This window comes from Carcharodon carcharias, chromosome 28, assembly GCF_017639515.1.
Source record: "Carcharodon carcharias isolate sCarCar2 chromosome 28, sCarCar2.pri, whole genome shotgun sequence".
Taxonomy (NCBI): domain Eukaryota; kingdom Metazoa; phylum Chordata; class Chondrichthyes; order Lamniformes; family Lamnidae; genus Carcharodon; species Carcharodon carcharias.
The window spans coordinates 18,282,770-18,343,717 of record NC_054494.1 but is presented as its reverse complement, the minus strand read 5'-3'; the positions used below and the strand labels follow the sequence as shown (position 1 = coordinate 18,343,717).

At 43.7% G+C, this 60,948-nt stretch overlaps 1 protein-coding gene across 3 annotated transcripts; it reads left to right on the top strand.

Moving 5' to 3' along the window:
• Positions 1-248: 248 nt before the first annotated feature.
• On the top strand, positions 249-55,817 carry vstm4a (V-set and transmembrane domain containing 4a). Of its 3 annotated transcripts, none has more exons than XM_041176078.1 (9): positions 249-742; positions 10,611-11,003; positions 16,757-16,828; positions 20,549-20,617; positions 22,450-22,557; positions 22,680-22,713; positions 23,738-23,844; positions 30,336-30,396; positions 31,956-32,018. In XM_041176078.1, the coding sequence occupies exons 1-8, from the start codon at positions 694-696 to the stop codon at positions 30,365-30,367; spliced, it is 864 nt and encodes a 287-aa protein (XP_041032012.1). In that variant the 5' UTR covers positions 249-693; the 3' UTR covers positions 30,368-30,396; positions 31,956-32,018. The 3 variants fall into 3 exon arrangements, with proteins under 3 accessions (XP_041032012.1, XP_041032011.1, XP_041032010.1); XM_041176077.1 differs by lacking the exon at positions 30,336-30,396 and adding an exon at positions 54,975-55,817 and having other exon boundaries at positions 250-742; positions 16,760-16,828; positions 31,956-32,020; XM_041176076.1 differs by lacking the exon at positions 30,336-30,396 and adding an exon at positions 54,975-55,817 and having other exon boundaries at positions 252-742; positions 31,956-32,020.
• The last annotated feature ends 5,131 nt before the right edge of the window (positions 55,818-60,948 follow it).

Sequence of the window (60,948 nt, the reverse complement as noted above, 5' to 3'; positions counted from 1 at the left end):
AATTCTGTTGCACCCCACGAGGTCACAATGAAGTGATTATAAGTAAGCTAATTCCCTCCAAATGGGAATGCCTATGAAATTAGTCACGTAACCAGGTCTGAATCTCAGCCACTCCCAAATTCCCTCCCCTCGACTCCCCCCCCCCCACCCACCCACCCCCTGACACCCCCCCACTCTCCCCATTCCCCCCCCCACCTTTGAAAATCCAGCGTAGTACATACTCTTCCAAAGGAGCAGCTAAATAGGCGGATCTGTCCCTGCCTGCAAGTAGTCGGAGTTTACCAGTGCTACTGCAGGCACTGACTGGAAAGTTTTTTAACCCTAGGCAACTTTTCTTCCAGCAAAACAGTGGAGCTTCTCTCCCGAACACCCCACCCCCTCCCTCTCTCTCTCTTTAGGCTGTACGTCTTCCATCTGTCCCAGCCTCACTGACAATGAACTCCAAGTTGTCTCGTTCTATTTAAAAGCTGACAGCAAGAAATTCCATTCTTGCTGGCGGAGAGTGAAGGATATGCCATTTCCTACATTCGTAGACAGAAAGCAGGAGGTTGGATTCTATGTATGAATGTCTGTATGCGTGTGTGTGTGTGTGTGTAGAGACTAAGGAGCAGGGAGCAGACAGGATCATTCAATAACATGTTAGGTTGTCGCTCGGTGGATCTGCCTGGTTTAAGCGGCCCGTTCGTATGAAGCATGAAAATCCTGGGGGTAGTGGTTCTGTTGACGGAGCTCCTCACTGCAGGTAAGATGTCTTTTCTATCTGCGCCGACATATTCAAGGCTTTTACTCGGAGAACGGGACGTGATATTTTACAATCAGCCGCCGCACAAGTTATAAACACTGACGAAATGCTTGTGTGGAGCCCCTTCAGGGACCAGTCTGAAAACGCTGCAGTGGTTTTCTGGTGAGAACTTTTTTTTTAATCGAGGCAAAGTTGCCATAGATTTTAGCAGAGCGAGTTTTATCCAACTTTTTCTTAGACTTTTCAATTTCCACCCCCCCCCCCCCCGACCCCGCCCCCGCCCCCTGACAATTTGTTCAATGTTTTGGCCTCATCGACCTCCGACTGCCAGTGAACAGGGCGCTGATGTGGACCCACACTGGATGCCCACTGTGGACAGCTGGCAATAAGATGGCATGCGTGAGCGCCTCAGTTACCTGCACGCTCCCAATCCCAATTTGCGACCCTCCCTCGCTGGCCTGCTCTCAGTCAGGCCCAGTCCTGGTCACCCATCAGCAGGGTCTCCAAAGGCAAGGTTGAGAACCCAGCCTGCAGGCTCATATATTCCCCCATATTAAAGCATGGAAAGAGAGGTAGGAGTTGGAATGTATGTTTTAACAGCTTTAGTGCGAAACCTTGTAGACTTTCACCTATCCCAGGTCCTTTACAGCTTTAAGGAAATCCTTACTGGACAGTTTGAACTGGCACTTCAATTTTTGCCTTCAAAATATTTTTTTGCATTGCATGCAGCTAAAGCTAGGCTGGCTTGCGCCAGTTTGTGTTCCATGATACAGCATGATTTAGTAGGGAGCTTTGAAAAAAGGAAAAGGCTCTCCAGACAGGAGCCTTGAGCTGTAGAACACCCAGAGCGTAGTGCTGTCTGGAGGCTGTACTGTACATTCACAACTGGCCATTGATAGAATGATACAGCACAGAAGGAGGCCATTTGGCCCATCGTGCTTGTGCCTGCTCTTTGAAAGTGTTGTCTAACTCCCTTGCCCTTTCCCCATAGTCCTGCAACTGTCTCTCCTCTTCAAGTATGCATACAATTTGAGGAGTTCCTGTTACCTCTGATATCCTGCACCATCACTGCTGTACATACAATACATATGCTGGCAACCAGGATTTTAATCTGCTGACTTTCTTTCAAATGTTGCAGTGGTGACTTTTTAATCAGAAACAATAAAAAGAACCCTCCCTCCTTAGTGGATAATGGGAATTAGTGGATAAACCAGAATCCCCAAATTTTGCTTGGACTCCTGAACTCTCCTAATTAGTAAGCTATAAAAGTGGAACTCGGTACCTGCATTGAAGCCTGTAGTGATACTGGAATTCAGTGCATGCATGCTTCAGTGTAGATGCCCAGCACTATTGCATTACTAATCAGGAAAGCCTAGGATAGGAGCTTCTGTTTTGTTCTGATGTCGAAAAGACAGAACGAACTCTTCAAAGTGCCCAGGTGATCCAAACTGGACAACCTTGAAATGCAGTTTTGCAGCAGTTTGGAGTTATACTGCAACCTGTGCAAACTCCGACTTCTGCAAGAGTTCTTTGGCAAGGCGGCCTTGCGCTGAAATGCTTTGGGATGTCAGATGATGTTACGTGACCCACCATCGTGTGTCGGTGAATAACCAAAAGTGCTGCACATCAGCACTAAAGTAGACCTCTCCCTGAAGCATGGGTACCAGAAGCCTGACTGCCTCCTTCAGCTTCTGCCTGTACCACAAGCAAAGTGGCCAAGAGACTTTCCATATCACCACTTGATGGCAGAAAAGTGACCCAGTTTAAAAAAGAAAACAGCGAAGAATTTCACAAGCACTGCCTGTGCCAATACACAAGTTAAATGCCAATGGCAGTGCTATTTATTTTGGCTTCTACTTTTGAAGACAGTACAAACCAAGTGAATTTCCCCAACAGGAGGGTGGAACTGTGAACTTGGAGAGTTCCACACAACAATATTGGGATGAGAGAATCCCACAAGCTAGGCAGCCGTGCAGAGAGAACATACATAGGGAATTAGCTGACTGCCCATGGAACAACTTTAGAACATTTTCCCAAACATCAAAAAAAAAAATTGAACATAGCTGGTGATAACTTGGGTCTCTATGATAGGCATTGTTGTCTAAGATTGGATGACATTTGGAAATTAGGCATCAGTGAGGTAACCCAGTTTAAATATGCTGTCAATTGACCTATGTTACTTGAAAGAGAGTTAATACTGCTTTTGTATACAGTAATGCACCAAGTATCTTTATTTCCTGTTAAATGGTATCAAGTTGAGCAAAATTGTTTGATATTGCTATGGTTTTCTAGCAGATGTGCAAAAACTGTAACCAGCAACTCACTTTCAGTAAAATATGAGATGCCTGTGATACACTGATAAATATGCCACTCTTGAGTTGTGTAGTTTTCCGAAAATATTGAAGTGAGTATGTCAGTAGCAATGTCGAGGTATCTGGAGCCACCATCAGGGCTTTTGACTCCAATCAAACTCAGATTGATGGGTATGAAGGCTATTCAGCCTGTTGCCTGTAAGGGTCCTGTGTGAGCCAAGGGACAGTCTATTTTTTTGGCTGGGAGTAACTCCATAGGAGGTTAATTGGCAGTGAATAAGGTCACAAATGATTTAATGATGCCTAGCAAGTAATGTAACAGAGATATATTTGAGGCTTATTGATACAAATAGCCTGGGTATGAATCTCAGTGCTCCACGGGCACTTAGAATCCTGGACTGAATTCATAGGAACAGGGGAGACCATTCAGCATTTCGAGTCTGGTCGGCCATTCAATTAGAACATTGCTGATCTGTACCTTAGCTTCACTTGTGCACATTGGTTCCATAAGTTTTAACACCCTTGCCTAACAAATCTATCAGTCTCAATTTTGAAGTTTTCAGTTGAACCCCTCAGCTTTTTGAGGGAGAGAGTTAAGATTTCTGCTACTCTTTGTAGGGTAGAAGAAATTATTCTTGACATCATCCCTGGCTCTAATTTTAAGGTTATGCCCCCTTGTTTTGAACTGCCCCGTCATAGGAAACAGTTTTTCTCCATCTACCCTGTCAGGTTTAATCATCTTAAATGCATCAATTTATATCACTGCTCAGTCTTCTACACCAAAGGAATACAAGTCTAATCTACACACCCTGTTCTCATATTTTAACCCTTGAAGCCCCTGTATCATCTTGTTGAATCCATGCTGCATTCTCTCCAAGGCCCGATATCCTTCCTGGGGTGTGATGTCCAGGACTGAATTCAGGGCATATCCACTTTAGTCAGCTTTGTAACGATAGATGCAATGGGTGCTACAGGAGTTAAAATGCTGGCCTTTCACCTTTGGAAGTTGGAATTTAATTGAGCTCAGATTGATGTATTAATCTATTGGCTGTGAAAGTCCAGTGTAAGTTTAGGCAAACACCATTATGGAAATCTATGAAGTTATTTAGGAAACAATTGCAGGAATGAGCATCTCATTGAATGACAGGTGAGCAAGAAGGGTTCTGTACTCTGAGGGGGCCCATTTGTAATTGCAACAAACATCTCCTGTTGACACATGCTACTGCACACACAGCTTCTCACTTTTGCCACAGTAGCCTGCTTATAGCTAGCTCAGCAATGTTAAAGATAGTCTCTGCTGTCATTTGACAGTAAACATAATTCTGAGCGGGAGTAGGGGAGGGTGCGGGGTGGTTATAGTAATCCCACCATGGAGTGTGCTTAAAACAACCTGGATTGTATGATTGTAACGGGCTCAAGATACACATTGACATCTACACTGAACAGATTGTCAATGAGAAATAAGGATATTGGCCCTGTGACAGCTGCTTTGGTTTCTAATGAAGGAATTTAAAAAGATGTCATTTGGTGTAGATTTTCACAAACTTAAAACAAATATAAAAGGAAGATTTGTGTGGGCTAGGGTTCAAAGTCAAGCTGTAGCTGGTGCTCAATATTGCAAAAATGAGGATCCTACAAGCTTTTCTCTAAAAATGTGACATAATCTTGCCATAATGTTACATAATCTTGTAATCATAATCTGACTTCACTAAACTATTTGACCAAAATATAAGAAAATACAGTTGCACTAGTTTAAAGACTGGTATTGGCAGGAACAAAACTCAGTTGGATTCAAATGCTAGCTGAATTGTAAAGCCAGGAAAGGTGGGACAGCTGGCCCTGTGAGAAATTCTGTATAAAACGATCTCAGGCAGCATGACGGAGTTTTTGACAGCTATACTGCAACCAATGCAGAGTTGAAGTGAGGTAGCCCATGTTCTCTAGATATTTGCAAACCAATGTCTGTCCTCTCAGATGCATCCAAATGATCTCATTTAAAGAGGAGCTGGGGAGTAATCCTGGTGCCCAGGCCAATACTTATCCCTCAGCCACTATCATGAACAGATTATCTGGTCGTTATCACAATGCTGTTTGTGAGAACTTGCTGTGCATAAGTTGGGTGCTTTTTTTGCCCTGTATTAGGGCAATGATGACACTTCAGAAATGCCTCACTGCATGTGAAGTGCTTTGCGATGCCCTGAAAGACAGAACATGCAAACAATTGTGTGCTTTGTTTTTACAAACTGCACTAGTTCCAGCAGCACTGAACTGCAACTGCATTATTGGCCCCGTTGAATCTGCACTCTCCATGACATTGTGCCTTAACCCCAGCGTTAAAAGAACAGGCTGGATTATATCAATGTGGCATCTTCACCTCTTCACTGATGGCCTAGTCTGAATAATTCTGCCAATCTGAATGTTTTGCCTAAATTGGATTTTGCCATTCTTTTCCCCATGAGCTGGAAATGTTCTATATCGACGCACAACTGCATGTAACACAATAATATGTCATGACTTCTCACTAGATCACATGGACTGCTTATGTTGACATGTAAGCTAGTAACACTAACTTATCCCCTTAATAACAACTTGCATTTAAACAGCACTTTTAATATAGTGAAAAATCACAAGGCGCAGGAACATAATCAGACAAAAAATGGACACTGAGTCAAAGAAGATTAGACTGGATGACCAAAAACTTGGTCATTAGAAAAGTTTTAAGAAGCGTTTTCAAGGAGGAGTGAGGGAGCAGTGAGGGGAAGGAATTTGGGAGGGAATTCTGTCTCTTAGGGCTCAGTGAATTGGATATAAACATGCAACTACAAGCAACAGTAACCGCACAGAAAGCCTTTGAGTACCCAACAGGTAGACGCAAGACTCTCTATAGGTTACCTAGGAGGCTCAGTCTGAGACTGTTTATAGTAAAGTTGCAGCAATCAGCTTTTCTAATTATATGTGGCATGTGCTTTCAAAAATATTTCAGTGGTGGTTTGACATATTTGCTGGTGTGCAGTGAAAAGTTTTATCTGTCTGTCAGTTGGGTTTCTTCACTGTAGTGAATTCTACAACTCTTCAGATGCAGTGTTGACCATGGAGTCATGATTTGGGGTTAGCCATGAAAGGGTGTGAATCGTTTTAGCAATGGCCCGTGATTACTGACAATCAGATGGTAGACGACAGTGATTGACTGGCATAAACAGCATAGAATGGCTCTGCTGCTTAATTCCCTGACCACAGTCATTCTTATTGTGGTGATTCCAATCACGTCCGAACTCCTTCATTCTGGAACCTTTCTAAATTGTTACTCGTGGCATTTAAACTGTTCCTTAGAAAACTGACACAAATATCACGATGTCTTTATGTGGCACACAGCACAAATCAAAGTAAAAATATCAGTGAAAGTTCTTTTTATTCCAGTTTTCATGCTTCCAAATAAGAGACCACCCTTTTTATACAGAATCCAACATCAGGACTAAGCTTGACAGATCAGCTGGGCAAGGCAATAAATAATGGCACCATACAGACCCGAGAGGCTCTGGGTTTGGATCAGTGCTTGATTATAATGCCACCACCCCCCTCCATCTTTTAAATTTTAAATGCAGCTGCAGTCACTCCGACAACAACTTACAATTATACAGCACTTTTAACATAGCAATGCATCCCAAGCACTAGGCAGGAGCATTATCAAATAAGATTTGAGCCATATAAGGAGATATTAGGACAGGTTTTGCTCAAGGAGATGGGTTTTACAGTGTCTTAACAGAGGGAGAACTTTGACACGTGATACAGTGAAGCTTTTCTTACCTTCAATTATTCCTCTGATAAAGAACTTCGACTGAACTGCATTGGGTTCATTTTGCCATGTGCTCATTTAAGGTGAGAGATGTTTGTGATCGAGAACTGTCGGAACTGAGCACTCCCATCGATAGCTTATAATACCTGAATCACTGAGCCATGCCCAAGAAATACTTCAGTTGCTAAGTGCTCACTGGGTGCTCACTTATCCTGTTTGGACTTGACCTTCTAATACTGCCTTCCAGTTTATAGACTATGGCTTGTCTCAAGGCCAATTTGCTGTTTGTATTCTCCTCCATGGGGTAATTTTTTCCTTAAAGGGAAAGCTGCCATCATAACGCCAGAGCCCTTTGAGTTTCTGGCATTAGAAATCCCGCTCAAACGGCCTTGGTACTCTCCTGTATATGATGAACAATGTAGAGTGAAAGAGTTTTTAAAAAAGGTTAACCTTTTCACTTTCTGATGTGGTGCTTGGCTGCACATTCTTTCCTCTTTCTCAGAGAGTTGTAGGTTCAAATTCCACTTCAGAAACTTGAGTCTGTAATCTGGAATGCTGCACTGTCAGAAGTGCCATTTTTGGATGACGTGTTAGACCAACTGTTCTCTCAGCTGCATCCAAATGATCCCATTTAAAGAGGAGCCGTGGAATACTCCTGGTGCCCTGGCCAATGTTTATCCCTCAGCCAGTGTCACAAACGGATTATCTGGTCATTATCACAATGCTGTTTGTGGGAGCTTGCTGCGCATCAACTGGGTGCTGTTTTTCCCTGCATTATGACAATGATGACACTTCAAAAATACTTCATTGCATGCAAAGTGCTTTTGCATGCAAAGACAGAACATGCGAACAATATGTACTTTGTTTCTATAATTTGCGGTAGTTCAATATGTACTTTGTTTCTATAAATTGCGGTATTTCCAGCAGCCCTGAACCACAAGTACATTACTGGCCCCGTTGCATCTGCACTCTCCACGACATTGTGCCTTAACCCCAGCATCAAAAGAACAGGCTGGATTATATCAATGTGGCATCTTTGCTGATGGCCTAGTCTCTGTGATCTTGCCAATCTCTATCCAGATATATAGGGGTTGATCATCAGTTTATAATATCTGAATCACTAAGCCCTGCCTGACGAACACTTCAGTTTTCTGCTATGAGTCTCACCCGCTTGGAAGCTACGCAAATACACACAAATCACCAAACCAGAGAGGAGCCTGTTAATCTAGTTAATTTTCAAACTGAGCTCTAATGGGTGAAAGGACAGTGTGCTTGTGTACTGTGTCACTCAATCCCAAAGTTTGATTTTAAGAAAATGAGTTATGTTTTCCAATTAACGATTTAAGCCAAACATTATAGGGAACGCTAATTGTTTTCACGTTTTCCATTTTATTTTCTTTAACTGACACCATTTAGCAACAAGAGATTGCCAAAGCAAAAAGGCCTTTAAGCAAGTAATTAAAACCAGAGCTGTTCAATCACAAGTTTCAACCTAAATTACGTGACAATTTTATTATTAGATGAAAAGCTAACAAATAAAAGCTGAAACTAAAATACTTTATTGAAGAAATGCAAACAGATGCTGAAAATTATGATTTTAAGTTAAAGCTGTTTGTGCTGTTTGAAAATGTTTTTGAACTTCAAGCTATTCCATCATGCATCAGACAAAATGTCATTAGCATTGAACAGCAGAATGCAATTAGAATAATAGGTGGGATTTGCTGCAATAGTTACAATGCTGGACTTGCTGTGAAGTGACTCAACATTCAACCTCTGTCTCAACTTACCTTGGTAGGATGATGGCCACTCACACCTAAGTAAGCTGGGAGAGGAGTGGACCTCTTTTCAGTGTCAGCGATTTATGTGCAGAGAGTCCCCTGTACACATAGGCATAATGCCAGGGTGCCCCTCCAAACATGGGCATATTCCTCTGACCTAACTTCCAAAGCAAGCAGTGCGTGCCTGAACCAGGAAGTCCGAGACTCTACAAAATAGAGCTCCTCAGGCCACACTGTTATAATGTACAGGAGCTGCCAGCTAGCGGGTGCCTAACTGACAGTGGCCCTCAGGAGTGCTGTGAAGCTGGGAAGAGCACAAAGCGATAAGTGGAATATAAAATACTTTTTTAATGGCAGTTGCACGTGAGGTCACTGCAGTCTTGATGAGGCCTAGTGGAGCCAACTTGGTGTTGGATCTGCTCGGCGTTGTTGAATTTTGCTGAAAGTTCCTTAAGCCAGCGTTATGCTCCCTCATTACAATATGAAAAGGATCTAAGGAAGTTGCCCAGGTATTATGACACAGCAGTTGGTAAGGCTGAGTTATTTAGAAATCCCAGAGGGAAACTTTAAACAACTGTCATAACCTATATTTTTATTTTTGTATGTTTGAGATGCAACTCCAAATTCAGGAATCAGGCCACCAGTTCTTGAGAGGTTTTATATCAAAGTATATGACACATTTGTTAATTTACACAAGTTAAATATATAAAAATGGTTACACATGGTTACAAATTACTATGATAACTTTTAACAAATCCCCAAACTAATCTCCATTAAGGCAACAGCAACCCACAGACTTAAGCAGACATCAGGCAAACTATTTTCATCTTACGAATTCAAAATGAGGTTCCTTTCATTTTGGTTCTTGTCGAGACAGTTGCTGGCTTACAACTGCTTTGCTCTTGCGTTGTCTCTGCCCTGCACACACACAACTGCTATCTGTTATACCCACACAGCTCATTGAACGTAAACTCTCATTGTATCACCAGCCCCTTTGAACTCCACCTCTTCTAACAATAAAACCCCTTTTGTAGTTCCAATTTTATTAGTAATACAAACATATTGCTTGGTCTCTGCTAGCTAGGTGCCAGATTTCACCCCACTTCTTGAGTGCTCTATTCAAAAAATGCAAATACACTCAACCTCTTACATCTCAAAACTAGTACACGTCAAACCACCCAGACTAGCTAGCTTTAATCCAATTAAGACACACCCACAGACTAAACCTCTATCTTAAAAAAAATATATATTTTCCAATAATATGATGTGAATTAGTAGCTTCATGACACAGGGCACCTGAAAAACTCCCGGGGTCAATTTGATATCAGATATGTAACTTTGGGCTGCAGGGCACAGCCTTTAACAACCTCCTTCCTTCTATTTTGCACCTGGAAAATGAGCACAACTCGTGTCTACCCCAATGAGTAGAGCACCAAATAGCAAACTAGTATATCAGCCAATGCAGGAAAAAAGAACCGAAGTCTGATGATGGTCAAACAGCTGATTACCCGCCTGGTTCTTTCTCCTCCCCAAGAGTCCCAGGGCACCAGTTCGAAACTCTTGGGCAGAATTTTACAGCCCCGTTTTGGTGGGGAAGGGGCCGTAAAGTGCGGCGCGACATTCTAAACCCCGTTAACGACAGCCGGAATGTAAAATCCCACTGCCGTAAAATTCCGCCCTTACGTTTTGCACAAATGAACACGGTTTCTGGGAGAGAAACAAGGGGAAAAATGATCATTCCACGGTCAACCACAGTCCTCTTTTAAAAGCTACAGGATCATTTGTTAAAGGGCAACAAATGACTTGAACTCAGACTTTCCATTGATTTCAGAAATGAGAGAAACTTCTGAGGTTAAATGGGCTTATGGTAAAATGCTGTTGAAACAAACTAGGTGTAAATATTTATTGTACAATATTGATACAGTGTAGCGGTATAACATTAACAGTATCTATTATAGTGTGATGCTTTTGCTTCCTGGTTACAGATATCTGTAAGGCCTTGAAGGTCATTGTAACCCCAGGGCCTGTGGTGGAGTTCTCAGAAGGACAACGGGGCACCCTCTTCTGCCGTGTATCTCAGCAGAAAAGGAGGAACAGTTACTTATCTCTGGTCTGGCTCTTCTCAAATTCATTGTACGACAATCAAAGAATCCTACGGCTGAATCGAACAGGCCACGTGCAAGCATTCCGTAACTGTAGAGAGCGCCGTTGTGAGCTCCAGTTCTTTGAGCAGGGCCTCGCCAAGGTTTACGTATTGATCATCAACAAGTTTCACAACAGTGATGAAGGGCATTACAGATGCAAAGTCCAGGAAATCGCAAACCTGAATAGGAGGTGGCTGTCAATATCTAATGGAGACAACACCACAGAAGTGAAAGGTAAGAATAAGCTTTGTATTGATCACTTAGAGTAGTATTGCTTAAAGGCGCAAATAAAATGGTCGGATGCTCGCCAAATCATGAAGTTAAAAATGATTGAACTGCCCTGTAATTGCCATATTAAAAACAAAATGTAAAGCCCCCACATATAGCTCACAATTCTCTCGTTGGCTTAGCAACCATAGAGGTGAGGAAAAATGCAGTTGTATGTAACATTTACTGTATTTAATTGCATATTACACCTATGAGTGATTGCACTACATTAAATAAGTGTGTGTGTGTGTGTATAGTGATTAAAAGCTATTGTTTTTGTGCTTGTACAATCCTTGACCCAATTCCAGCTCTCCTCTCAGACTCACCATGACAATTTCTCCATCCAGGCTTTCCCATGATCCTTTACTTCAGCCAAGCCTCTCACAATGACTTCTCCATAGTGATCCCTGTTATTATGCTTTTCTTTGAGAAGGGGTGGCTGTTTCATTGTGTTGCAGTACATTGTTCTAGGTTGACACTTAATTTGTTTTGTTTGAGAGCCTTTCAACCATTAAAAAGAGGGAACTTGGCTACAGTCGTAGGCAAACCCCGGAGAGCTAGTCATGTTCTATCCTCTCTCTCTCACGCTCAGTCCCCTCATGGTAAACTCTTAATTCCTCCACTGATGTTTCATCTCGATTTTCTATTGGCCATGGTTTGTCTGGCTAGATTTCAACAGTTAACATGTTGCCTTCATTAAGATGCATTTGCATTGGAAAGCCCAAATCTTGTAAACCTTGTTCTAGTTTTCTCTTTGAAAAAAATCTCACAAGATGTTTTCCAAGATCTGGGGGAGAGATTTGAAAACAGAAAAAAAACCTTAGTTCTGGCTTGGCTCAGCACTGACACCATTCATTTCAGCTCAGTTTTCTGATCCAGCTCCAAATTCACTTTAATTGTCAATTCTGTCTTCTGAAAACACTTTATGTAACCTTGCTGAAACTTGGCAAGGCTGAAAAAAAACCAAAACCTTACAAGCTGAAACCTCATAATGGCTAACCGTCTGTTATCTTGCAAGCAGTACTCGTTTTTGAGCACTGAACCAAATTTCACCCCATAACGATCCAATAAGGTAAGAAGAGGAGAAGTAACTATGCATGACTTACAGCACAAGACAACGCTGATGAAAACCCCTGTCAATATACAGAATAGGATATATATTCCCAGTGATCCATTAAACAAAATATTTGAAATGATCCCCCCCGAGAGAGAATGGGAATGCTTTCAGCAAGGTAAGGATCAAACCAAGTTATTTGAATATAGCAGTCTGATTGAAGTGGTAATGTATCTCGCAACTCACAGTGCTGCAATGCTATCACACAAGAAGTGTCCACAGTGAGATAATCTTGCATTGATCTAATTATTAAGTGACAGAGAAAGCTATAAAATTCTAATGTCAGCAATGTGATTTTAACTTGTGGGCTTTGGTCTTTTCTCAACATTTATTCTTTCAAGGGCGTCACTGGCAAGGCCAGTGTCCCCAATTGCCCTTGAACTGAATGGCTTACTAGCCCATTTCAGAGGCGGTTAAGAGTCAACCACATTGTTATGGATCTGGAGTCACATTGTAGGCCGGACCAGGTAAGGATGGCAGATTTCCTTCCCTAAAGGACACAGGTGAATCAGATGATTTTTATGGCAATCATTATGGCAAATTATAGTTTTATCATTTACTGAGATTAGCTTTCCATTCCAGGTTTTATTCATTGAATTTAAAAGTCCACCAGCTGCCATGGTGGGATTTGAATTCATGTTCCCAGAGGATCACTGATCTAGTGACATTACCACGACGCCACCATTACCTCCAAATTAATAACATGCTACAAGACAAGGCTCTGGGGGATGGCACAGAATGGGAGGGTTTTCTGTTCATAATCTAATGATCTTATGAATCCACCCAGAAATATTGGCAAAGGAGAGTGCTTTTTGCAAGACATATTAACCTATCAAGGTAGCTTAAAATGCAGAAGACAAAATTATGTTGAGTAAAAATTATAAAGAAACTCCAAAAAAAATGTAACAGGAGTCAATATTTGCAAGGCATCCATAAACTGAGAAGTGTTTATTTTTCAAAAATATACTTTATTCATAAAATTTGTAAACGTACTTAACAAAGCATTTCAACTTGAAATTTACAGAAAGTGCTATAAAATTCAACTTGTCTCCATTCAGTGCTCATACATGGGGAGGCAAAGGTGTAGTGGTATTGTCACTGGGCTAGTATTCCAGAGACCCAGTTTAATGCTCTGGGGACCTGGATTTGAATCTTGCCACAGCAGATGGTGAAATTTGAAATCAATGAAAATTTGAATTAAAAAAGTTTAATGATGTCTATGAAACCATTGTTGTAAAAACTCATCTGGTTCACTAATGTTCTGTAGGGAAGGAAATCTGCTGTCCTTACCTGGCCTGGTCTACATGTGACTCCAAACCCACTGCACTGTGGTTGACTCTTAAAACGGCCTCTGAACCAGGGACGGGTAATAAATGCTGGCCTGGCCAGAAATGCCCACGTCTCACAAACGAATTAAAAAACTCCTGAGGTGCCTCCATACAATTGTAATTCTCTTCATATTTACAGTATATGTAGGCATGCAGCCTGGGGGCTAAACATTTCGGACTGAAAATTACAGAAGGTGCAATAGAATTCAACTTTCTTTCATTCAACGTGTTCCCCTCTGAAGTCTCGCAATATAATTTCAAACTCCTGTATTCACAAATTCAGACATACAGCCCAAGGAGGTTCTTCAAATTTTCCAGTCCCTCAGTGTACTATGGCTAAAAGATCTTAGACAGTGACCTTTCCTCACTACGCCTCTGTGGTGGCTGTCCCAAGCTTTAGTGTGTCCATCAGCACATATTCTTGGATCTTGGAGTGTGCCGGAATGCAAAACTTGTTTGAGGACAACTCTTTGCACTGGACGACCAGAAAGCTTTGGGCAGACTAAAGAGCCTCTTGATGATCTTCCATCTGCAGTTGATGTTTGTCTCAGTGTGCATCCCTGGGAACAGCCCATAGAGCACAGAGTCCTGTGTCACAGAACTGCTCAGGATGAACCTCGACAAAAACCACTGTGTCACTCTCCAGACCTCCTTTGCAAAGGCACAATCCACAAGGTGGTGAACAATGGCATCTTCCCCACCACAGCCACCTCGAGGGCATGTAGGAAGGATCTGACAGGGAGGGCCTTTCTCACCACCAGCTAAGCTACCACTTGGTGCTTGCTTGAAAGTTCTGGTGATATGGCATTCTGCCAAATGACTTTGACAAGTCTGCTCAGGGAACGATCGGACGGGATATACCATCTCTTTTTCCCGCAGGGCCTCTAGGATGTTAAGTGCAGGCGTGCCCGATGGGCTTGTGGTCAAAGGTGTTTTTCTGCAGAAACCTTTCCATAAAGGATAGGTGGTGTAACTGCTTGGAGCGTTCTGCAGCGGCGTGGCCAGACCCAACCTTCCCAACACCGGGAACAGGTAGAACCTCAGCACGTAGTGACACTTGGTGTTTGCGTACCAAGGGTCTACGCACAGCTTGATGCAGCCGCACACAAAGGTGGCCTTCATGATGAGGGTGTTTATGGGTATGTTTTCCCCCCGTTGTCTAGAGGTTTGTACAATGTGTCCCTGCGAACATGGTCTATTTTCAACCTCCAGATGAAGTGGAAGATAGCTCCGGCAATCACCACGGTGCAGGAGTGAGGAATGGGCCAGACCTGTGCCATGTACAGCAAGAGACCGCCTCACACCTGATGAGCAGGTTTTTACCCGCAAGGAGAGGGAACGTTGCTCCCAGTTTGAAAACTGCTGGGCTACAGGACTGAATCTTGTAGGATTGAAAAAAAGATCAGGTAATGGGAGGATGGGTAGACAAATAAATTAGACCAGTGTTTTCCTGCTTGGGTTCCATTCTCTACAATTTTAACCAGGGTTTCTGAACAGGAGGCAAAGGCCTGAGGTCAGTGGGTATCCTTCTTGAATCTGTGGATTGTGGTCTGACATAATTGAAGCTGCAACTCTATTTTCAAAAATGCATTTGTGCTTGGGATGTGGGTGTCGCTGGCTAAGCCACCTTTTATTATCCATCCCTAATTGCCCCTCAGAAGGTGGTGGTGAGCCACGATGTTGAACCGCTGCAGTCCAGGTGGTGTAGGTACACCCACCGTACTGTTAGGGAGGGAGTTCCAGGATTTTGACCCAGCGGCAGTGAAGGAACGGCGATATAGTTCCAAGACAGGATGGTGAGTGACTTGGAGGGGAACTTGTAGGTGGTGATGTTCCCATGCATCTATTGCCCTTGGCCTTGTGGGAGGTAAAGGTCGTGGGTTTGGAAGGCGCTGTCGAAGGAGCCTTGGTGAGTTGCTGCAGTGCATCTTGTAGATGGTACTTGCTGCTGCTACTGTGCGTCAGTGGTGGAGGGAGTGAATGTTTAAGGTAGTGGATGGGGCACCATTCAAGTGGGCTGATTTGTCCTGGATGGTGTCAAGCTTCTTGAGTGTTGTTGGAGCTGTACTCATCCAGGCAAGTGGAGAGTAGTCCATCACACTCCTGACTTGTGCCTTGTCGATGATGGACAGGTTTGGGAGAGTTAGGAGGTGAGTTACTTGCTACAGAATTCTAGCTTCTGACCTGCTCTTGTAGCCATGGTATTTATATGGCAAGTCCAGTTCAATTTCTGGTCAATGGTAACCTCCAGGATGTTGATAGGGGATTCAGTGATGGTAATACCATTGAATGTCAAGAGGAGATGGTTAGATTTTCTCTTGTTGGAGATGGTCATTGCCTGGCACATGTGTGGTCTGAATCTTACTTGCCATATCAGCCCAAGCCTGGATATTGTCCAGGTCTTGCTGCATATGGACATGGGCTGCTTCAGTATCTGAGGAGTTGTGAATGTGCTGAACATTGTGCAATCACCAGTGAACATCCCCAGTTCCGACCTTATGAATGATGGACAGTCATTGATGAAGCAGTTGAAGATGGTTGGGCCTAGGACACTACCCTGAAGAACTCCTGCAGTGATGTCCTGGAATTTAGATGATTGACCTGCAAAAAGCACAATCATCTTCCTTTTGTGCTAGATATGACTCCAAGCAGGGGAGAGTTTTCCCCCTGATTTTCATTGACTTCAATTTTGCTAGGGCTCTTTGATGCCATATTCAGTCAAATGTGGCCATGATGTCTAGGGCAGTCACTCTCACCTCCCCTCTTGAGTTCAGCTCTTTCATCTATGTTTGAACCAAGGCTGTAATGAGGCTGAGAGCTCAGTGGCCCTGGCAGAATCCAAACTGTGCATCAGTGAGCAGGCCCCACAAGGAAGGTTTAGACCTCACCCAATGTGGCCCACCAGCTCCCCCCAACACTCCATCCCACAACATCCCCTTTGAACCCTTGGACTCACATCTTCCTTTCTTATTCTTTCATGGATGTGGGCATCACTGGCAAGTCAGCCAGTGTTTATTGCCCATCCCTAATTGCCCTTGAGGGGTTTTGAGCCACCTTCTGGAGGCAATCAATGCTGGAAATGTACTGGCAGCTACGACCCCTCTCCTACTGTGACAACTGCTGTGAATGTGAAAGGTGAGGAGAAGAAACATGTTACACGTGAGATCTTTAACAAAAACTAATTAGTGTCTGTCATGTTTAAACCTGTGCATTTGATAATAATGATCAAAGGAGTACAAAAATCACATGGCTATTTTTCTTTGCTCTGAATTTATCAGCAGTGCGTGTACCACAAGCAACTACTGCGCTGGTCTCGGAGAGTACAAGTGAATCTTCGACACTCTTTGAAGGTAAAATGGTTTCACCTCTCAGATTGAATTGCATATTAACACTATGGGAATCTCTGGTCATGAATTAACCAACTGTCAATGACTTCTGATGGGTAGGCGGTGCGGAGGAGATATATCAGGATGGTTCCAAGAATGAGGAAATTTAGCTACAAAGTTAAGCTGGAGAAGCTGGGGCTTTTCTCCTTGGGTAAAAGGAGATTGAGGAGATCTGATAGAGGTGTACAAGATTATGACAGGTTTCGATAAGGTAGGCAAAGAAAAGCTGCCCCCCCCCCCCCCCCCCCCCCCCCCCCCAACCCCGTTAGTTGGTTGTACAAGGGCCAGAGGGCACAGATTTAAAATTTTGGGCAAAGGATATAGTGGGGATGTGAGGAAAACTATTGTAGCGCTTGCTGCATAATGATCTGGATCTGGCTGATTCCAAGGGTGGTGGAAGCAGAGTTGATCAATAGTTTCAAAAGGAAATTGGATAGGCGCTTGTAGGTAATAAACTAGCAGGGCCAGCGGGGATAGAATGGGGGAATTGGATCTGACTGGATTGCTCTTCAGAGTTCATGAACTTGATGGACTGAATGGCCTCCTTCTGTACCGAAATGACTCTGACTCTATGACCAAGGAAAGTCAGAAAGCCAAGAACAAATTACGCGACTCCAATCTGATACAGGATTAAATGCCGCGGTCACTTCACTGCACTACAGCCGGTATAATAAACAAGATAGGAACAGGGAAGCCACTTAGCCCCTCAGGCCTGTTGCAGCATTCATTTAGATCATGGCTCATTCGTATCATGACTCTATCTAGCTGCCTTGCTTATGTTGCCATTAAATCCCTTGCCTAACAAAAATCATTCAATCTCAGTTGTGAAATCTCAGGCAGTTGTGTAGACCAGCAAACTATGGTGTTTATATCTGAAAGCCTCCAGAGGCAGTTTATAAAGACCTGATAATGCACAAACTTCTTCCAAGCTTATCTTGGATCCAGGTTGCAGCAGTTCTCTTTCTAGTATATCGAGGTACATAGAACTTACAACGTAGAAACAGGCTTAACTGGTCTAGGCCAATGTTTATCCTCCATCCTCCCATTCCACCTATCAGCACAGCCTTCTATTCCTTTCTCCTTCATATATTTAGTCACATTCCCCTTAAATACATTAATGCTTTCACCTCGCTTACTATGCAGTTGCATGTTTCAGAATCTAATAACTCTCTGGGTGAGGAGTTCTCCTATGTCCCCTGTTGGATTTATTAGTAACGCTCTTATGGCATTTAGTTCTGGTCTCCCCTCAAGTGGAAACAATTTCTCTACATCCACCCCATAAAATACCTTCATTGTTTTCATGACCTCTATCAGTACTCGGTACCCTCTTTTCTGGGGAAAAAATAACATTTATGGCACAAAGTGTCTTTGTGACAAAACACACAATAAAAAGAGGCATTGCAATTATGAACGTACAGTAAGCCAGCAGAACAATTCAGCACAGTAGTGTGTGTTGCAAAGTGAGCCGCCACAGTTTGCTGCCTTTGTCAATGAGGTATCTGATATCATCAGAAATCCTGCTCTGTAAATTTGAAAATCCCCTTTTTAAACAATCTGGTCAGCAACTTTGAGACTGCAGTGAAGATCCAAGGCTGCTGGCAAGTTTGCAAAGTGTTTACAGAAAATCAAAACACACCTGGACAATCCAATACTGATTTTGGTTCTCCCCGCTATTTTTCAGGCGTCTCAATACGAGGAGTTTCACTCATTATATTTGACATTCAACTTAAGTAGAAGGTTTGCTTCTTTTATTAATGGCAGCGCCCAATCTCACTCACAGTCTTCACTTGCAGCTACTGTTCCCATATAAAATGCGCTGTATTAATTTGAAAGTTTCCTATATTACAACAATAACTGCACTTCGGTGAAATTTTACGCCGGCGGGATTTTATGTTCTCGCTGTTGTTAACAGGGTTAGAATGTCTCGATGCATTTTACGGCCCTGCCCCCAGCCAAAATGGGGAGGTAAAATTCTGCCCTTAAAGTGCTTTGGGATGTCCTGAGGCCATGAAAGTTGCAATGTAAATGCAAGATTCTTTCTTTAATTTACCTCACCTTCTGATTTGCAACAGCTACAAAGTGATTACTTTAGGTACTTTCCGTAATAACTTTTTGGCCCTTCTTGTGCTCCACGTGGTCAACATCAAGGAGATTTCTTTCTATCCTTTAGCTTCGATAGGTAGCCTGTCAAATTCCTTGTTTCATTGTTGCTCAATCGTCCTATGCCTGAATGGTTTCCTTTCCTCACTAGCCAATGCTGCATGTTTTTTTTTTGGTTTCTTTGGCCGTGCCTATTTGTAATGTTTACCTGAAGTCAGGCTCTGCTCCCTCAGTAACCCTATTCACTGAGAATTACTACAAATGATTCTGGTCTTTTCTACGTTGGTGCCTCGTAAGCTCTTACTTACATCTGGAGTCGATTTGCCAATCCTGGCTCTGGCTCCATTCAGGTGTTAGCTCGGAGATCAAGTCTCTCAGTAGTCAGTGTCAGACGCTGTTTAAACAGTGGAGAATTCTCAAAGCATACATTCGAAATAGATCATTTTTCTTCATCGGCATAGCCAGTGATTGGTGCAAGGGGTCAACATATGACCGTCTCTCACCCACTCAGTTTACTATTGGTTAAAAATCTCCATTTCACTCCCAAGTGCCTCTGTTGTCCACCTATGGCCTCCTTGTTTGGCATGCAAGTCCATGTGGGTTTCCAATTGGACTGCCTGACTGTGTGCGCTGATATTCAACCGTTCCAAGTTCCATTTCCATTCTGCTATCCCCCATCCCCACTCTCCAGTCGACCAAATCTCATTCTGCCACTGTTCGTCTCGGATCTTAATGTTCCTTTGGCCAAAGGTGGGGTCACGTTTATCTGATTTGCTGCAGTGTGTTGACCTTCAGTTTGTTTAATTCCTTAAGCACAGCCGGGGGTGGGGTGGGGAGGGCAGGGGGGTTACGGAATGGTTCAAGCCTGTTCCTGTCAAGGGCTAGTTCAGGATTCAGTTTGCCCGAATCAGGCCTCACCCACAACATTGGCAATGTCCTCAGATCAAAGATGTGAGATTCTGACGATGATGCTGGGTTGGGAAGGCTATTCAAATTGCTCCCTTAAGCACTCGGACACTACAGGTAACTGGCATCAGTTTTAGCGAAAGCCAGTGCCATTTGATATACATATTAGGTGCATTTTCCCAATTTTGGCCAAAGCAGAAATGTTAATTCCAATTTATCTTCATGGCCAGTGCTATCCATACATCATAGGGTAACCAGCCTTCCGGGGCTGCCCTCTAGTCTCAGCAAATACCCTCTGCAAATCAAATATTCATTTCCTGCGCACTGCTACAAGGGAGCAAAAGCATTGGAGATGGGAAAACAGTCTGTTTGAAAGGCAGGGTGTTTGGAGGAGGGATCATGTGAAAAAGCGTTCAGGAATCCGTCCAACCAGAGTTGGCAGCCTGAGAACATCATCTGGCAAACTGCATTGGAACCTTCCTTCACTGACCTTTCAACATTGACTGAGCAACTGGTATTCGGAGAGAATTTGCACAGGAAACATATACTAACAAAACATAATTTCACCGAACAAATAATGGTAACCCACACAATCTAACCCCTGCAGCCTGGTGCTAAGAACTGACCACAAGGTTTTGCAAAGCAACACAACTAAACAACATTATTTTTCACTCGCAGGTCCGTTTCTGGAAACTTCCGCTGTGTTGATTTCCAAGAATCCGAAGGAAGAATGGAGAATTTTTGGAGGTAACGTTCCTTGCCATTCCAGATTAATTCCCCAAGCACAGGAGCAGGGAAAACTCTTTAACAAGGGGGTGTTTTCTTTGGCACATTGGATTAAGTACCTCCACCATGTGAGTCAAAAACTTCAGGATTGTAGGCATGAAAATTAGAAAGAGGGTGGTGAAGAGATTTGAGGATATGACAGGATTTTTTCCTTCTGTACTGCAGTATGTCTTGATAGAGAGTCTTATGCCTAAGATAAGATGCAAACATTGGAGGTCTCGTAGCACTGTGGGAGCATTCCTACCCCTGGACTAGAAGCTCTGGGTTAAACCCCCACTTCAGAACTTGATGGTACAGAAGGTGTGTTCGTAACAGTTGATTATCAGCCTGTAAATCCTTCCAATACTCCTGCTGGCAGGCATTAGGAACAGGAGAGTTTCCTGAACAGCCATACTGGAGAAGGCAATGGCAAGCCACTGCAGTACTTTGCCAAGCATAGTCATGGAGCAACCCAATGGAAGTCCAAGGTTGCCAGTGCTCTCTTAGGGCATAGTACCTGAAGGAAGATGCAAACCATCCAGAGGTAAAAAAATTTGGATGCTAAAACAGGTGTAGTAAGGAAGTTACAGGAGGTAAGTGGTGAAAGTTGGTCAGCCTCGAGCCTTTGGATAGGGAGAGCATTCTAAGGAGAATGTGAACAGGTATTGAGGAAGAGTTCCCAAGCTAAAGGTTGAAGGAGGAACGTAAGGAGGTCAGAGATGGAAGAGGGAAGGTGGTGTAATGAAGGAGGAGGAGCAGCGATCAGGTCTGATAAGACTATGGGAAGATTAGTGAACCGGAATGAAACTTTTGAAGGATAGGGAGCTATTGGCAAGGCCAGAAGTAAAAGGGAGCAGTTTGCCACAGGACAAGACACTGGCAGCTCAGTTTTGACAAGTTGGAGTCATTATGAAGGATATTATGACTCATCCAGTCCACATTTTGTGAGGATGATTGCACAGGATGGGTTTGGATAGCATGAGTTGAATGCACATGGTTGAAGGGGATGGTGAATGAGCAAAAATATTTAGGCCTTGTTCTTGCTTCTAAAACGTTTCCCTCTTTCCCTATTTTTCCATTTAGCACAGTTTGAATCTGAAGACCAGTAAGTTCATCCTTAATGCAAGTTATTGCAGACACTGGGCAGCCGTTGAGTTTGTAATCTATTCTTTACCATTGATACCAGCTGTGGCTCAGGTTGTAACACTGTTGCCTCATGGTCAGAAGATTGTGGGTTCAGGTACCACTCCAAAGACCTGAGTTCCTAACCTCAACTGACACTTTAGTGCAATTCTGAGGGAGTGCTGCACGGTCAAAAGTTCCATCTTTTGGATGAGATGTTAAACTAAGGCCTCAGAGCTCTCATGGCATTATTTTAAAGAAGAACAGAGGAGCTGCCCCCTATGTCCCAGCCAATATTTATCTCTCAATCAACAACACTAAAAAAAGACTGCTTATCTGATCATTTATTTCATTACTGTTTGTGGAAGCTTGCTGTGCAGAAGCTGACTGCTATGCTTCTTGTATTAATGCGGTGGGAACACTTTAAACTTATTTTATTGGCTATAAAGGGCTTTGGGAAATTGTGAGGCTGTAAAAGATCTATATATATATATGTGTGTGTGTGTGAAAATTCAATGTAAACTTTAATTATAAAAATATCACTAAATCACACACAGACTGAAGAGGGTTGTTCCCTTTTCTAGTAACTGAATATATTTACGTTATGAAGAGGGTTTACCCTGCTAACACAAAAATTGACTCTTGCAGTTTACATTGTCGGAATCCTGTTAATGTCTGTGCCTTGTTTTCAGATCTGTATCTTTATGCAACATTGGTGTGCTCCCTGGGGATTATATCGGTGATGCTTTTTGCAGCCATTATTACTTGTCAGACTTTGAAAAACAGGAAGAAAAAAAGAGGTGATTGTGATGACCCAAAAGATAAAGTTGACATTTTTGCACGTCTCCCTTATCAGGCAATCTGTTCAGTTTCACTTTGTTTATACAGAACTTCATCGTTTTTGCTGGTTTTTTTTTTGCAGGGAGAAAATATTTGACAAAAGGCCCCAATAGCAGGTATCGGCTTTGCATAATTTTTGTGGTGAATTTTGTCATGGAAAATTTAATATTTTTTCACTTAGGGCACCCGTTGCCAACTCCGAGCTCTTCCCGGTTCGGTGTAGTCCGGTTAAATGCTGAATAAGGATTGTTGCTGTACCTCAGCAACATCTCTCAGCCGGAACCTTGGAAGAGCAACTCCAAACTAACCAGCCCTCCCCTTCCACCAGCGGGGGCAGGCCCATAGTGCTGGAACGTACAGTGATGCACGATGACCTCGGGCTTGCGTCCTGACATCGGCGCTGTCACGCGACATTTCGTTCGGCGGGCGCACACCGGAGTTGGCTGCGCGCCCGTCGAGAATTATAAGGCCATTAAGGCCATTAACAAACTAATTGATTTCACCTTTGTGCTGCCCGCCAAACCTAGCGATTGGCGGGCTGGCGAAAAGGCTAAGAAGCCTGTAAGTTTTTATGGAAACCTCATCCATGAGCGGGATGAGGTTTCCTAAAGCTATTACAATTCGAATTAAAACTTCCTTTTGAACAATGAAAACATGCCCCATCTCAGCACAGTCACATGAAGGGGCATGTTTCATTAAATTTTTACTGTATTTATTTTTTTAAACAATCGTTGCCTCCGGGAGATTGAAGCGCTCTTTTGCGCGCACGCTCTCCCTCCTTCTCTCTTCCCCCCCCCCCCCCCTCCCCCACCCGCTAGTGCTCAGCGCTACTGCTCACGTCCCATGCTGGGCAGGCCTTAATTGGCCCGCCCGTGTGATATCACAGTGTGGAGCCGATTGCGGGCGGCGGTTGGCTCCTCAGCTGCTTCCGCCGAGCCTGCCCGACCAATGAACAGTCCTGGCCTAGTACATTAATACACTTTGGAAGACAGAGGGAGTAGCGAAAAAGTGTACAAGGCCAAATTTGCCACTTCCTGAGGGGTATGAGGTCTAACCAACAGCTTATTATCTTTTCGTATGCAGATTGGATGTTGAGAACTAACCACGCGAATCTTAAAATAATGGTCTTGTGTTTTCCAGCTCCGGAGAAACAGTGATGAGTACGGGAAGCATGTCCCTCCTACAACCCAAATCCGAAAAGAAAAAGATTGTAGCGCAAGATCCACCGCCACCAATTCCAGTTAAAAGTAGGTTTCAATCGATCACAAACTGTAGCTTAAATGTAAAACAACAATGGTGTCGATTTCTATTCTTTTTTTTCCCTTTGTGGGGCTTTGCTCTAAGCAAATTATCTGCTGAGTTTTTCTATGACAACTGCAACTGGCATTTATATAGCGCCTTTAATGAAGGAAATGTCCCAAACTGCTCTACGTAGTGACTATGGCTTTGCTGTTTTGATTCTTTCACAGGATGTGGGTGTCGCTGGCTTGTCCAGCATTTTGGCCCATCTCTTATTGCTGATGAGAAGGTAGTGGTGAACCACCCTCTTGAACCGCTGCGGTCCATGTGGTGTAGCTATACCCACAGATGCTGTTAGGAAGCGAGTTCCAGGATTTTGGCTCTGTGACAGGGAAGGAACAGCAGTATAGTTCCAAGACAGGATGATGTGTGGTTTGGAGGGGAACTTGCAGATGGTGGTGTTCACTTGTATCTGCTACCCTTGCCTTTCCAGATGCAGGGGTCACAGGTTTGGAAGGTGCTGTCGAACGAGCCTTGGTGAGTTGCTGTAGTGCATCCTTGTAGATGGTACAGAAATATTTTGTTGGCTTTGAAAGGGTTTGGGACACCCAGGAGATGTGCAAGGCATAACATAAAAGCAAATTCTATATTTTTTTACAACTAACTATAGGTCCCAATGCCAATCTTTTAGCCTGAATTGAGTGAGCTGACCTTAGTCATGAGAGCAGAAATGGTGTGCTCTTTCCTGGTTACAATTTAATAACTTTGGCAGGAACCTCCCTACATGTGGACATCAGGTGATAACAGGCACCCCATGGTTGAATATGTCCAGGCTGTGTCTCAAACATTGGTTGAGGTAGTAGGATGTTTCTGGCAAATCAGCATTAACCCTGGAAAGCAGCTAATGGTCAATCAAGATAGAAATGACACTAAGCGAATGTAAGACATTCAAGTCGATTCTAGAAGTTTAACACAATCTTTTAGGAATAACAATATTTTTTCTGATCATTTTATGCAGGCTCTTTATAGAAGCCATTGCTTGACATGGGTGTCTAGCCAATAGCACTAGAAAATGTGACATTTCAAGACAATCACATTTTTGTTGTCATTTTCACCAGGACATATTTGCGAATGTCAGTTATTTATTTGTTTCTGCTGAATATTTGAATGATCTGCTAATACAAACAGATCATGACTCTTCCATGGTGGTTGGGAGGTTGGGGGGGGTGCGGTGGGGGGGCATGATTACAGGTGTGGAAGATTTTATAAGCTATTGATGGGGAGCCCATTAGAATTTTCCTTGTGCTACAGCTGTTGAATTACCTGTGGGAATACCTCAAAGATTTATCCGTCTAATGCTGCAACATAGTTCAGAGGATATTTTGCTATACTATTATGACACAGCCGATGATAAATGCTGATTTGTTCAAATCCCAGAGGGAAACTTGAAACAACTGTCATAACCCATTTTTGCAATTTGTATGTTTTGAGGGGTAGGCTTTGAATTCAGTAGTAATAAGACCACCAAGTCTCGAAGTTTTTTTTTATAAAACTAAATTAAATATTTATTAATACAAAGATTGTAAGCACATACCTATGTCTACAATATTACAACTATAATAACAACAAAAATCCCCTAATTAATCTGACTTTCAGTTACCGCCCCCCCCCCACCTTTGTTAAGGCAATGGTAAAACACATAGATTTAAACAGACCCCTGGCAAAGCACACCCTGGACAGTGACATTCAACGTGAGTTTCTTTCAGCTCTGGGTCCTTGCAGACAGATTTGAGGCTTACAGGCTGGAGGCTTTAGATCCTAGAATCCCTCCCCCTTTTACCAAAGTCTTCTACTTTTATACATATTTGCCTCTTTGAATGTAAATTCTCATTGTTCTAGGTTTCTTTAAACTTTAAATCTTCTAACCATAAACCCTTTCATCATACCCACTTTATTAGTAAGCTTAACAAAATAAACACTGTTCCTGAGCATCACCTGGTTAGGTGTAATATTTCACGTGCTCTTTTGAATGGTCTATTTAAAAATTCAGATTGCCCCCATTACACCTCATCTTCAATTTCCCTATGTTTATTAAATTACCATTTCAAACCTACTCTTTTATACTGCAAAACCTCTAGACCAGCTGGCTTTAATCCAATTAAGACACACATACACCACTAAACTCTATTATAAAATGATTTCCAATAACATTATAGATATTATATCTTCTTGACAATTATTATTAAAGTTAAGGTGTGCCTCAGTTCTGAACTTTAAATCAGCACCAGCAAAACCCCCATTGTCAACTTACCTTTGTGGAGTCCTGTAGAACAATGGACACTGGTGACTCTTGTGGCACAATTGGCATTGGGATCCTCCAGAATGACCACTGGCATTGGCCCCTCTCTTCCCATTTTGCTTATCTTTTTAACCAGCTTTATCTCCTTTTGTTTACCTTCTATCCTGTACTGGGCTAGACCTTTACTTTGATTTGCACTTTCCCTCCAATACTTGAGAGTTGATGGGTTTGTATCTGTTCCCACCACCACACCCCCCTGTCACCACCCACGCCCCCCCCCCCACTCCCCAAACCCACCACTTTAACCAAGGAAAGGGCACTTTCACCCAACTGAAGGATAGACCTAAGGTCCACGTGTATCAGTTGTCCTGTATTTCCTGAGCATCACATGATTATTCAAGTCCAGTCCAATGTTACAATTCAACCATGGCTTGAAGGGTGTCTTAAATTCTTCTTTCATCCCTTCAGCACAGAACACTCATAATCTGGTCGATTAATTTGAATGTGGGGAAGTGGCTTGGAAGCAAAAATTCAATTATTATTAAAGGAATCATCCAGCTTTGTGTAGCTGCTGCTTTAGTTATTATCTGAGGTCGGTTAAATGTTCCAATAAACCACACCCTCTCCGCTCCCAACCTTGTGCCCTTTGTGAAGAACTGTACAGTCTGAGATAATGTGCTGTGTGCCCCAGTCTGCCAGTTAAGCTGTATTCTGGGAAAAGAGATGTAAACTCTGCCCTTTCCAGCATTCCAGCTATTCCCGCTTACACAGTTAACAGTAATAATGGGGTACTTAGGATATCAATCAGCACAAGTACATAAAGGCCATTTGACTGCTGAAGAATTGATTGATGGAGACTGCTTGTAATTGCTGGCAGCTGCCTAACCCTCCCACTGACACTGCTATTAATGAATTAGTGGAAATCTAATTAATGGGCCAAGATGATGGCCAGCATTTTATTTACTTACCTTACGTGATTTGCATTGTTCACATTCTTTATAGTTTTTTACGACAGAAAAAAATGAGCTTCTCTGCAAACCGAAATGTTCCATGTTATTCTCATCACGTTAAAATAGTTTCTATATTATGAATACAGATATATGCCGCTCGCTCTCTCTCGCTCTCTCTCGCTCTCTCTCGCTCTCTCTCGCTCTCTCGCTCTCTCTCGCTCTCTCTCGCTCTCGCTCTCGCTCTCGCTCTCGCTCTCGCTCTCGCTCTCGCTCTCGCTCTCGCTCTCGCTCTCGCTCGCTCTCGCTCGCTCTTTCGCTCGCTCTTTCGCTCGCTCTTTCGCTCGCTCTTTCGCTCGCTCTTTCGCTCGCTCTTTCGCTCGCTCTTTCGCTCGCTCTCCCGCGCTCTCCCGCGCTCTCCCGCGCTCTCCCGCGCTCTCCCGCGCTCGCTCTCCCGCGCTCGCTCTCCCGCGCTCGCTCTCCCGCGCTCGCTCTCCCGCGCTCGCTCTCCCGCGCTCGCTCTCCCGCGCTCGCTCTCCCGCGCTCGCTCTCCCGCGCTCGCTCTCCCGCGCTCGCTCTCCCGCTCTCCCGCGCTCGCTCTCCCGCTCTCCCGCGCTCACTCTCCCGCTCTCCCGCGCTCGCTCTCCCGCGCTCACTCTCCCTATAGATAACAGATAAATTAAGGCCTGACAATCTTTTGATGTGAGCCTTAGTTCCTGCCCTTAGACTTTAGCAACTTTAAAGTTGTAGAAACTGCTAAACACTTCTATGCTTATAGCACAATCAGTAGAAACCAATTCACAATTAACCTACAAGTAGCCCAGTGCACTGGAAATGAAATATGACTGCATAAATTGGCTGGCAGTTCTACAGTCTCAGCAGTGCCACTGGGAGTGGTGGCCACTGCTGTGACTACAGGCAGTTCCATGACTCTTAAGTGCCGAAGCCAGGGTGGAGGTAAGCGCAGAGTGTCGTGGCGGGGATGGGAGGGAAGGCCCCGGGGCTGGTAGACAGGTGAGTGAGGGTCTTGATGTAGAGGCCAGGGGAAGGGGCTGACCTTGGGTGGGAGGATGATCAGGAAGGTGGACCATTGATGGAGGGCCCCCTTCCTCCTTCTTGGCAAGTAGCTGATGATTCCTCTAAATATGCAAGTGGTGGTACTTCACATGCTTAACTATGCACGTTCAAGAGAAGCTGTCAGCTGAAGTGTTGTACTCCAAAATGGTGGTGCTGGCATCAAGTCAGCGTTACATGCTAATTGATGCCATAATCTGCTTGCTCTGCATACTTCCAGCTGATGTTAGGTGTGCCCATGCTAACTCCTTCACCAATATGGCATCCAACATGATTCACAGCAGGAGCGTGCATGTGCTGAGCGGGTGCCATCTTGGTCACCGAACAGCACTCATAGCACCAAGGCAACAATTGGGCACTACTGAGTCCAATGTTGTGCTCAGAATGACTTGACTTTATCTGTTGTGGGTTTGCTACAATGCAAGTGATGCCACTTCTCTGGTGAGGCACAGGGTGAGATGTCATTTTTGTAAAGCTAATAGCACTTCACAGATAATTTCTGAGTTTAACCTCCCACCTGCCCTTGTCCAAAGCTGTGGCATGTGCACATAAAGAATAGCCTCACCGATATTTTGGGCAGCAAATTTTAGTCCCATGTGTTACCTAGTCTCGTATCTATCTTGCCCTAGTGACCATTGAGTTTTGGCATACTATACAAACTGGAATGACATCATAACCATACTGTACTCAACATTTGCTTTCTCTAGTTTTCCAATACTGATCACTAGTTAACAACTTTCTCTATATAGCCCCCTAGAGTCACCCTAGTCAAATGATCTAACTCTGCAGGAACCAGGGTTTAAATTATGAGAAATCTCTAAACTGTGCACATGCACTTGGGTGCTACTATGTGCAACGGGGATTTTACATTTTTATTATTATTGACTGTCAGTTGATTAATTGTCATATTCAGTTTGGCTTATTACAGTAAATTCAGTGATTGCACAGTACTAACAAGGAGCCCTTGATGGGAGAATGGGATCGAGACAAAAATGTACCAGCGATTCTGTAACCCAGAAATGAATCCATTGGTCAAAAGCACCCAGTATTTAGATCATCTTAATTATCATGCACTATTCTGCAGGTTTTGAGTGATTTCCTCACTAGTGTATCCATTATTAAACACATTGTTATTCTCATCAGCACAATGATGAATTTTTAACATCCTGTAAGAGATGGATTACATATCATGGTTAGTTTGTTTGTATCCTTCAGCATCGATGTAAGATTTTTCAATCCACTACTGTAAGTTAAGGGTAGAAATTGGTGTGCCCTTGACCCTGTTTATCAGGGGTAAAGTAGGTGCCGTTTACACCAATTTATTCCGTCATGCGTCAGGCAATCCAGTCAGACATATAAAATATTTAAAATAGGGGCCTAACACCTATTAAAGGACCCTGTTTTGAAAATTTGTCAACTGCTGAAGGACTTTGAGTAATTCATTTTTTTTCTTATAAAGTAGCAGAAGTTACTGGAAATATTTAGCACATCAGAGTACATAGTTAGAATTTCATGGGTCTCCGCCTGAAAACCTGCCATGGCGGTGGTGGTGGTGGTGGTGGTTGGGGGGGGGGCTGTGGCGGGGGCTGTAAAATTACCTGGGTGCCTGCGCCCAGCATGTCCACAATTTTACAGGCAGCGCGCGAGGCCTAGGGTGCCCCCTCCCATCCCCTCCCTGACATCCCCTCCCCGCCCCCTGTATTTACCTCCATCCTGGTTCTGACACTTAGATTCATGGGACTGCCTGTAGTCCCAGCAGTGGCCAGTGCTCCCGGTGGCACCGTTGGGACAGCAGAACTGCTAATGAATTCATTTCTGGGTTACAGAATTGCTGGTACATTTTTGTCTCGATCCCATTCTCCCATCAAGGGCTCCTTGTTAGTATTGTGCAATCAGGTTGGCCAGCAACCCTCCAAAGCGCTTCTTGCACCTGAGTGAGGGGTCGGTAGTCCTGCTTCCAGCCACTTAACACTTCTTGGAGGGTTAAATGGCTGTGGGCTGCCAACAGCGACATCGTTCACTGCCATCTCTTCTAATTAAATTCTACCCCATCTGTGGGCAGAGAAACAGAGAACATCCCGATGAAGGGTCGTCGACTTGAAACTTTAACCCTGTTTTCCTCTCCAGAGATGCTGCCAGGCCTGCTGAGTATTTACAGCATGTTCTGTTTTTATTTCAGATATACAGCATCCGCCATATTGTGTTTTTTGAGTTTTTCAACCTTCCTGAGGAGCCAGGAGGTAATGAGGGCCTGAGTCTCACTTCCCTTTCACCAGTGAACAGCCTGGTAACTCTAAGCCTGCATTTCAGCTCACCATTCTAATTTCAATGAAACCTGAGGCTAAATTTTGACTGGCCCATCTCCTTTTGAAGCAGGGATCAACCTCTTTGTTCAGTTCCCTGCCTTCCTGGCTGAAGCTATTCATTTTTCAATGTCCGCCTCTGTGGACATTTCTCACTTGAACAGTAGAGTATGTCGAGGGCTTTGAGACTTGACAGTCGAGTCCCTTCCTATGACTCTATCTCAGTCTCGACCAAACCATTTCAGATAGGATCCACTGTCCAATTGATATGTTGATGATGAGAGGAGGCAATTATTTCCCTAAAAATGTGAAATAAAAAGGGCAAAGGGATAAAAAGAATCTCAAAATTTGGCCCAGACGCCAAGACCATCCCTAAGATCTCAACAGACCTACATGGAATATGTCTACAAACTCATAGCCACTCAACTTCTCCAAGTCCAACAATATGTCAACCTTGTAAAATCCCTCTTTTATATAAATAGAAGCTTTGATATCCTTTGGTTTAACTGAATCATAGGAATATTACCAATATCCTGACTCCTCCTAAACAATATTGTTTCCAGTCTGTGCATAAACTGATGACTTGTACATACGGACATATGAGTTAGGCGCAGAGGTAGGCCATTTGGCCCTTCGAGCCTGCTCCACCATGCAATAAGATCATGGCTGAACTGATCATGGCCTCAACTCCACATACTGCCTACCCTGATAACCTTTGACTCCCATATCAGTCAATAACCTATCCACCTTGGCCTTAAAAGCATTCATTGACCCCGCCTTCACCGTTCTCTGGGGAAGAAAGTTCCAAAGACCCACAGCTCTCCCAGAGAAAAAGTTACCTCCCATCTCCATCACAAATGGGTGACTACCCCCACCCCCCCCCCCCCCCCCCCCCCCCCCACCACCACGCTCAAACATGTGTGACATGCGGAAACATGGCCTCAGCATCCACCCTGCCAAGTCCCCTCAGGACCCCACATGCTTCAACAAGACCAAACTCCAAAGGATACAAGCCCAGCCTATCCAATTCCTTCCCCCGTTCGATAACCCCAGTGGCAGATTGGCCTTCAGGTACCATGTGACGAGTTTGTAGATGTAATCTTTCCGAATAAAAAAAACACCTTCCTTCCTTTTACATTTACCCATTTCATTTCCTTTCTATATTTTGGTTCACCCCCCCCTCCCCATCATTAAATCTCTGCACCCTATAATTTACATCCACAGTATGTTCCAACAAAGGTAAGCAGCTCGGTACATAAGAACCAGACTGTAGAAAACAGCATTGTGAGGCCTAGTTATTAAAAGGAATTTAAAACCAGTCAGACCAAGAAAGCTACGAGCAGTTCTGTTCCTTGAATGGGAAAGACACAGAGCTATGTGCTTGAGAGAGACAGATAGCTTATTATGTTCTTTCTAACCATTATTGCCTAGTGGGAAAATCGTGATGTGCATTCTTTGACTACATTAACAAATAATGCTTCTGTTCTATATTTCAGTCCCAACAAGAGCCGCATCAAATAAAAGAAGGTTTCTGAGGAAACAGGATACAAAGTCCATTCTGGTAAGCAGCTCCTGGATATTTCTTATCATTTTAGCCATGTTTTAAAAGTTACCTCAATAAATTAACGGGGCTGGGGGGGTGGAGAGGTGCTCATTTTAGTAATGTTGGAGAAGGAAGAATGGGCTGATTCTGGATTTGCACCCTCCCTGCAAAGATCATCGTACATAGTGTTGTAATGAGCCTTTAAGAGATAGCAGCATGCCATCATTTTAAGGGGAGTGTGTCCTGTGATTGGCCTGGATCACATGGTTCACTTCCCTTAAGGTGATTGCATGCTACCACCCCTTAAAGGCATATTACAACGTGCAGGCCTAATTTGCCTCCTTATGGGGTATCTGTCAGCCCTCAGTTGTCCAAAACCTCCAAGTTACCCTGAATCACATGCATTGCTAGTTCTACATGGATGCCTTATTAACCCAAACCATTTCTTTTACTTTGTTTCTATTCATGATAATTTTATCCCAGGAAGCTGTTGTATAACCGTATTATATTATTATAACCGTAAGTCTTTAACACCTATTCAATTGACAGAGTGAAAAAAAGTGAGGGGGAGCGATTTCTCTCATTGTGCAGAACAGATTATATTAATCCTGCAAATCTCTTTTAAAACCAAAGTATTGCTGCTAAATTTCAGTGTGCACCTAACACAATGGCTCACTGGATCAGATAGAAGGACTTTGTTGGAGCCTTCAGGAATTTAAGATTAATCTCTTGGACACTGCTCTTGGAAAAATCCTAGGGGATTTAAAAAAAAAATGATGCTTTTTTAATTTGTTTTCTTTGAAGACTTGTTTACTAGTTATTTGAACACTCGAGATAGGAGAAAAGGCTGCTTGATTGGACAGGAAGTCATGTGATGAAATCTCGAGGAACGTGTCCCCCAGAGTTGGCAACCTTATCAGTTGCTTGTTTTTCATTCTAGTCTCTTTTGCTTCTATTTTATTTATTGCATGCATTTTACATCAATATCTGCCAGTCCCTGCAGTATCTATTTTAGATATTTAGATTGTCAAAGCAGTGAGCCTACACAGAATCTGGGCTGCTATCGCTTCACTTACAATTTACTCATCATAGGCTTGCTAATTTTATTGTGTCGTTATTGCTTTCTAAGATTCAATTATTTATTTAGTGCTCTTTGGCTTTATTGAATTATAGTTACTATCAGACCATCATAAAAATGTATGAAAACCACATATCAACCCAACGTGCAGGGTGACCCATATTCCAGAATGTCGCATTATTTTTCATATCCACTCATAATAAGATGAGGAATAAATAGATAATCTACAATAGAACACAATGCAATTTTCTGATAATTCAATAAAACACCAGGAGAATGTGATTTCATAACTTGATGTGCTAAAATTTGCATGAGTTGGGTTTACTGGGACTATTTTAGGAGCAGTTGTAAAGGGCCATAAAAGAACCTAGCGTGGTGGAATCAGAATAAAATAAACAGTAATTAAATGAGAGAGCAGGATTTAACACACGCACTTTGAGCATGGCTGGTGAAGAAAAATATTTAACTTCGATCACATCACCGACACAAAATGGCTGAAGTATTACAGTTGCTGCTTCGACAATATTGCATTATTATTGCCTTAATTCACTTACTGGCTATTGTGTTTAATGAAGATCTTTTATTACAGCTCAAGTTCTGTTCTTTTAAATTAACTTGTGTTTGTAAATCAATTTATTCTTCCCTCGGTGTTTTGTTGACGTCCTTATTGAGTTACGTGCATACTTGATTCTGCCAAATATAATGCAAATTGCGAAAGGGTGCGGGTCATTCTGAAAATGATGGTAGCATTGCAGTCGGAACAATGCACAGATGTGTAGCACTTGGCAAATGTTGGCTTTGGCCTATATAGGGTTACATGTGGGTTTACATCGTTTTCCCAAGGGATTTTCAAAGGCTCTATTTAAGGCCGGGCTTTTCCAGTCTCATTAGTAGTGGGCATCATCATGGGCTGATGGGAAAATTTGGAGAGCGGCCAAAGGTCAGTTGACTTTTGGCTGCTCTCCAAATTTTTCCTTCCCATCTGTGATGATACCCACTGCTGACGGGAGCGGAAAATCCCGCCTTAAATGTCTCCCGCCTCATAACTTGCTGGCACAACTTTCCTATTTCCTCACATACATATATTGTAGTTATAATTTACCCTATGCCATCGAGCTTGCAATGTTACATTGTATCTGTACTGACAGTCATAAATAGCTGTGGGTGTAGAAAGCAGGTCATTGGAAAGTGATCAGTTCCACAATGCTCAACCACTGTCATCATCTGCCGTCTCTTGATTCGAACAGCTATAGAGGGCCGTGAGTTTCTGCCTTAGATCTTCATGCGACTGAACAGACCGATTCTCGACCCACATACCTTTGGGCACACAGTGCAGGACATCTCACATGGTAGTGGGAACCATGCGTGCAGGTTGCTTCCTTTTATTCCCTTCTCTGCCGCCACTCTGCCTCATCGTGACTCAAGAGTGTGATGCAATTCAATGGGCAAGTTGCCACCATTCTGAACAATTCGAGCAAGCTCCTCCCAGTCATTAATGTCCACGCTGCCGAGCTTCACGTAGAGTTTGAGTGTCTTTGAAGCGTGTTCTTTGTTCCCCCCTGGAACGTTGGCCATTTGAGAGTTGGGAAAACAGGATCTGGGGAAGATGGTTTTCAGCCGTCCGAACGCAGTGTCCCACTGAAGTTGATTTTGCAGGAGCTTTGCCTGAATACTTGGAGAGCTGGTTTCAAGAAGTGTTTGTTTGACAGCCCCTCCCATTGAGTTAAATATAGCAAAAAGGAAATCAGGCAATAATCAAAATGTTTTAGGTTTTGAAATGGCTCCACTGGTTATTTAACTGCATGTTCACACATCGTAGGCAATTAGGGAAGGGAGAAAATGTTGGCCTTGCTGGTGACGCCCACATCTCAAGAACATATCAAGAAAAAGAGCAAAATTATCCTTCCTTTACATTGGGATAAAAAAAAATTGCATCCTAGGTAATTATTTTTGTCACTTAGTAATTCCTAAAGTAATTTAGTTCCCCTCCGATCCTGGTAATCACATGATGCAACAATAAAGAAGTTAATGACTAATCATAGCAATCAGCCTCTAGATCATCAGCCAATCAACATATCCACATCTCGCCATTCCTTCTGTTGCCATGGTACCTGCATTTCATGGTGTGTGGGGAGAGGAGGCAGAGATTCAATGATGGAATGCCAACTCAATGCTAATCACTGAGGAGATACACCCAACAGTATTGCCAATCAGCACCATATCCATGAACGAATGGATTGTTGTTATCACGTATTAGAACTCTTGACTTACTTTAAATTTGGATGCAACGGACCTCTTCGATCCAAGTGAGGAAAAGTGATGAGAATTTTATGTTGGACTAGTGAGAAAATAGCTCTGGTCTGTGCTACATTATGATCTTTTTTTAATATCCAAATGCCCAATATTTGACACACTTCAATATATTTATTATAATTTGTGTTTTCCAAAGAGAGATGTTTTGAAGGATTGATACCAACATATAGTATATCACTCATCATCTGTAGCTTTCCTCTACATTCATGTGAGATTGCTCCAAAATAGCTTCATATCAGTTGAAAATATCCTCATCTGTAAGACTTGAGGAGTGAGATCTTAACTCACTCAAAACTCATTCCTTTAGACAGTTTTTTTATCAGGCCTCTAGTGTTTCTTCTCACTTCAGTTGACATAGTTAATGGTATATCTTAGGCCAGAACTATCCCCACATCAGGTGGGCTCAGTGGGTGTGGTCATAGAGCCGACCGCCACCTGCGATCGGCTCTGCACCTCCATTTTACGCGAGCGGGCCAATTAACGCTCACCCAGTATAAGACACGAGCGGTAGCGCTCAGCGCTACCTGTGTGGGTGGGGGGAGGAGACAGAGTCTGGGCCAGCACTCTCTTACACATGCGCGTGAAAGAGCACTTCAGTCTCCCTGAGGCACAGAGCTGCCTCAGAGATTGAAGTGATTTGTAAAAACATTTTTACAGAAATTAAAAACTTAATGAGACAGGTCCCCTCGTGTGACTGTCATGTTTTTATTTTTCATACAAAATTTTTATTTAAGTAGTAAAAGCTTTAGGAAACCTCATCCCGCTCTTGGATGAGGTTTCCTAAAAACCGTGAAGGCCTTTTCGCCTGCCCTGCCAACCGTAAGATTGGACGGGCAGCGTAAACAATGACATTAATTAATTCGTTAACAGCCTTAATAGGCCTATCAGTTATCGGTGGGTGCGCAGCCGACTCCAGCGCGCGTCCACCGAACGAAACATCGCGAGACGGTGTGATGACATCGGGACACACGCCCGACATCATCGTGCACCAGCTTATATGTCGGGCCAGCCCCTGCATGCTGACTGAAAAATCTAGGCCTTAAAGTCTTAACTGAGATGGATATTACCACTTTGCACAGAGCTAACCAGTCATGAGACACTATTGTGAGGTGTTGGACATAGTTCAGTAAGTCTTATAAGGTATTTGTAGCCATAGGTAGTACAATAGTAAGTATTTATTAAGTACTGGAAACTATATACATCGGTACAGTAAATGTCCATGACAGGAGCTCTCTCCATGCTTGCTTCTACACACAGCTCTGTCCAACACTACATTGACCCCTAGGTGCGGGTCACATGTTTTCTGACATAACTGTGTGGGCAGTACTGTATTCAGTCCCACGTTAACCCTTTATGTGCCAGGCCCTTACACTACATACACCTGACTGGTAAATGACTTCTGGTTTGGCATAACATGGTTCTCAGTCACTTCTAACCGTTTCCTAGACTAGGTGAGCCTGTACTTACACCTGGTGAGATCCAGAATACTGACCTCTGTGAATTATCAGAGCATTTTGAGATGTATGTCGGATCTATGTTATCAAGCAGATGTAAGCGGGAATGAAGATTGGGAATGGTGATTTTTCCTAAAAGTAACAATAGCGATTAAAGTCAAACTGAAAGTTTAACTAATTATTTATGACCAATAACAACAGAACCATGCTCCCTTCAGTTCTAATAGTCTTATGTCAGCGCCAGCTCCTCAATATTTCTTGCAGTTTTGAAGTATGGCCATGATGGGATTAACCCAGGATTCTTAACACAATAAAAATGGGCTAGTGGTTATGCTATTGAACCAGCAATTGTGAGATCATGAGTTAAATCCTATCCTATTCTCCCAAATGGCAAATGATGCGAGATCAATTGCTAATTTTAAATCAGAGATTGATAGATTTTGTTAACCAAAGGTATTAAGGGTTATGGGGCAAAGGCGGGTACATGGAGTTAGGTTATAGATCAGCTTTGATCTGCTTGAATGGAGAAACAGGTTCAAGGGGCAAAATGGCCTCCTCCGGTTCCTATTTTCCTGTCAAGATGAAAAATTGAATTCAACAAATCAGGTAGTATCTGTAGCTGGCATCAGAACGTGTCCATGAAATCTGCCAGACTTTCGTAAAAACCCATCAGCTTCACTTGTGATGGTTCTCAAACTGGGGCCTGCACACCCCTGGGGCTTCCCAGAGGCTTTCCAAGGGGTCTGTAATGTGGGGTTGATCTTAGAGGTGGGCGATGTGGACAACTGTCCAGGGTGCCGTGGTCAAGAGTAAATGTATATATAGCAGCCAAGGTGTGCTCTACCATCCCTTTCTCCAGCTTTCACCCTGCTCTTTTTAGTCTAGTTCTCCCCGGAGTTCCTGTTTTCCCTTTACTTGGCTTCCACAGTGTTCCTGTTCTCACACTGCTGCCCAGTTGCTCTCCCCCAGCTTCAGCCCTCTGGCGGGGCTCTAGCCCTCTTGTAGCCTCGCGGGGCTCCGGCCATCTCCAGGTTCTTGCCAAGAATCAACCGACACTGTGGTGAGAAGCAGCACCATCTCACTGAAATCTGTAGGTAAATACCTGTTTTTGTGAAAGCACTATTAAAACAATCTTCACATGCAGCACTTCATACCATAGGTATTATTTAGTATCACACTCTAGATGGGTCAGAGATTCCATGATTACTAATCCATTAGAAAAGGGGACCTTCAGTCAATAAAGTTTGAGAAAGTCTGATCCAATGCCCTTCACTGGACGGAGTCTACCCCAACTTATTTCACCTACAACTGATGCCCATGGAGCCTAGAGCTGCTACCACCCATGTCCCAAAAACACATTTAACAAATGGCACTGAGAAAATGAAGGAACAGATCTCTCTCAAGAACGCAGAGCAGAGCGTGGCTTGCTACTCTGTTCAGGTGTTGGTTCAATATTCTCAAACGGCTGGAACTAGTTTGTATGTTCTTAGATTCTTCCTCAGAACTAAAGAGTCATGTTCAACTCAAAAGGTTAACTCTGTTTTTCTCTCTTCACAGATGCTGCCAGACCTGCTGAGTTTTTCCAGCACTTAGTTTATGTTTCAGATTTACAGCAGCCGCAGTATTTATTTTAGAGAGTGTTTGTGGCCTATCATGGAATTTTCTGATATTATTTTCAGTTGCTTTGAGTAGGAGGGGATCGAAAAGCATCCAGGTCATATTTTCCTAGCATAGCTTTTCAATTACCATAGTTAACTCATGAAGCATATATGGCATTTATTAAAAAACAATTAAAGTTAAATGCTTCCGTGTACATTCTCACTCAGCAAAACATGCAGCCATACCCACATCATTCTGATGTTATTTTTTTGCTTTCTGATGTGCTCTTGAAATTCTCTACCTTATGATGGAACATTGAGATGGTTAAACCAAATAGCCACACTCATTTTTTAAGAAGCTTAATGCAGAGTCAAAGCTCAGAGTACAGAACAGCACCAACAGCAACTTGCATTTACGTAACACCTTCTCATTCGTAAAACATCCCAAGGCCCCTTACTGGGGTGTAATCAATAAAGAGACCAAACCATGTAGGGCAGATGACCCAAATGTGCTAGATGTCCAAATTGGAGGAGTGCAGAGATCCTTAGTGGGGGTGGCAGAGCTGGATGGGGTGACAGGGGCAAACATAGGGAGGGAAGAGATTTGGAAACAAAGACGTGAATATTAAAAACGAAGGTTGCCAAACACCACTCAGTTTTAAAATAGGAACAGAGATGACAAACGGTTAAGTGGTTCCAAACGTGAGTTTTCAAAGCCTGGAGGTTGTAGGGGAGTGAAAGAGGAATCACAGAGATAGGAAGATCCGTAATTTTGAAGTTCTAAAAAGGAATAGGTCGGAATTGGAGATGATGCGAGAGTCTTGCTTTCGGCCCTGGAGCTGATTTGTGTTGCAAAACAATGTAATATTCTCATAAACATTGCTAAGAACTAATGGATTCTTCCAGTTGACAGGTACTGTGACACCACTGAGGAACACGGGCTCCCAGCATCCAAAAACATTCCAATATTGTCAGCTGCCACTTTAATAGTGATGCTTTGATTTACAGTCTTCAACACTATTTCATAGAAGCTCATTTTCGAAAAGATGATGCAACAAACTTTGTCGTTTCAAGTGACATATTCGAGCAGAAAAATAGGTTGTGCGAACCAGCTCGAATCCATTTAAAAATACTAAGTCTGGAACCTTTCATAATACCTCTGCCTATTTGAGAGTGGCGGTCGGGGGGGTGGGGGCGGCGGGGGGGATTCACATAGAATAAAGCGATGCCACTTTCTGGCCCAGCTCCTTCTCTCAGCCAGGCCCACCTAAAATCCCCTGAGGAATCTAAAGTCCGGGAGATATCTTTACTTTTTCTTTGGGGCTGCCTGTAGTCCCAGCAGTGGCCATCACTGTCTCCTGGTGCTTCTGGGACTACAGAGCTGCCAGCCTATCAGATTAGCCAGCAGCTCGAAAGGCTGGAGCTTCCTGTACCTGAAGGGTGGAAGTCCCACTCTGATCCGGTTGTATTATTGCTGCAGGGCAACCAGATTACAAGTCAGCCAGTTGCCAAACAATGTTTTTAGATCCAGGGGACAAGCAATCCATCCCACCTCCTTATCTTCTGACCATCAACCACAAGGAACAGCATTTGGAGATTAGTAAAATTAGTTGAGTCATTAATGCGGCTCTTTGTAATAAAGTTTGTTCAGGCTGCTGATGGTCAAGTGTAGAAAAGGAGCTGAAGACTAGCTTTCAGTTCAATTAGTCTTCGTTATTCAAATCAAACTTTAAGCCGAAGATTGAAGGCTGATCTCCATTGGCTGGTGAACTTGACCATTTCTGTCACTAAGATGAAACACAAACCTGATCTTTGTTTAAAAAAAATGTTACTACCAGATCAAATATGTAGCTTGTATGTAGAAGAACAGAACTCAACCCCAGAGTGGAGATTATCTTGTGATCTCTTAACTCACTAACCAAATTTCTGCCTGTTGTTCTAACCTGTCAATGGTTAACCCCCCTGTTAAAATAGCATAACAGAATTTGGTTCGTGTGTTAAATCAATAATTTACCAAGTTCACATTACTGGAGAGATTTTCACCTATCAATTGCACTATCCATTATGCCACCTTATCAAACACCATTGGCTGCATTATCTTATTCTCCACTCTCTTGGCTAATATGATTTTAACAAATCCAAGTTCGCTGTCATTCATTAACCCACATTTCACTAAGTGACAATAAATTTTGTCCCAGATTATGATCTCTAAAAGTTTCCCCACCACCAACAAGGAGCTGACTGAACTCCAGTAACCTGGTTTATCTCTCTCTCTGTTTTTGAACAAGGGAGTGACATTTGCAATTCTCCAATCCCCTGGCACCCCTTCCATACCAAAGGAGGATTGGAAGATTGTGGCCAAGGATGCAACTCACCTGGGCTGGGTGTCTTTTCTACTTTGAGCATCGCCAACCTTTTAAGTACCTCCTCTTTGTCTATTTTTTTTAATCCTATTCAATTTCTCTACTATTCATTCTTTACTGTGTCATCAGTAGCATCTTCAGACAAAAAATTTGTTTAGTACCTCAGCCATGCTGTCTGACTTTGTAAGGTGATCTTTTTGGTCTCTAACCAATCCACCGCTTTTTGACTAACCTTTTACTCTTTATACGTTTATAAAAGACTTTAGTGATCACTTTTATGTTGCCCATTACTCTTTTCTCACATAGGTTCTTAACCCATAAAGGAAATGAGGGGTTCCCCTGCATTCTGCTAGATACTGGCGCCTATCATAAGCATTCTTTCATTTGAATCACAATTTCCTTAGTTATCTAGGGAGCTCTAAGTGTTCCGCCTCCTGGGAATGTGTTTAGTCTGTACCTAACCTGACTCCTCCATGAAGGAGCCACAGCTTCGTCTGAATTGGATAAGGCTTCCTCGCTGTATTAAGCTGGAGTCTTGGGCCACATGCTCCCACAATTGTGTTTTGCCTTGTCATTTAATCAGCTAGCTTTTCAGTGGGGTGGAGCTGCTGACAAAGCACGTCAGTATTCTCACCAAGAAACAGACGGTTCCCAAATACTGTAATTACTGTAATCACCTCCAGATCTTTGCAGCTTGGTATTAGCATCGTCTGAGCTGAGGTAGGATATTTTTGTTTAGCTGAGAAATATGAGAGTTGAAAGACAAACTGAGTCTGATGAACCTTCCCCAGGTGCAATCTCAAATACTATTTGTCGACGTGTCCCTTTGTGGACTTTGGAATTATTTCAGGCTACCTGCACTTAAAACAACATTCCAGCATCATCAGCTCACCACCACCTTCTCAAGGGCAATTAGAAATTGGCAATAAATACTGGCCCAGCCAGCAACGCCCACATCCTATAAATGAATTTTTTTAAAAAGACGACAACTCTGGGAGATTGTTCAAGTGACATCTTTTCAAATTGCAAGTCCTGCACGCTAGAATGTGGTAAATCAGGAAGCTACATCTGTTCGAGGGAAAACAGCTTGTTTTGGGAGCTCACATTTTTGCTCTGCATTGACCTAGCAAAACCTCACTTATACAAGGATGGTGCTAGAATTGAGAAAGTTCATCTATGTGGCCTGTCTGTACATGCTGGGACTGTTTTCTCTAGAAGAGAGAAGACTTGGAGATGACCTGACAGAGCTCTTTAACACCATGCAGGGATTCAGTAGGGTAGAGGGGAGGGAGTCCAAAACCAACTGTAAACATAAGACAGTCACTGATAAATCCAGTAGGGAATTCAGGAGAAACATCTTTATCCCGAGAGTGGTGAGATTGTGGAACTTGCTGCCACGTTGTGGCAAATAGCATGGATGCAGTTAAGGGAATGCTATGAGGGAGAAAGCAATTGGTAGGGTTAAGCGATGTAAAGTGGGAGGAGGTCTGTGTGAAGTGTTTACAGCAGCATAGACATGTGGGGCAGAATGACCTGTTTCTGTTCTGTAAAGACTCTAATGTAATATTACATAATGCTTAAGGTTTATCAGTAGTTTCTGAGTCTATCATGAAAAGATTTTTTAGTTGGATGGGTATCTATAAAGCTTTTTTTACATTCTTTCACAGGATGTGGATATCACTGGCTATGCCAGCATTTATTGCCCATCCCTAATTGCCCTTGAGAAGACACTCCACCATCCTCAATGTGACTTTTTCAGGCTCCCCCACTTATTTTGCTTAAGCCAATCACACTGTGGATATCCTTCGGTTTCCTGTATGTTAGTGAAATTATTCTTTAAAAGAGAGAACCTTCCATAACAATGGACACTGAGTTCCATTGCCTTATTTGGCCACTGGCAGCTTGGGCTTTTAAAACAACCCTTGTCTCTACTTCGCTGTTAACGTGTTCAGATTCAGCCTCGAGCTCATCCTTATCAGGGCGTCTCCTTTCAATTTCTTCCTCCAGTTTATTGCCCTTTCCATGCACAGGAGTCACTGAACGGTGATCGGCTGTGGCAGACACACCCCTCCCTAGCTGAGACACAGCCTTCCTGCTGCCGCGCTTCAGATTAGTGTGCTTCAGCTCCATGTTGCCCAGGGCACTTATCATTTGAACAAGGACGTGCAAAGATCCTTCACTAGGTTTTCTGGTGCTTTGTAATCAAGTACACCGATTGAAGGTTTCATTTTACTTTTAGTTTTAGTCTAATTGCATGCTACCTCGCTCTCCTCCTTTCATACACTCCTCAAAAACCAAACGCTTGGACCAAGCTTTTGGTCACCTCACCCCTTTGCTGCTGGTGTGGCTCAGTGTCGTATCCTGTTCTATGATGCTCCTGTGAAGTGTCTTTAATATGTTGAAGGCGCTATGTAAATATAAGTTGTTGTTGTAATGTTTGCTCCATCTGTACGCTTTCACTGTCCCTCCGCCTCCAAATTCTCCTGTGCGTGTCGACTCCTTTTACCGGGCACCTTGATAATTAGTACTCATGGGCTATTTGGCTGTGTGGGTATCACAACTTCACCTGATGTCCGCACAAAGAAACAGACTTTCCCTTTTACTTTGAGCAACAGTGTAAGTGAGTTGGCAGCCCGGCTTTCTCTGTCCAGTAGTTTCAAGTCCGAATCTACCCCCCGTGCGCTTCGGGTAAAAGTCTTTGGCTGGTGTCAGGGAGCAGGAACTCTGGCTGATTATTCCCTTCCGTATCCCGGGAATACTGAGGCTAAATTGTGGTGGCTCCACCATTGCTCTGGCTGAGATCAGCAAACTCACTTCAGCCCACGGATCAAAGTGAGGATCTCCCGGTTGCAAAAGGCACCAAGATGTAAACCTTTTAGCTCAGCCAGTGTGCAAAGCCTCCTACCATCGGCATATTTCATCTATGTGGGTATTTAGAACATTCCCCAGCTGTCTGAGGGAATCCAGTTTAAAATGTTGGACCACAAGAGTGCTGATTTTTCCCAAATAATTGTTACAAGCTTAGAATCTTCCAGCACAAAAGGATGCCATTAGGCCCATCATGACTGTCCTGGCCCTTTGAAAGAGCTACCAAAAATAATCCCAGTCCCCTCCTCTCTCCGCATGTGACTGTAAAGATTTCCTTTTCAAGTATTTATCTCACTTTTCTTTGAAAGTTACTATTGAATCACCTGCCACCTGACAATGCATTCCAGATTGTTACAGCTCGCTGCATAACATAATTCTCCTCATCTCCCCTCTAGCCAATTACCTTACACCTATGTCCTCCAGTTATTGACCCTCCTGCCAGTGGAAAACGCCTGTTCTCTCTCTACTCTCTAAAAATTTTCCCTAATTTTGAACACGTCCATTGAATCTCCCCTGCTCTATGAAGAACAATCCCAGCCTCTGTAGTCCCTCCACAAACGGAAGTCCTTCATCCCTGTTACCATTCTGGTAAATCTTGCACACTCTCTGTGGCAGTGCTGGGCAACCTAGGCTCGTGACTGGGTCGCATGTGTGGCCCCCCCCCTCCATCTCAGTGGGCCGCAAGATTGAAATCGGGCTGCCAGCACAGGCAGCATTTGTATGTGAACTGACAGATTATGTTTATTTCCTTGATCAGAATGTTTCTCCAGCATTTTGTTCCAATTTGGGAAGTGAGTGCAGTCACATGAAGGTAACTGAGTGAACATTAACTGCGGGTGTAGCATGAAGGGGTGGTCCAACATTTTAAACTGGATTCCCTCAGACATCTGGGGAATGTTCTAAATACCCACATAGACGAAATATGCCGATGGTAGGAGGCTTTGCACACTCTCCGTGCCTTTTGCAACCGGGAGATCCTCGTTTTGATACCTGGCCTGAAGTGAGTTTGCTGATCTCAGCCAGAGCAATGGTGGAGCCACCACAATTTAGCCTCAGTATTCCCGGGATACGGAGGGGAATAATCAGCCAGGGTTCCTGCTCCCTGACACTAGCTAATGACTTTTACCTGAAGTGGTGAAAGTTGGGCTGCCAATTCACTTACACACTATTAAATAAAGTAAAAGAGAAAAGAGCACTAACCATGACCCCATGAATAAGGTAAATACATTTAATACACGTGGAATATTTCCTAACAAGTTACATGACATGCTCAATCATTCATATATTTATAGAACTGTCATCAACTTCAAATGATTAAAACAAAAGAAATATTTACGCCTGCCTTGCCTACATTGGTTGGATCTGCCCTCCATAAGCCTCCTTGAATCAGGGGTGTGCAGACGCTCTGAAGCAGGGTCATACAGACTCGAAACGTTAACTCTGTTTCTCTCTCCACAGATGCTGCCAGACCTGCTGAGTTTTTCCAGCACTTTTTGATTTTATGATGTGCAGATGCTTTGCAATTCAGCACTGAGGCTTCCATCCGTTAGTCCGTTGTGCTTTTAGTATTTGATGCGTCTTATAGCAGAAAAAGTCTGCTTGCATGTGTATGTTGCTCCAAAGATTGACATCAGCTTTGCAATGCAATGCTGGAGAACTGGATCGGGGATATGCAACCAAAGTTCTCATATCCCTTTCCACTTTAGCTGGTTAATTTTGCCTTCATCCAGGGCACGAACACCAATTAATTCCTCGTCAAACTTCCTTTTATCAACCCTAAGCCTTTGACATACTATGCCACATCTGCTCAGATCAAATTTAAATAGATTTGAGAGCAACAAGAAGGCTTCAGAGAAGAAAAGCGGTTCTCAAAATGCTCTGCCAGTGTAGACAGCACTTGTATGTGAACTGACAGATCATATTAGTTTCCTTGGAAGTGAGTGTAGTCACATGAAGGTAACCGAGTGAACATTAACTGCGGGTGTAGCATGAATTTTCTGACCTTAGCAGCTAGTGTGGGCAAGGGGTGATTTTTTTTCCCTCTGCAACAACTCGTTCAACACGTTCAGGTGACCAGGGATGTCAGCGAGAAAAGCCACATCCACAATCCAGTTTTCATCTTCTAACTCTAGGTTACCGCCAAAAAGTAACATCAAAAAGCACAGCCTCCCATGTCCACCAGTGTCATAACCACGACGGACTCCCAGGATAGGCTCATTTTGGTAACAGTCGACAAAATGTCTCACGGGCCACAATCAGTACCCTGAAGGGCTGGGTGCAGCCTGCGGGCACAGGTTGCCCACCACTGCTCTTATGGCCTTACATCCTTCCTAAAATGTGGTGCCCAGAACTGAACATAATACCCCGGCTGAGGCCAAACTGTGAACTTATGAATGTCTAGCATAACTTGCTTAATTTAATACTCTGTACCTCTACCACCAAAAACAAGGACCCTGTAATCATTACTTACAGCTTTATCAACTTGTTCCGTCTCCTTCAAAGAGTATAGGCAGTTCCCTTTTAAACGTTACTGCTGTATCTACTTCCATCACTCTTTCAGGTACCAAATGCCAGATCATAACATCTCACTGGAAGATTCTCTTCCTCTCCCCTCTGGTTTTTTTATTCATTCATGGGATGTGGGCATCATTGGCTGGGCCAGCATTTATTGCCCATCCCTAAGTGCCCTTGAGAAGGTGGTGGTGAGCTGCCTTCTTGAACGGCTGCAGTACATGTGGTGTAGGTACATCCACAGTGCTGTTAGGGAGGGAGTTCCAGGATTTTGACCCAGCAACAGTGAAGGAACGGCAAAATATTTCCAAGTCAGGATGATGAGTGGCTTGGAGGGGAACTTCCAGGTGGTGGTGTTACCATGTGTCTAATGCCCTTGTCCTTCAAGATGGTAGCAGTTCTGGGTTTAGAAGGTGTTGTCTAAAGAGCTACAGTATTTAAATGGCTAGTCCAGTTCAGTTTCTGGTCAATGATAATACCCAGGATGTTGATAGTGGGGGACTCAGTGATGGTACTGCCATTGAATGTCAAAGGATGATGGTTAGATTCTCTCTTGTTGGAGATGGTCATTGCCTGGCACTTGTGTGGCACAAATGTTAATTGCCATTTGTCAGCCCAAGCCTGGTTTTGTCCAGGTCTTGCTGCATTTGGATATGGACTGCTTCAGTATCTGAGGAGCCGTGAATGGTACTGAACATTGTGCAATCGTCAGCGAACTTCTGACCTACGATGGAAAGAAGGTCATTGATGAAGCAGCTGAAAATGTTTGGGCCGAGGACACTGAGGAACTCCTGCAGTGATGTCCTGGAACTGAGATGATTGACGTCCAACAACCACAACCATCTTCCCTTGTGCTGGGTGTGACTCCAACCAGTGGAGAGGTTTCCCCTGATTCCCATTGACTCCAGTTTTGCTGGGGCTCCTTTATTCCATGCTTGGTTAAATGCTGCCTTGATGTCGATGGGCAGTCACTCTCACCTCACCTCTGGGGTTCAGCTCTTTTGTCCACGTTTGAACCAAGGCTGGAATGAGTTCAGGAGCTGAGTGACCCTGCTGAAAATGAGCGTTAGTGAGCGGGTTATTGCTGAGCAAGTGCTGCCTGAGAGCACTGGTGATGACCCCTTCCATCGCTATGCTGATGACCAAGAGTAGACTGATGGGGCAGTAATTGGTCAGGTTGGATTTGTCCTGCTTTTTGTGTACAGGACATACCAGGGTAATGTTTGACAAAGCCGGGTAGATGTCAGTGTTGTAGCTGTACTGGAACATTTTGGCTAGGGGCACGGCAAGTTCTGGAGCACAAGTCTTCAGTACTATTGCCGGAATATTGTCAGGGCCCACAGCCTTTGCAGTATCCAGTGCCTTCAGCTATTTCTTGATATCAGGTGGAGTGATTCAAATTGGCTGAAGACTGGCATCTGTGATGCTGGGGACCTCTGGAGGAGGCTGAGATGGATCATTCACTCGGCACTTTTGGCTGAAGGTTGTAGCAAATGCTTACGCCTTCTCTATTGCACTAATGTGCTGAGCTCCTCCATCATTGAGGATGGGGATATATGTGGAACCTCCTCCTTCAGTGAGTTATTTAATTTTCCACCACCATTCATGACTGGATGTGGCAGGACTGCAGAGCTTAGATCTGATCTGTTGGTTGTGGAATCACTTAGCCCTGTCTGTCACTTGCTGCTTATGCTGTTTGTCATGCAAGTAGTCCTGTGCTATAGCTTCACCCAGTTGACACCTCATTTTTAGGTATGCCTGGTGCTGCTCCTGACATGCACTCCTGCACTCTTCATTGAACCAGGGCTGATCCCCTGACTTGAAGGTAATAGTAGAGTGGGGGATATGCTGGGCCATGAGGTGACTGTTTGGTTCTGCACTCTTTGTTGATCCAGGGTTGATTCCCTGGCCTGATGGTAATGGTAGAGTGGGAGATATGCCAGGCCATGAGGTTACAGATTGTGGTTGAGTACAATTCTGCTGCTGCTAATGGCCCACAGCACCTCATGGATGCCCAGTCTTGAGTTGCTAGATCTGTTTGAAACCAATCTGAATTAGCACGGTGGTAGTGCCACACAACACGATGGAGGGTATCCTCAATGTGAAGGCGGGACTTCAACTCCATAAGGACTGTGCGGTGGTCACCCTACCGATACTGTCATGGACAGATGCATCTGCAGCAGGCAGATTGCTGAGGGTGAGGTCAAGTATATTTTTCCCTCTTGTTGGTTCCGTCACCATCTGCCACAGACCCAGTCTAGCAGCTATGTCACTTAGGGCTCTGCCAGCTCGGTCAGTAGTGCTGCTACCGAGCCACTCTTGGTGATGGACATTGAAGTCCCCCACATGGTGTTCAACATGGAGGAGTATTTGTCGGAGATTAATCACACCAAGGCATCATTTCATACAGAGAAACCCCTTTTATTACTTGTGCACAAGGGAGACAAAACAATGAGAGCTACTGTACAGTCTTGTAGCAGAATTCATGCAAACCTGTTAAAAGCATTTTTACAGACAATCAGTAAGTTTTGCAACAAACCTATCCATTTATTTGCATAAGTTAACTGACCAATCCATGTTCCAGTAAATTACCATTTCCCTCACACCAGATGTTTGGTTATGCAGTTGCATATCACAATCCTGATTACATTCGGCATGAGAAAGAACAAAATGGAATGTCTCAGGGCTCATCCTACAACAGTGGTCAGACAAGATTGTATTCTTCTCAAGGTTGTAGTATTTTTCTCTTAGGCCTAGGCATACAATTCAACTTCTCATTAACCCTTCCAGTGCCAAATGGGCTCCCTGCAGTTGCCTAGGCCCCCACACTTACCCCCTTTTGTCCTACAAGGACAATCCACCACCCTTAGCCAAGTCCTATGTATCCTAGTCACCAGGCTTCATCCTCAGTGGGGTCCTGATTCCTGTGGAGAGGGAGGGAATGAATAGCTGGCTTGCTACCAGGACTCTGGAGGTTCTGTAGTCGGCAGACAGAGCAGATGCAACAGAGGACGAGCTGGAAGACAATGTACAGAACAATGCAAAGGACAAGACCTATGGCAAGGTATTTGAGGAGGGTTTTTAAAAAGGCCCCCAAACCACCCGCCGATGTTAAGGAGCCACCCTCACCAGTCAAAGGAAGGGAAATTGAGTACAAATCCAACATTTATTCTGTCTTAAATTTTCTCGGGCTTGTTCCAGTGCCCAAGATCCATAGGTGCTGCATACTTCATTTCTGCTCGCTTCATCGGAAATATCTTTCCCTATTTCAATTAATTTATTGATAGTCCCCAAATGACTTTCGAGCACAGTAGCCAGGCTTTGGATTAACCGTGTCATGTCCTGGTCTGTATCTAATTGTGTATCCTGGATCCCTTGTCCCCGCTGTAGATTCTCCTTAAGTTTAAAGCTCAGGGTAAGGACCTTCTGGTCAACAGTTGCCAGGTTCTGAATTAACCACTGATGTCCCTATGTTGAATGTCATAGCGGCATCGTTTATCAGGCTGCGTTTAACGCAGTTCCCTCCCAAGCCTGATCGCATCTCGCCACTGAACTGAACTGCTTCAGTCATCAATTGGCACGTCAGAGCCGTATAGAGAGCTTGGGTATGGGTTGAGCACCACTGGGGCAGGAAGACACCGGATACATTCAAGACTACGGGTACCAGCTCCTGGTGTACATTATCATATGGAACTTTATTTTGATTGATCTATACAAGACCATTTGTTGGCCCTGGATACATGGCTGGACAAGGTGGGTCAGTCAGTGTGGTCTGAGGGGGCTTCAATTATCTCTACTCGGACTGTGGAAGTAGATGTGGAAGGTGACTGGGTAATGGTGGACCTCCCATGCCCAATCTGAAGCAAACCCTTACTACAATTTGAAAGCACTTGTTCTCCTACTGTTACATTTATCATTCCCCATTGTGTGTTGCATTCGGCACTATCCATGCTGTACCAAAGTTCCTCCTGCGGTGCGCGATGAGCAGTGATGATCCCCGACCTTGTTGCCAGTACTGATACGCCCACCACCAGGATCGTAGATCTGTGGAGACACTAACATCTGCTCCCATTCTCTGGGTTACCGCTTGGTCAATTGTCATGTATCTTTAACTGTGTCTAATGCCTCCATTTACTTCCTGTTCTCATATTTACAAGTACGCATGTATCACCTGCCATAATTACCTCGTATGGTCCATGCCTGTTCACTGTGAGCTCACCTTGACCATCACCTTATTCCCCACTTGGTCCATTGTTGCTCTTTGGATTTGCCTGTTTCCATATCCTTAACCACCTGTCGGTCTCTGACTTCCTTCCTTAAATCATGCAATTGCTTATTTAATTCCCTTACGTAGTCCGTATTTTTCCTTTCAGTGGCCCTACATCTCCTCCTCCCACTAAAATGCCTTCAGGTAATTGCATGGCCCTTCCTGTTATCAATTCAATGGGGTGAACCTGGTAGTCTTATTTGGTGTAGCCCTAAGGTGCATCAGAATGCTGGGCAATACTGTGGCCCAGCTGTTGCCTGTCTCCTGAATTGCTTAGGCTATAGATGTTTTTAAAGTTCAGTTCATCCTTTCCACTATCCCTGGACTCTGGGGATGGTAAGGAATATGGAATTTCTGTTTAATCTCCATAAGATTACACACTTCTTTAATGACTCTCCCTGTGAAATGAGCTCCCTGATCTGAATCCACCTGGGTAGGCACCCCCACTCCTTCCAGTTTACTCTCTCCTGCTGCTGTCTCATGTCAGACCTCAATTCCTTAAACAACTCTACAATGAACTTTCTTATCCTATCTTTCAATGACTCAGTCTCTTCACTTCCAGTGATGGTTCTCTCTGGGAACCACTTAACTCTGCCTTGTCATCATGGTGTTATCCTGTGGTCTTACTTTTTGTAGCTCGCAGGCACATTAATATAGTCAATAATGCATCTATTTAGCCTTTTCCCAGCTTTCCCTTTACCTGTATCTATCTTGTGGTAAATTGTTGAGTAATATTTCTCCTCACCCTTCAATTGCCTCAACTACAGACACTGAATAATTTTACCTCTAAGGTTTTTTTTTCTGACCACGATCATCTTGATTCTCTTGAAGTTAGTTTCTCTATTGTCTTGATTGTTTAAAATGTTTCCTTACTCTTTAGGCCATATTAACTATTCCATTTCAACGGAGATCTCTGTCTCTAGATCTTTGCTTATCTCCCCCTGTGCCTCAGTTGATGGCCAGATTATCAAATTCATTTCCCTTAAAACAGTTTGTACATTATGTCCTCTTTCCCTAACTCATTCTCCTACTTGCCTCATACCATTTTGCACATGCAACAGCTACCATCTTATCTTGTTCAGGTTGCCCGGAGAGACTTTAAAATAAATAAAATATTTTCATAACAGTTTTAAAAAACAGAAATCAGGTTTGACATGTTTTGCTTCCTTATCTTCTCAAACATTTTATTGTCTCAAAAGTAACCCACTAAATTGTGTCTGACCCTTTACTTTTAGAATTATCCCAGACGCATTAACTCGGCCAAAAATTGGATTTCTGCCAAACTTTGTTAAGGTCTTGAGCTTAGCTTCATATTTTGGGAACAGACTTCACAAATACAAAAATTTGCAGTATTTGAATTAGTGCCAATTGTTGTCAACCCTTTTAAAATGAAAATTCCCTTTTGAGAACTTTATCAAGGACCAAACCTGTAATAATTGTAATTTACACTATCAAAATTAAAACAACCTCTTTTTTCATTTGTAATGATTTGTATCCAGATTAGAAGTCCCATATGTTTATCGACACATTCTTTATCTTAGATAGCATCCTCATTATTCAAAGTAACCTGTTAAATTACACTGCACTTTACATCTCAAGATTGTCCCAAATTCAAATTCCAGTGCTTTTGGAAAGCAGATTTCCTTTAATATTTAATTCATCTCTTCATAAGAAACCCCCTTTTATCTATTGGAACCACCTAAAACTTGTGTTTATGTCATTTGGTTTTCCTAGAATCCTTTTGAATTTCATGTAATTTTTTTTCCCTCAGAATTTTAGAATACTAACTCATATGTATCAATCTCAATCAGGTTGGAAGCTGATGATGAGGGTTATTCCCTACTAGTCTGCAAGGAGGTGGTACAAGGGTTGGTTCATCTCAAACAAAGACAAGCCCTGTTTTCTCTTTACACTATCTTCAAATTATGATTTTTGCCAGAAATCTCAACTTAAACCTTATACTCAAAACTTTGGAATGTTTGTATAAATTTTTCCTTTAATCTAATATGGGGCTTTCAATTCTAAAGTGCTCAACTACACACACAAAAGACAATTCAGGGAAGAAAACACATTAAAGCTCATATACAAATGCTTCCTTCCACACAAACAAACACATAGATAAAGGTATGTATTTATATTCCTATAATATTGAACTTAACTCTAAACAAAGCTTTGAGTAGCAGTGGGAGGAATAAAGGAATCTTGAAGGCTCCACCCACAGGGACCTTCAAACTGACGCAAGCTCATATTTTCTCTGCTGCTGCTTGCCAATTGCTCATTAGCCCCCTAGGGATACCCTCCTCTCTCTCTCTCTCTCTCTCTCTCTTTCTCTTCAGCACAAACAGCTCTTGTAACTTAAATCAATTCATTTTTTTTAAGTTACAGAAAATTCAGTAGCGGACTATGTACCTCCCTTAAAACATATTATAAGCGCTCAATTCTGTCCTGATTAAAAGTTCCAGCTGGTGGGAAGCTCTCTCCTTTACCTTGAGTCCATTTAACCCAGTCAGAAACATATTGGACAATTTCAGGAGCGTAATGGACATACATATAAGCATTTGGGGTTCCCTTCAAAGGGGAAACCTAGGGTTTCTTTGATGCCATATTACCCATTCTGTATCTAATAACTAAGAAAGGCCAGTCCTTGGCAGGTCCCCAACCCACAATCTACTAATGTACTTTCACCAATCAGTCCACTCACATGCTGAAGGGGTCCCGGACCCTGAGCCGCAATCGCACACACACACACACACACACTCAGTACAGACTCCAGGGGCTACTGACCCCGAGTATATCCTAAACTCCAGGGGCTATCGACCTCGAGTATATCCTAAACCTAAACTCCAGAGGCTACTGACCTCGAGTATATCCTGGCTAGAGCAGTCCTAGCGACAACTAATCTCCTAAATACTTAAAATAGATGACTTACCCTAAGAGTCAGCCACAGGCAGGCAAAGACAGATCACAGGTCAACGAACTGCAGAAGCCCAAATCGGGCTGCTGCGCTCAAGGAGTCCTTGAACCACGAGGTCCTAACACTGGCGCTCAGTGGCCTAACCCTAGGGGTTAGTCATCTCAGTGGAATCTCCAAGAAACTGTCGGAGATTAATCACAACGAGGCATCATTTTGTACGTAGAAACCCCATTTATTACTTGTGCACAAGGGAGACAGCACAATGAGAGCTACTGTACAGTCTCGCAGCAGAATACACGCAGACCTGTTAAAAGCATTTTTACAGCCAATTAGTAAGTTTTGCAACAAACCTATCCATTTATTTGCATAAGTTAACTGACCAATCCATGTTCCAGTAAATTTCCATTTCCCTCACAACAGATGTTTCGTTATGCAGTTGCTTATCACAACTCTTATTATATTCAGCCTGAGAAAGAACAAAAGGGTTCATCCTACAACGATGGTCAGACAAGATTGTATTCTTCTCAAGGTTGTAGTATTTTTCTCTTAGGCCTAAGCATACAATTCAGCTTCTCATTCACCCTTCCAGTGCCAAATGGGCTTCCTGCAGTTGCCTAGGCCACCACATATTGATTCATCAGCCAAGGGAGGAACTGTATGTGGTAACAAGAGATTCCCTTGCCTGTGTTTGACATGGTGCCATGAAACTCCATGGGGTCCAGAGCTGATGTTGAGGATTCCCAGGGCAACTACATCCTGGCTGTATACCACCGTGCCTCCACCTCAGCTAGGTCTGTGCTGCTGATGGGACTGGACATAACCAGGGATAGTAATGGTGGTGCCTGGGACATGGGCCGGGATTTTCTGGCCCTGTCGCAGGTGGAACCTGCCATGGGCGAGGCAGTGCCCCAGCCAGATGTCCATAGACTTGCGGCAAGACCGGACGATCCCGGTAGTGGGCGGATGTGGAAAATCCCACCCATTATCTGTAAGGTGTGATTGATTCTGTGATTATGACTATGTCAGGCTGTTGCTTGACTAGTCTGAGAGACAACTCTCCCAATTTTGGCACAAGCCACCAGATGTTAGTAAGGAGGTCCGTGCAGGGTTGACAGGGCTGAGTTTACCATTGTCGTTTCTGGTTCCTAGGTTGATGCTGGTTAGTCTGACTGGTTTCATTCCTTATTGACTTGTTTTTAGCAGTTTGATACAACTGAGTGGCTTGCTGGGCCATTTCAAAGGGGATTTAAGAGTTAACCACATTGCTGTGAGTCTGGAGTCACATGTAGGCCAGACCAGGTAAGGACAGCAGATTTCCTTCCCTAAAACACATTAGTGAACCAGATGGGTTTTTACGACAATCAACAATGGTTCATGGTCTTCATTATACTTTTAATTACTTAATTTACTGAATTCAAATTCTACATTTGCCTTGGTGGGATTTGAACCCAGGTCCCCAGAGCATTACATCGGGTCTCTGTTTTACTAGTCTAGTGACAATACCACTGCGCCCTGTAACTTTTGTCAAGTATCTTAAATCTTTGCTCTTGGCTTTTTTAAAATGTTGTTTTAGGTTGTTTGGTAATGCTGTTTCTCTCTCTCTCAGCCTCGAATTGTAGAGGACAGTCTGACGTATGCTGAACTGGAACTTGTGCCAACACAGCCTAGTGCCCCAAGCAATCCTACAACTCCAAGCTCCCAGTCTCCCACTACGGTCTATGCCAAGATCCTTTTCTCTGAAAACCAAGGTCAATGAACTCCAACTGGAAGAGCTTCAGGAAATGCACATTTAACACTGACAGAACAATATTTAAGGAACAATTAAGTGTTTGTAGTGTGCATATTTATGTGACTTCAGTGAGACTGACGCCTTGTTACGATATTCCCCAGGCCTGTTGAAGCATTTGTATGTAAACCTGTATGGCACAGGCAGCCTAGAGACTGCAGTGGTAAAGGGGATTGGGCTATCTTATCCACATTGTCAAACAACATAGTTCAAATCTTTAAACTACACAAATAGTGAAACTTACCTTGTCCACATTGGGGCATTTCCCAGTCACTGCCTCCAAATAGGGGAGGAATACACAGCTTTCGGGCCTTCTCCACCAAACTGAGTCTTCAATAATTTAGTTGCACTAGGATCGATTTTGGGCACGAAGAGGCCTGGGACTGAGTACACCCCATCTTCCTGCATCACTGAAAGCCCTGCGGTAGTCAAATAAGGAATGCATGCACATTTGCAAGTGTGTGTGAAATAATTTAATGGGTGGACACTCACAAGTTTTGAATTAATGGTCTTTTGTGAGGAAAAGAATAATTATTTTCTGTGTGAGTTCGAGTTGGTGAAGCAGTGGGCAAGTGAACGCAAATGTGTGCATGAGCTGAATGTGTGTGGATATATATATATATCTATGTTAAATTTTGTTTGTTAATGCCCCTGTGAGGTTATAGACATTATACATGTGGGTGGGGGGGGGGGGGGGGCGGGGGGTGGGGCACGGTGAATTGAATGAATAAGTTGAAGAGAGATGTTTTTTTCTATTCACCTTGGGTATGTTGGCATCGCTGGCAAGGCCAATATTTATTGCCCTTGAGAAGGTAGTCATGAGTCACCTTCTTGAACCGCTCCGGTCCATCTTTTTATTCTTTCACGGGATGTGGGCCTCATCACTGGCAAGGCCAGCATTTGTTGCCCATCCCTAACTGCCCTCCAGCTGGGTGGCTTACTAGGCCATTTCAGAATCAGTCACATTGTTGAGGGCTTGGAGTCACATTTAGGCCAGACCAGGTAAGGAGGGCAGATTTCCTTCCCTAAAGGACATTAATGAATCAGATGGATTTTTACAACAATCATGGATTATTGTCATGGTCACCATTACTGAGTCTAGCTTTATATTCCAGATTTGTTAATTGAATTGAAATTCCACCAGCTGCCATGTTGGGATTTGAACCCATGTCCCCAGAACATTAGCCTGGGCCTCTGGATTATCAGTGACAACAATGCCACTGTCAGGAAGGGCATTCCAGCATTTTGACCCAGTAAGGTGGGCTATGTAGGTTGGTGTGTGGCTTGGAGGAGAACTTGCAGGTGGTGGTGTTCCCATGCATCTGCTGCCCGTGTCCTTCCAGGTGGCAAAGGTCACAGGTTTGGAAGGTGCTGTTGAAAGATCCTTGCTGAGCTGCTGCAGTGCATCTTGTAGGTGGTACACGCTGCTGCCATTGTGTTCATGGTGGAGGGAGTGAATGTTTAATGTGATGGATGGGGTGTCAATCAAACGGGCTGCTTTGTCCTGGATGGTTTTGAGCTTCTTGGGTGCTGTTGGAGCTGCACTCCTCCAGGAAAGTGGGGAGTATTCCATCATACTCCCGACTTGTGCCTTGTAGATGGTGGACAGGTTTGGGGAGTCAGGAGGTGAGTTACTCGTAACAGTATTTGCAGACTCTGACCTGCTACAGTATTTATATGACTGCATAATTTGTCTGTGTATGTTAGCATTGTGAATGAGAGTTTGTGAGCCACTAAGTGTGCCTGAGCGAGTGTGTGGTGATGTGAGCTATTGTTATCATCCTAACTTGGTACCACAGTCCTCACACTATATAGGTACTCTGTATGCATGTCAGTGTGTAGTGCTAACTATCGATGATACCATATAGGGACGGACACTAGTTTGTTTCCCAGCGTGCTCGCTGCCTCTGTTTCATTAACTGGAGCCATGGGATATCTCAGCTGAGAAACCCGTAAAATAGAGCCAAGTGTGGACAGTCTTTGGCGACTCTTAGTGGTCATAGAGGCGCCCTCTTGGCTGTTGGAGTCAGCCCAGGATGGGTAACGGAAATATATCATCTACAAGTGACTGAAGTATCCCATAAAAGTAGCATTTTCAACAAAATCATGTAATAGAGAAGCCACCAGTGTGAGCTCTAAAATTGTTCAAGCTGCTCCAACTCGGCCTTTTCTGTTCTGATAATATTGGCAGTTTAATATTTTTGTGTATTAGGGGTTCAGATACTTAGCGGAGTACTTGAATTATTTGCGTAGAAGATGTCCCTGTGCAGAGTCTCATCATGAAATGCCAGCTGTGAGTTTGCATATGTGAAAAGAAAATTAGAAGTTGATTTTCAGTGTAATGCCAGGAAATGCAATAATGAACAATAATAAACTGAAGTGACCTTGTGCTTTTACAATATATGTACCTTGCAGAATTTAAAGGCAATCATTTCTACGTATATGAGAGAGAGAGAATATGCTACGACAGAGAACCCATTGTACTGAAAAATTCAACTGCAATACCAGCTTCCTTCATTTGCACCAATAACTGATATCTTGATTGTGAAAGTAGGTCTTGAAGTTTCCTAAACAAAAACAGAATTACCTGGAAAAACTCAGCAGGTCTGGCAGCATCGGCGGAGAAGAAAAGAGTTGACGTTTCGAGTCCTCATGACCCTTCGACAGAACTTGAGTTCGAGTCCAAGAAAGAGTTGAAATATAAGCTGGTTTAAGGTGTGTGTGGGGGGGTTGCGGGTAAGAGAGAGAGAGAGAGAGAAGTGGAGGGGGTTGGTGTGGTTGTAGGGACAAACAAGCAGTGATAGAAGCAGATCATCAAAAGATGTCACAAACAACAGAACAAAAGAACACATAGGTGTTAAAGTTGGTGATATTATCTAAACAAATGTGCTACTTAAGAATGGATGGTAGGGCACTCAAGGTATAACTCTAGTCGGGGTGGGGAGAGCATAAAAGGTTTAAAAATATTTAAAAATAATGGAAATAGGTGGGAAAAGAAAAATCTATATAATTTATTGGAAAAAAACAAAAGGAAGGGGAAACAGAAAGGGGGTGGGGATGGAGGAGGGAGCTCAAGACCTAAAGTTGTTGAATTCAATATTCAGTCCGGAAGGCTGTAAAGTGCCTAGTCGGAAGATGAGGTGTTGTTCCTCCAGTTTGCGTTGGGCTTCACTAGAACGATGCAGCAAGCCAAGGACAGACATGTGGGCAAGAGAGCAGGGTGGAGTGTTAAAATGGCAAGCGACAGGGAGGTTTGGGTCATTCTTGCGGACAGACCGCAGGTGTCCTGCAAAGCGGTCGCCCAGTTTAGTCTTTCCAATGTAGAGGAGACCACATTGGGAGCAACGAATGCAGTAGACTAAGTTGAGGGAAATGCAAGTGAAATGCTGCTTCACTTGAAAGGAGTGTTTGGGCCCTTGGACGGTGAGGAGAGAGGAAGTGAAGGGGCAGGTGTTGCATCTTTTGCGTGGGCATGGGTTGGTGCCATAGGAGGGGGTTGAGGAGTAGGGGGTGATGGAGGAGTGGACCAGGGTGTCCTGGAGGGAGCGATCCCTACGGAATGCCGATAGGGGGGGTGAAGGGAAGATGTGTTTGGTGGTGGCATCATGCTGGAGTTGGCGGAAATGGCGGAGGATGATCCTTTGAATGCGGAGGCTGGTGGGGTGATAAGTGAGGACAAGGGGTACCCTATCATGTTTCTGGGAGGGAGGAGAAGGCGTGAGGGCGGATGCGCGGGAGATGGGCCGGACACGGTTGAGGGCCCTGTCAACGACCGTGGGTGGAAAACCTCGGTTAAGGAAGAAGGAGGACATGTCAGAGGAACTGTTTTTGAAGGTAGCATCATCGGAACAGATGCGACGGAGGCAAAGGAACTGAGAGAATGGGATGGAGTCCTTACAGGAAGCGGGGTGTGAGGAGCTGTAGTCGAGGTAGCTGTGGGAATCGTGGGTTTGTAATGGATATTGGTGGACAGTCTATCACCAGACATTGAGACAGAGAGGTCAAGGAAGGGAAGTGTCAGAGATGGACCACGTGAAAATGATGGAGGGGTGGAGATTGGAAGCAAAATTAATAAATTTTTCCAAGTCCCGACGAGAGCATGAAGCAGCACCGAAGTAATCATCGATGTACCGGAGAGAGAGTTGTGGAAGGGGGCCGGAGTAGGACTGGAACAAGGAATGTTCCACATACCCCATAAAGAGACAGGCATAGCTGGGGCCCATGCGGGTACCCATAGCCACACCTTTTATTTGGAGGAAGTGAGAGGAGTTGAAGGAGAAATTGTTCAGTGTGAGAACAAGTTCAGCCAGACGGAGGAGAGTAGTGGTGGATGGGGATTGTTCGGGCCTCTGTTCGAGGAAGAAGCTAAGGGCCCTCAGACCATCCTTGTGGGGGATGGAGGTGTAGAGGGATTGGACATCCATGGACTCAACTCTTTTCTTCTCCGCCGATGCTGCCAGACCTGCTGAGTTTTTCCAGGTAATTCTGTTTTTGTTTTGGATTTCCAGCATCCGCAGTTTTTTTTGTTTTTATCTCTGAAGTTTCCTGTTTGGTTTCCATCCAGATATCAGCACATTCTGGGTGAAATCAGCTGAAATAGCGCAAAGATCATGAAACACCGATAACCACTTATGCTTGAGGTTACGTGATCTTTCGAGAGTCAGTTTGCCAGCTCACACCCATAATACAGGCCATGTTCCCCCCAGGATCAAGATGAACAGGATGGTGAACTTTCACATGCCTATTCACAGGGATCCATGTGCTCACCAGTAGACACCTGCCTTGTCTTCCCTCATCTTGCTGTGCAAACAGACTAACCAACCTGCTGGCAAGAGAGGCATACGTGGAGAGATTGAGTCGAATGGGCCTGAAATCCCTGGAGTCATGAAGAATGAGAGGTGTTCTAATTGAAATATTTAAATTCTAAGAGGACTTGGAAGGGTAGATCACAGAGAGACAATTTCACTTGGCTGGGGAGCCTAGAACTTGGGGTCATGTTCACAAATTAAGCAGTTGATAATTGAAGACTGAGATGAGGAGAAACTTCTTCAACCAGAGGGTTGTCAGTCTTGGGAATTCTCTATCCCAAAGAGCTGTGGATGCTCAGTCATTGAACGTATCAGAGAAGGAGATTGTAGATCTTTGGATACTAAGGGAATTAAGGGATATGGGGATAGTTCAGGAAGGTGGAGTTGGGGTGGAAGATCAGCCATGATCTTGTTGAATGGCGGAGGAGGCTGGAGGGACCGAATGGCCTACTCCTGTTTCTACCTCTTATGCTCATTGGCTGAGTACATGTACAATTAAGCAATGACTCCTGAACCCTTTTGAGCAGTGGTGCTGGGTAAATGTTGACAGATTCCTGAGAAGCCCCCCTTCTAACTTACAAAAGACTATGAGGAGGTCATTTTAACCTAATGTTCTGGGTAAGAAACCTGTTGGACTGGGTGGGATATCAGTTTTACACCCTGCCAAACATTGACATCAATAACGAATACAATCGAGCAGGGCGTAAAATCGTTTCTGCATCTGATCCCGTCAGTTTCTCAGCGGGAGGCTTAGGTTTAAATCCCCCCATTATGTTACTCTCACAGTAACTCGTCGCGGAGAATGATTTCACTCATCCATTGCAAGAATTGATTTGCTTATAAACCAAAAGAAGACGCAGTGCAAAATTCTCAAGGCACTGTGTTTGACCCGAGAAAGGCAGGATCCAATTATCCTATGGACTTGAGGTATTTACACACACACCTTCATTCTCAGTGTGAAAAGCTAGACCATAAAGGAGTTCACG

Coding starts and splice junctions, on each gene's coding strand:
- vstm4a (XM_041176076.1), top strand. CDS start 694: ATGAAAATCCTGGGGGTAGTGGTTCTGTTGACGGAGCTCCTCACTGCA. Junction 11,004..16,756: donor CAACACCACAGAAGTGAAAG/GTAAGAATAAGC, acceptor TGAATTTATCAG/CAGTGCGTGTACCACAAGCA. Junction 22,558..22,679: donor AAACAGGAAGAAAAAAAGAG/GTGATTGTGATG, acceptor TTTTTTTTGCAG/GGAGAAAATATTTGACAAAA.